This window comes from Melospiza melodia, chromosome 19 (genome assembly GCF_035770615.1).
Source record: "Melospiza melodia melodia isolate bMelMel2 chromosome 19, bMelMel2.pri, whole genome shotgun sequence".
Lineage (NCBI taxonomy): Eukaryota > Metazoa > Chordata > Aves > Passeriformes > Passerellidae > Melospiza > Melospiza melodia.
This window is the reverse complement of record NC_086212.1, coordinates 2491471-2551476: the sequence shown is the minus strand read 5'-3', so window position 1 is coordinate 2551476 and position 60006 is coordinate 2491471. Positions and strand designations below refer to the sequence as shown.

The 60006-nt window shown below is 49.2% G+C and overlaps 1 protein-coding gene across 1 annotated transcript; it reads right to left on the bottom strand.

Moving 5' to 3' along the window:
* Positions 1-7048: 7048 nt before the first annotated feature.
* AHCY (adenosylhomocysteinase) lies at positions 7049-30929 on the bottom strand. The gene is made up of 10 exons (XM_063172142.1): positions 30808-30929; positions 28989-29179; positions 26188-26263; positions 24265-24417; positions 20864-20976; positions 18022-18229; positions 16521-16608; positions 15531-15648; positions 10970-11164; positions 7049-8026 (listed from the first exon to the last, which is right to left on the bottom strand). The coding sequence occupies exons 1-10, from the start codon at positions 30833-30835 to the stop codon at positions 7895-7897; spliced, it is 1302 nt and encodes a 433-aa protein (XP_063028212.1). The 5' UTR covers positions 30836-30929; the 3' UTR covers positions 7049-7894.
* Positions 30930-60006: the final 29077 nt, after the last annotated feature.

Genomic DNA, 60006 nt, shown 5'->3' with positions numbered 1-60006 from the left:
CAGCTAGAAAAGGGTTTGGTGGGATATTCGTCCCCTTCACCAGCAAATTATCCCTGATCTGGGCACAAAGACACCCCAGTGTCAGTCCGGCATGATGGGCCAGTTCAAGTTTTTCTGGTCCTTTACAATCAGCATGGGTATTTTCTGCCTCTTGCACAGTCACATCAGAGAGGGATAGGAGAGGGAAATGAAATCCTGGCCCTTGCCTGATTCCAGCAGAGGCCCCGTGCTGTGGAAGAGGTTTCACAGTGACTTCTGTGAGCCAGAGAGAAGTTTGATAGGAGGATCCATGTTTACTCTGAAAGAATTCCCTACCAAGGTTGTTGACACAGAGACCAAGAAAGAAAGAAGGATAAATAAGAGAAACCTGCAACTGCCTGCTCCAATGAGCACTTTGTTTGACTTTCCTGACCAATAAGTAAACTTATGAATTTTGTAAGAATGTATAAAAAGCATGCATGCTAAAATAAAACCAGGTTTGAAGCCTTCTGACAATGGAGTGTTGCTTTGGATTGTGACCACCTCAACTGCGACACTGTGGCACAGCAGGAGCACCCATGGCAGGCTGGCAGGGGTGACCTGGGGACACCATTCCCACCTGGAGGAGCAGCTCCAGGCCAGGGACACCAGGGCTGCCTGAGCACAACCACCGTGCCCCCTGAAACCTCTGGGGCCTGCAGATTACTTTCTGAGGTAATACAGAGTATTTTTTGGCAAGCTTCCCAGATGATATGCAGATGGCCAACATATGGTCAAGTCACTCTCCCAGAAGAAAAATGAGGCTTTAGTAATTTCTGCAAGGTTTGGGTTTTTTTTTTTTTTTTCAGTGAAATGAGAAACTATTTCAATTGCTGCATGGCATATGCTCATATCTTTCCATCCAGGAAATCCTTAAAGATGAAACCCTGCCTGAAATATGGGAGCCCTAAAATGGCTATATTAATGTCATAACACAATTCACATATGGTTTCATTTAATACAGATAAAGGCAGGAAAAAACTAAAATACATCATTTCCTAGTGATCCACTGCAGACCCCTCTGAATAAGTGGAAATCATCTGCTGACTTTATTATACTCTAATATACTTTTATAACCCCTTCATCACTCACTCTCTACATTTTAGCTAATCTAGTAGATTTACCTAGCAGTGTTCATGTGGTACCATTGTCATTTTGGGCAGTTTCCTCAGCTGAAATGTCATTTGGGATCTCATATGGGCTCCCCTTCACTGTGCACAGCTGCCTCAAATAGATCAACAACAGTATTATGTGACTTACAACAGTAATAGCCAGAAATGAACCACAAGAATACACAGCCTCACTCTTCCCTGTGTTCCATAAAAAATAAGTGGCATTTAAAAGATACATATATTATAAATATATACACAAATTCATTAAAAGAATGCTCATTCACTTGCTGGTGAAAGACATCAAAATTTAGAGTCTTTTAAAGTGGAAATAGGAGCATTCAAAGTAATTCTACACCCAGGGATCCCTCCTCCTCTGAAAAAACCTCGGAAATATCTGACAGAGCCAGACCACTTTAAACATGAAGGTTTTAGTATTTCAAAGATTTCCTTGCTATAAAGCTGTGATTCAATTCATGTTGATTTCTCAGTTTGGGAAGCAAATATTTGGAGCACTAAATGAGCAGAGCAGATGGTTTGCTTCCCTGTATTCCCTTCAACGTTCTCCATCACTGCTCCTTTCTTCTAAGTCTGGAGTGTGGTCAGAGATGTTGATATTTATCTCCAAAACGACATCTCAGGGGCAGGACAGGCACCAAAAAGGGTGAAATGAGTCTGCAGCCAGTTGTTAATAAAATACACATAGGACATAAGTTTTGGAGAGGAGGAAGAACAGGACCAGCAAATGCCAGCACCAGGCAGGTGCTGACAGTAATCCCTGGCTGAACCCAAAACCTTGTGCCCAATTACTGAGTATTTAAGGTGCCTGAACCTCTGCAGTCCGTTCAGTTTACTTCCAAAATGCTGCTGCTTCATCAGGGAAAAGGAGCACATACCTATGACTGTGGCCCATTAAATGTTCCCTTACAGAAATGATTTTCCAGCTAATGAAACCAAAACCAGGGTGCTACAGAAAAGTACCAGGTTTACTGAAAAGGGTCTCTGGACTTCGCAGATGGAACAAGAAGTAAAAACTTTACTACAAACTTTCTAAGTATCCTAAATAATTTAATCTTTCTACTGTGCAGTTTGAGGGAATTAGACAAGAAGTTGGGGTGTTCCCATTCCATGAAAAAGATGCTGCAGAACCTTAAACCCAATTTTTTTTTTATCCCACTCACTTCTGGAAGTATTCTTTCACAGGGTTGGGGTTTTTTATTATTGTTCTGTCAGCCTATTGTTTGTTTTTGCTTTCCCTAAGCTGGTGTGCAAACCACAGGCATGAAGGGGATTTTAAAAGAGAAGAAAAATAATTGTAATTGTTACAATGGTGCAAAGCTGTCCAGTGGCAAACAATGCTACTGCAAACCCTGCTGAGGCTTCCCAGACTACATTTACTACATTTGATTTGTCTTAGCAAAAAGCCCCACAGGCTAAAAAAAACCACAATTAGCTTCCAAGAAGCTTCATATCATCTGCAGGAAGAACCACTGCTATGAAAACAAGCTCAGTCATGAATCTCAGAGTCACCAGTGCAGCATCCCTTCAGCCATGCCTTGTTCCCCTCTGCACTGATCTGAATTTCTCAAGGCAACCTCTGCACCTCCATCAACCGCCATTTCATACAGCTCCAGCCTCACAGAAAAATAAAGAGCAGGGCCTAGGAAGATGATATTGCAAATCTAAAAATCACAGAGTCTGGCATTTCTGTTGAGATAAATGGAGGAAAATGTACAGCCTGTGCTCTCTTATCACTCCTGGCTCAACCATGGAGGGAAAACAGGCAGGAGGTGCCTTATTTACAAGAGAAGAATATTTTCTCTGGTAACAATAAGGAAAGCATTAACATAATGTTAGTCTGACAGACACTTGAGAAATACTTGATTACTTTTGGCCAAATCAGAGCTGTCTGATTGTACCATGAGTACAATCTTTCATAATTAATTTCATTTGATCACCAGATTCCATCAATTTGCCAGGACGACAGTGCTTGTTACCATCCAGAACAACCCAACCCCACTGAAGGCAATGGGACATTGAAAACCCCTTGAAGATGCTAAATAACCTGAAATTCGACACAGCATGAAACAATAACTTTTTCCAGTGTGGAAACAAATTTGGTTTAGCACTACTTTACTACTGAGGGTTTTTTCCTGATCAAGTAGAAAGAAACAGCAGGAAAAGCCCAGCTAAATTAGCCAGGAATGGCTCAATTTAAGGAACAGCTTTTAACTAGAGTGGAGCTGCTATTTCAGTTCTCAGCCTGTGGTTGCTGGTGTGGGGGAGATAAGGGGTGGGAGGAAGCTGCAAATCTGAGCCAGTTGCTGTTGTGTGAAAGAGAGCACACAGAGCTCTCCTCATTCCTCACCCGGTGCCCACACTTCCCCAACCTGCACCTCCTTTGGGCACACATGGGAATCTCACTTCTGGCAGTTTTGCCCCTCCAAATGAGCCTGCAGACAAGGCTGGGGGAAGAGGCTGCTTTGGGACTTTGTCCATTTGCCCAGCCTGGTTGGGACAGGGGCCCGAGGGCTGCCCCGGGACAGCCTCTCCCCAGGCAGCAAACGCTGCTCTGTGCTCTGTGCATCGTGCCCTGCTCACCCCGACACCAGACCTGCTGAGCTGCACCAGGCTGAGGCTGACTCTCACCTTGGTGTTGGGGAGGATGGAACAGGAAAGCCTTATCAATATGATTGGCTGGCAAAAGATTTTGGGAATATGGAAACTATAAGTGAGATTGAAATGAAAGCAAGCTTTGAGATCCCTCAGTTACTGAACAATGGGAAAACAAAGGCATGGCCAGCTGAAGGTGATCCCCTTTTGATGGAACAACACCCTCTGCTTGCAGACAGGCCCAAGGGTCAGAGCAGACCCTACAGCTTGGCAGAAGGGGCCCAAAGAGGAGTTTTTAGGGTTTAAAATGTAACACAGTATGGTGATGTAATGATTCTTATAGGCTGTATGTAAATACTATAAGATTTGTATATTGTACTAGATTGCTTAGTGAGAATCAGAACATTCAACACAGAAGGTTTATTGTATTGTAATGGGAACTTCACTCACCCCTTTTACTTTCCTGTGCTTTTGTTCTCTTGCCTCTCTTACTCTCTCCCCCTCTCCTCTCTCAGCCTGCTCTGAGCTGTGTCTGGCAGCTCCCAGCAGGGCCCTGCCCCCAGGCCCTTTGCAATAAACCCCAAGTTCCAGCCCTGGCTGCAGAGATCTCTCCTGTCCATCTGTCCTGACCGTCCTACCCCATTGCTCCTACACCTTGGCTCCCCCCTGTCCCTGCCAGCCCTCCCTGTGCTCACACTGACCCAGCTCCCCCTCTCTGGGATGCCCAGGCAGATGCAGAGGGGCCGTGGCTCGCATCTCCCCCAGTGCTGGTGAGGCGATACGCGGAATAAATAGACTCCAGACCCTGATGTAATTATGAAGTGGGTTTGTATTGTCAGTGTCTGGCACAAGCACAATAGCTCTTGTGAAAACTGGTGCCCTGAGCTCTGGTCTGAGCCACATTTTTATTTACAAAGGTGTTCCATATACATTACATTGCACAACCTTGCCATGCATATCCAACCCCTGGCCCTGCCTCTCCTTGCCTCACATGGTAATTAGAGCCACGCTCTTCTGAGCATGTGTTGTTCATGGTGGTGGTTGCATGGGGGTCTTTTGGTGGTCTCTGAGGCTGAAGGCTGTGTCTTTTTCATGATTGAACTTTTCAACTTTTGTCCTTTGCATGTATGCTTTGGTCCCTTGGAGCTTATCTGAGTATGTCTGTTGATTTTGATCAGCTTGGAGACAGAGGAGCCCCTTTATTTAGGTGTCTTGCATTACTCAGTCTTCTCCTGGTATTGTTCTTTATCGCAAGAAGCTTCAGAAATATTCCTTTTCCTATGCCCTTTGTACCATGGCAGAGGTTTCTTAAGTAAAAGGTTAAAGTTCAACACATAATTCTACAAGCTAAACTTTAAATGCTTAATTCATATTGCTAACTCAAGTGAACTCCAAAAATCTCTGTTTCACTGGGACATCTGCTGTGCAGAGGCCCAGGAGTGAGAAAAGCTGGAGCCTGTCACTGCCGTCCGACTCACCAGCCAGATGTGAGATGCCAGAGGAGCCCATTTGAGAGGTTTTGGTGCTGGGGAGGGGACACTGCCCAGCCAGGACACCTACAGAGGTCAGGCTCTCCTCAGTGCTATTCTTCATTCCTTAGCTCCTGCTAAAACCATTGTCAAACAGCCACAGTGGGTCTGGCAGTCTGTAGTTAGGCAATCTAGATGCTCCACCACAGGCTAGAGTGAGCTCTGGATTAATGGCATGTGGATTGGAAACAAAGAGAAAGGAGGGAAAAAAAATTCAGTTGTGAAGGATTTAGCAGAACTCTGCCATCAGCTGTGTTCTTGCCCATAAAAAGCGAGCAAGCAATAGGGCTGAGTGATTCCAGGTCACTGAGGCTGGAAAAGATCCAAGACCATGGAGACCAACCATTCCCCAGAATTTCCAAGTTTGCCACTAACCCACGTCCCCAAGTGCCACATCCATGCAGCTTTTGAACCCCTCCAGGGATGAGACTCCACCACTGCCCTGGGCAGCTGTGCCAATGCCTGCCCACCTTTTCCATGAAATTTCCTCCAATATCCACCCTGACCCTCCCCTGAAACAGCTCAAGGCCATTTCTTGTCCCATCCCTGTTCCCCCTGGCTGTCCCCTCCTGTCAGGAGCTGTGCAGAGCCCCCCTGAGCCTCCTTTTCTCCAGGCTGAGCCCCTTCCCACCTCCCTCAGCCCCTCCTGGTACTTTAGAGCTGGTCTTGACACTTCCCTGATTTGTCTGTGGAATCATGAATGTAGTGAAGATGGAACAAGCCCCTTCCCAGAGGCACAGAGGGAGAAAATGAAGCAGCCAGCACAGGTTTAACACAGGAAATTCCAGTTAAATGTACAGAAAAAAATTTTCACCGGAGGGTGGTCACATTCTGGGAGAGAAGCCAAAGGAGATGATGTGATTGACCCAAGGCAACTGAAATTCTCCTGGGCTCAGCATGGCCCTGGTATGAGGACAGGGATGAACCAGAGACCTCCAGGTGGCCCTTCCTAATCCAGTTTTAGGAATCCATGATCCAAGAGCAGAATTATAGCCTTGCACTTCAGCATTGCACATTTCAGCTGTGAAATGGGTTGAGATGCCAAAGTCCAAGTAGTGGAAACTAAGGAATAAGTCAGTCCTTATTTTCCTACTGCACTTGTTCTACCAGTGACATTTTCCACATTTTCCACCACTGTCACTGTGCCACAAGCACAAGGTGCACATCACCTACATTCAGATGAGTACTCAACTGCTGTGTGTCTCTTGAAGGATAATCACCATTAATGATTATGGAGTCAGTTATGGGGACCCTAATTCAGTTCAAATTGGTGCTTTATAGAGGTCAATGCAAAACAAAACCATGAAAAAAGCTGAACACTGAGCAGCATCTTGTTTACTCATCTCTTTTGTTTCCTCCTCCAACACTTCACACCCCCCCCTCCCCACCATCTGTTCCAACTGATCACTGAGGTTTGGGCATGAATCTGAGAATTTCAAGCACTTTGTAAACATCATTCTAAAACTTTTATCTTCTTACATCCAGAAACAGAGGCAATCTGCAGTGCAATGCTGGACTGGAGAGGACAGTGGCAAGTAAGGGCTTCCATGGCATATGGAGATAAATCTGTGTGATCATCCTGTAAGATTCAGCCCTTCATATATTTCCTGAGAAGCAGCTTTTCCCAGCCCCAGCACAAGATGCAGAGCAGCCACAGCAAGAGCTTTTGCCTTGAGGACACCCCACGTGGGTACATCAAATATTTCCAGTAGCTTAAAGATCACACAAAGGTAAACAAATCCATGGCAAATCCCAAAATATCTCACTGCACAAAACAAGTCAGGCCACAGTCAGATCTTTAATAAAAGCACTTGAAGTCAGTGACAAACATGATACAGCAGACATGACGACTAAGAGAAATCAAGTTGGGGGTATCAGTGTGCTGCTGGTGTCTGCAGAGGATTGAACAAGGCCCCTAAACCCAATGATCCCCTCAGTGGCTCCTCAGCTGCTCACAACACTCTTGAAAGCTGCTAAAAGTCTCTCTTGCCTCACCCCTCCTCAAGCTGGCATGGCAGAAGCACAAAATGGTCTTGGTTTTGACCAAAACCAATGAAGTAAACCCAGGAAAAAGCTCCAGCTTTAATCTCTGAACAGGAGGCTGAGTTGCTTTTACAGCAAGGAGACCAAGCAACCCCTTATCCTCCCAATTTCCTCCAGTTTCACAATATGCACTTTACCAGGGCACTGCTGTGGAGAGGGCCTGACACTGCCAGTGTGCTGCTGGGATTTACCTGATTGGAGCAGGGCATGGCAAAAGCATCTCCCTGCAGAAACCGTTCCCCACCCCATGGTGAGCTGCTCAAAGCTGACAGCCACTTGTGTGGCAAGACTACACATTCTCATTCAGCCACCTTCTGTCCTGCTCCCCTCACTGGAGCATTACAAACCAACAAAAGGTGCACAGGATCCTTTTCACTGCGACATTAGCTAAGTAACCAATTCTAATTCCAGGAGTCAGTGACCCTCATCCACTGACGGGGCCCTGAAGGCTCCCTGGTAAGGGGAGGGGTTGTGCAGCACTGAGAGGAAAATGGCAAAAGGCTTGTCCTCAGAAGCCCAGCACACACAAGAGCTTTGGAAGGTTGTATCCCTGCACTTTGGTCTTTGGGCAGTGCCACCTGCTCAGTATCTGTAGTGGTCTGGCTTGAAGGGCCCATCCCTGGACAAGCCCAGGTATTTGGCCTGTTTGTCACTCAGCTTCGTCAGCTTCACACTCAGCTTGTCCAGGTGAGCAGCAGCCACAGCTTCATCCAGCTGGAAAGCAAAACATTGAGATAAGAGCATCAGAATAGAGTTCTAGTAGTTCAGGAAGTCACAGTCCAGGGGGCAAAATGAATATGTGCAAACCAAGAGCAGCAACAAGCGGGACTTAACCTGACACAGCTTTCTTCCTGCCAACATCCCTCACCTGTCTGAGCACAGACCTGCACCTACATGGAAGAGCCTTGTGTTTTTGAGGGAGTCAGGTTAAGTGAAACAAAATTTTATATAATCAAACCCATTTCAATCTCATTTACACATTCACATCCATCCAGCAAGCAAAGAACAGAGATCAAACTCTTCAGATTATCATTTCACCAAACTGGAAATTGTTTTAAGTTTCCACTACAAGAACACCTGGACATACTACACTGTCATCCTACAATATTATGAGAGTCCTAACACTGGAAAAAAATTCCTGCCCTCTCCAGATATCCCATCTTAGGGGCACATGAATATAATGAAATTCACTCCAGAATCTCCAGTTCAGCAAGACTACTTGTATCCACTGGCACTGTCTGAATGAAGAATAAAACAAGGTGGGCTGTAGGACACAAGCACAGAAAGGTTGATATAATTTCTTTATCCCTGAGGTGTCAGGTAGATGTGTAAACTGAAGAAACTGAAAAATATAAAATGTTAGAATGCAGTTAAGTGCTCCAAGAGCAGGTACAGGAGAGTCAGAAAACAAACAGGAGGATGCTGACCAAGCTGCTGTGTCAGGGGGATGTACAGCCACAGGGGATATTCAGAGGGAGAAAGGACAGCACAAGCAGGCATCAAGGACAAGTCTGGCCATTTGTAATTCCTGCAAAAACCAGGCAATCATTGCAGAGGAAACAGATACAAGGTAAGTCTAAATCCCAGCAGCACAGAGAAGACCAGCAATATTTCCCTTATATTACTTTAGTAGACATGAAAGGCTGCAATATAACTGAAGGGCAGTAGATCAACAAAACAATCAAGGGCCAGCTTGTGAACCAGCAGGGCCTAAATGATTCAAAAACTAGTCCTGGATTTCCCCCTCCAAGACCTCTGGTAACAAAGCCACTACTCTGAAGTAATACCATGCCATAAACCAGGTAAAAAGCTCCATCTGCACAGAGGGTAACTCACTGCAGCTCAGCCTGCTCACAGTGACCACTGTGGACCTTTTCCCTTGCCTTCAGGGAACCAAAGGTGACAAGACAGAATCAGAAACCTAAGGGGAAATGGTTGAAACGGTGGCAGTGAACCATGAATTCCACCAAAGAGTCAGGCAAACCATGAAAAAATGAAAACCTAAGGGGAAGGAAGGTCTGTGTTTAGAAGAGAAACAAGTATTTAGGCCTAGTACATCCTGTCAAGATGTCATGAAACAAAAAAAGGAGGGTCAGAAATTGTATTCTCATCTGGTTGATTAGACAGAGGTGTGAAGCTGACAGGTGTATTTCCAGTGAATTTAAGACAGATTTCACCCACTTGAAAAGGAATGGAGTTCCTGACAATTCCCAGATGAGGTTTTCAAGCAGCAGCAGGGATCAATTGTTTCACAGCTGCTTCAGCTTGGGGACCTCAAGACTTAGACATAGAGACACAGAAATTCAGACAAAGGTAAGCAGACATTCTCACCTAAAAATCAAAGCTAAGCAGGACAGATTTGTGCCAAGAACATAGAGACAACAGTTTTCCTGGATTTCCAGGAACACATGTTGCAGAAATGTGTGCAGGTCTGTAATGGCCAATCAAAGCAATATTCTTGCAGTCAAAGAAACTGCAGGGTGAGGTACTTGGTAATTGTTAAGTCTTGCATTTGGACCTCAGAGCAATTGGACAGAACAAGGAAAGGCACTAACCCAGAAAATTATCACAGAAAGTTCTTTTGTTGATTCTGACAAGGTAACTGCTTTATTCTTTGAATAAAGCCCTCTGTGAGGCACAGGGGGTCAAAAGCGTTTTGTCACAGTGGATGAACCTGAGGAGATCACTGCCATATGCTCGCCCCTAACAGGCAAATTGATATTTAACTGCTTTGGGCATTACTTCTCATTTCTATGTATTTCCAGTTCAAATATGCTTACTAAAATTTGTTATTCAGTGAAAGGATGAAGTCACATTTTATCAGCAACACTGAGATCAATTTTCAAGAGAACTGTCAATAAGACTGTTCCTTTGAAGACAAAAATTGTGGCAGTTTGCTGATCCACTCCTGCACTGCATTTCTGGTATGCTTTGCTTGATCCTTAACTGATGAGTTTGTAAACTTAAGTTCTTCAGGAAACACCTCATTAATAAGCCCAAACATACACATTCTACTTCCCAAATGGAAAGTATTTTCACATTTACTCTCACACCTGGTTGTGCTGCAAAAGCAGTGGGATTTAACTCCAGCATCTTTTTCCATGAACCATCTCAAATTCTCAGTCTTGTTTTGGAAAATTAAAACCATGTTAGTTTTCTAAAAGGAATATGCAAGCTGTGACACAATCCAGACTTTTCCCAAGAACAAAGAACACAGAGATAAGTTTAAAGGGAAATCTAAGGGAATCTGTCATTAATATTTTGTGATGTTATTAAGACCAGATTGTGATAAGCTCTCTCAGGTGCAAATGGGATCAGGACTCTATCAACCACAGTAAAAGGGATTCAGTTTCACTCCAGCTTCAACTCTGCCCTTTGCTGCTAGACATGTTTGTAGAAGGAGCAAGCTGGTTGGCAGAAGCTCTCCAACAGCCCTAAGGCAGCACAGGGCTTCCCAGCACCTTAGAGAAGGCAGGAAGTGCCTGGATGCTCTGTCACAAGTTCCCAGTACTGCACACAGAAGAACAGCCCATTCACACGCAGCACACCAAAGCCAAACATCCTCTGAAGGACAGAACCTTCAATGAGCTCAAGCACCAACAAAGCCACACTTCAAGCTGCCTTCCTTATCAGCACTGTCGTGTGGCTGCCACTCACCTTCTTTGGCAGGAAGTGCACCCCCACAGCATATCTGTCACTGTGTGTCCAGAGCTCGATCTGTGCCAGCACCTGGTTGGTGAAGGAGTTGCTCATGACAAAGCTGGGGTGGCCCATGGCGCAGCCCAGGTTCACCAGGCGGCCCTCAGCCAGCAGGATGATGTGGCGCCCGTTGCGCAGCGTGTAGCGATCCACCTGTGGGAGCAGCAGGGCCACGTCAGGCACGGGGCAAACCTGGGGCTCAGGGGGCTTCCCTGCCCCTCAGCAACTCAGGTGTAACACAGACACCCCTCCCTCCAACCCTGCTGTTTGCAAAGCCTGCAGCAACCTCGGCCTTCACAGCACACACATCTTGGCATCTGCTTCGTACTTCACCAGCTCCCCAAATTCACTTAATTCACTCAACCAGCTCTCCAAATTCACTTAACTAGCTCTCCCCACTCATTTAACCAGCTCTCCAAATTCACTTAACTAGCTCTCCCCACTCATTTAACCAGCTCTCCAAATTCACTTAACCAGCTCTGCCCACACTCCCGATTTTTCTACATGCCAGTGTAGTCCCAGCCAGCTGTGATGGAATGTGCTGCTAGCAGTAAATCCCAGTTCATCTGCACCCACTGGTCACAACTGGTGTGTGGTGACAGGGAAGAGGGAACACCTCTGCATGCAGCAGTCCTGAGCTCTGGCATCTAACACAGGTAACAGCTGGAGCTCTCAGCCTGCTAGGGTCCCCTGGAACTGTTCCCACCTCTGCAAGGCCAATACATAAAACAAAGAGCTGTTCTGGCTCCTGGTGTACCCTGCTTTGCTCTTGGGATGATCCTCCCCAATCCACCCCAGGGACAGCAGGACTCTGCACACAGAATCCAGGCTCAGATGGGCTAAGGAGACAGGGCCCCAGCTGTGAGAGTCCCACACAACTCAGGAGACAGATAATGTCACTGTCCCACACAGCTCAGGAGATAATGTCACTCAGCATGTGCCCAATTGCCTGGGCCAGACTGGACTCCTGCAATGTTAAATTTAACTCTGCTTCTCCTCTGCACCTCTCATTAGCTCCTCTCTGCCCTGCCTTCACCCTACAGGAGGTTACAATATTAAAGCAATAATGAGACACCAACATGGCTCATAAGTCACAAGAATATTCAGTGTTAACTGGTATTTATTGCTCACTTCATACCAAGCATTTGGGAGTAAAACACTTTGGAAATACTTGAAACACAATCAGCAACCAACTTTGACAAAGCCTAATGCTTCAGACCGTTTATCTTCTACTAGCACAGCAGAGCAACTGTGACAGACCTAAAAGAGTCCTTACTCACAGCTGTATTTAAACTTCAGAAGTAAAAGTCATTTAATATTAAGTAAAGCACAACTTTCAATTTTGTTCTTAAAGCTTTGGCCTGTTCTTAAAGCTTTGACATATGATGAAGCTGTAATTGTAACAATGCAGTCTTCTGAAAATCAACCTTGTGCAGGACTTCAGCAAGATGCCAAGAGCCATCCAACACAAACCATGTTTTTTATAACAGGTATTTTGCCTTCAGAGCAGGGGTGTGCCTCCACCTGCCTGCCCCAGCTATGCCTCAATCACAGCACCATTTTCTGCTTCTCAGGTTCACATGACAGATTATTATGGTATCAGCACAACACATGCAGGCAGTAACCACCTCAAAAAGCAGCCCTAAATCAGCCTTGATTCCTCCTGCCCAAAAGCACTCAGCAGGTGGGATAGGAATGATCCCCCCCTGAGCAGCTGCAGTTGTTATTTTGGATGCCAATTTTCCATTGCTGACCAGCAGTGACAGTGCACAGTGCACCCAAAAATCACCATATGGGCCATAAGGAGATTATGGGAGGAAGTAACAAAAGAAGGAACCAGATGGGAAGCAAAACATGAAAAATCCTAAGAACAGCTACAGTGTTACTTATAACAAACATTGCATTTACAGACTGAACTACTGAAAGATAGTTGAGCAGTTAAAGTAGCATTTCAGTTTTGAAGTCTAAATTGGGTGGTTTAGGTGTCAAAATCTTATATCCTTACATAATACCCACATAACTTGCCCCTGGACAGCTGGATTGTGCATAGAACCCCATACCTTCAGCAACCTGTGCTGACAGGAGTCATTCAATGCTCAAAGGGGAACATAGAAAATGTAAAATTAATGTAAAATAAGTACAAAATAGTAGTGGTACCAGCTGAGGCTTAAGTCAGTACTGTGGAAACCCATCTCATATACAAGCAGACAGAACAGGCTGATTGGCAAACTCAATAAATTGCTCCAGAAGTAGAATTCAAATTATCCAGGCAATAAGCTCCTCTCCACACTTAGACAAATGCCCCCTTCTTTTTCGCCACTGGAATTTACTTGGCTCTGAACTTTCTGGCTGCTTTGCACCTCCCTTCCCATTATGTGGGAATAACTTACAAGCCAAAGTTCATTGACCTTGACCTTTCCTTGCCCTCTCAAGTTGAGTTTGTGCTGCAGGTCAGTCTCTGACACTCAAACACAACTGAGCAGGGCTGCAGTGCAAACCCAGAGCCAAACCAACCTGCCAGTTTTTCAGTAAAAAGCCTATTTCCTCCTTACCTGTCCTCTGAAAGCCACACATCAGTCACAATGGCACAGTAAGATGTTTTTCTTATTAAAGTATTAAACATCTCTTAAATCAGGCCAGCACTGGTACTGAAACTTTCATGCTGGATCCAGTCTCAATTATTCTGTACCTCCAGCTGAAGTTAACCCCCCTCAGCCCTGGCATTAATCCTCTCATCAAGAGAGATGTTCCTCATAGAAAGTCAGGGGTTTTTGCTCTTTTACTATGTTCCCCTCTCTGGTTCAGGATACAGAAAAGAAGCTGCCAGGTTTTAGTAAAAATCTGAATATTTAGAAAGTTAGATTTCTTCAGCATTAATCCATATGGACAACCCTGACCCCACTTCCATCCTTTTCAAAAGGTAATTTAGTTTTTTTTTTAAAACAGAAACTTGTTACAATTTTCACACCTGGGACCACACTGCACCTTACTACACTCTGTCATCAATGCCTGACTGGCCCCTCAAAGCAAGCATTTAAAAAGGGATTTACTGCCTCTGTGCAGAGAGTTTGTATGGTGCCATATTAACACCCACTTAAAGCTTCAACAATGTGTATTCTTCAATCAGTTCAAGGTTTAATTTTAAAACAACCTGAGCACAAGCAGGTACCTGTGAGCTCCTCTAGAAGAGCTGCTGAGCAGAGTCAGCTCCACTAAGGCCATAGGCAAGAACAAACCTGAACACAGTGACAACTTGAGGGTGTAACTCCAGCCCTGGTTAAGGCCATGCAAAGTGACCCAACACACCTTTCACAGGTGCTTAGTCAGACTTTGATGTAGGTGGCCAACAAGCCACAGGGGAGTTATGAATATTGGAAGGGCAGATGGAGATCTGAGAGGTGTGTTTGGGTGTGGTGTTATTAAAAAGTACAAAACATGTCCAAAAATCCTGCTATTAGCAAGGGCACTTCCTCTTCAAAAGGTAACCAGAAATCCCTTACCAAGTCAGATAAAACCTGGTTTGCTTTATGGATCTCCCTCAATGCTGGTGTGACAAAACAGTTTTGATCTAGTTCAATTTTGTTTCTTTGCTCTAAGGCACACAGTTGAAAAGCTGAAATTTTCAGATTCTGATTTCTCTTGTGCAGCTTCAGCCATAGCTTAACACAAATACATGGCAGGCATGCAAGCTGAGCAAGGGTAAAACATCCTGCCTGCTTTGCCCACAAAGGTTTCTAAAATGAAGCCACCAAGTCTGGAAGAGAAACCTAAGCTTGGCAGAGCACCAGGTAGGCTTTCCTGAGGCCTCAATTTCAGAGTAGATTAAAAAAAACACACCACACTTTGAGAACAAAGAGGTGTGAATTTTTTTCAAACCTTGACAGAATCCCCAAAGTCATTCCACTGAGATTCCCTTAGGACCATGACTGTTCTGCAGAGCAGTACCTGAACTAACAGCTCCACAAGAGGAGATTCAGGTCAGGCACCAGGCAATTTATGGGCTCTGCTCTTAAGCTTTTTAGTGTGTCTAATGGTCTGCTCTGTATTTCACATCCACCTTGCTTTTGGAAGCTGAGCTATGGCACTCTTTCCAGCTCAGGGCTATTGAAGCAAGCACATTTGCATACCCCCTTGGCCATGCCCCAAACATCAAAGCTGAATGGACTTGATGCAATTAATTGTCTCCACAACCACACTAAGGGTAGGCTGGCTCCTGTCTCTCAAGCAAGTGGGAACACATGGAGGAAGATGTACCCATATCAGGCACCTCTCTCCAGAGATCACCCTGAGGGCCTTGGGCACTGGCTGGAAGCAATTTCTTTCATGCCAGCCCAAGACCATCATGTGCAGCTTGTCCCAGGTCAGCAGAATCTGCATTCAGACCAGAGCAACAGTGGCTTCCAACAAAGCTAGAAACACCAAAGAAGCTGAAGAGAAAACTCTCTAGAAAAATAAAAACGCACTGAGTAGCTACTGGTTTTTTTTTCCAGCAGGAGAGCCTGTGGAAAGGCTGCCTCACCTGAGGTTTGATATTCACTGCCTCCACTGCATTGTCATTCAGCCACTTGGCATCAACTTCCACATCAAAATGGCCAATATTACACACTATGGCATCATCCTTCATCTGCTCAAAGTGCCTGTGAAATAAAAGAAGTTGTATCAAAAGTTAATCCACACAGTTTTCTCCCTCAGCAGATGCTCCAATCCACAGCCCTGAGAAGTGCCCAGCTCAGTAACTGCATTGACTCTCACAAGGTGTGTGGGGCTGGTAGCCCCTCCAGTCAAGCCAAGTCTACTGGAAAAGCCTCCCAAGCTTCTAGGGAAGAACAATTCCCAAAGATATAAAAACTTAGTGGAGAGAAAGCATTTTCCCTATATGGAAAGTAATAACCTTTTGTTTGATTGGTTCAACACAAATACCTGCAGTTATTCTCCTTACACAGAAGAAATAATTTGCTTCATTACTTTGAAGCTCCCAGCAGTTTTACATCTCCTCCCACCTAATCTGATCTTCCATTACAACATGTACAGTCATCATGGCAAAGAAAGGAAGGCGTCTGTGTGGAGCTGGGGCTATAAACTGAGATCTAAGAAGCAGAACCAAACACTGCAGGGCAGTACACTGAGAACAGGCTGGTTTCAGCTGCTGATATGCAGCCACAGATGCAATGAATCACTTTCAACTCTTACCTGCCTCCTCTTCTGTTCATATTTGTCTGGCCTAACACAGAATTCAGCCCTGATGCCTTCATTCTCCAAAAGTCAATCTACCTCTCTGCAGCTTTCTCCATCATTACATTCCATAAGCCAGAAACAAATGCCATGTGGCAGCATCCAACCAAACTGACCAAAGACCAAATTTCTCATTAAACTCATGCTAAATTCTGATGTCCAGAAGTCAGACTGTGTGCTAACCCTAAACACACTGCTGACAAGTTATAAATTTATTTTAGAAAAGAAAATTAACTGTACAGATATGCTTTCACTAAAGCAAGTGGCTTGGCCATACCTGCCCTGCACAATGTCAGTGCAGCCAGTGGTGGTGACAAAGATGTTGCCTTCTTTGCAGGCCTCCTCCATGGTTGTAACTTCATAACCTGAAAAGAGAAAAAGTACTTCTCTACACAACCACCAACATTTATTAACAAGCGGGACACAATACTAGAAGTAGAAAAGTAGACAGAAAGAATGAGTAAAATGTTTCTGCTCACACCAGGCCTGGAAATGATGCAAGGTAGTGGGATATTGGTCTTGCTAAACAGCAACATGGCACAAAACCATCCTTTTCAAATCTGTGGATCTGTGCGTTCAGTGTCCAGAGGTACAGTCTGGCACAGCAGTCAGACTGGATTCAGACGGTCAAATTTGCAAAAGAAGTGTCCCCACACCACCTGCAGTTCTTGGCAGGTATGAACAGAAATGAGATACACTGGTACCAAGAGGCAAAGTGATATGAAGCACCCACAGAAGAGAACAGCTCCAGAACATGCCCTGAGCTCAGCTGGAAAGACAGAGAGCATGGCACTGCTCTTCCAAAAAACCTATAGAGGGTTAAGGCCTTGTGTTTTTTAATGTTTTAATTCCAGTCAAGCCTTATCCCACACTGGAGAGCTGCACAACTCAAGGACAATCCCGCAGCCCTACCCCCCACCACCAGAGTCTCTGAATCCTTGATTCCAAACACACCTTCAAGGTCTCAAGTAACAAGCTCCTTCCCTAACTGCAAGGACAGAATTCCTACAGTTAAACTGGATTCAGCTGTACCTCAGCAGGGACAGGGCTGAAACCCACTGCACCTTTCTTGGCTAGCTCTCACTTACTGCTCTCCACTGACACACAGACTCCGTTAGATGCCTCAGTTGCTGTTATGAATAGAAAAGTTGCCCATTTTTTTAAAAGGTTACAGAGTTCACAGGTTGGGCCAGTTACTGCCAGGGTGGAGTTCTAACTGTTTGTTGTTCTAATCACCTAGTTGTTACTAGTTTTTCGTTAACTATCTGTTGCTGATGGTTCAGAATTCCCCTTTTTGTCGAGTGACTCCCTGCTGCTTCCTGGAGGATGGCACACAGACAGTGCGGAGGAGGGGACAACTAAGTTGGCATGCAAATGATGAAGCTCTCCACCAAACCTAGCAAAAACCCCTAAAAACAATGAGCCAACACAGAACTGAGGGATCAAAATGATGTCTAGATGTGAGGAACAGAATCCAGTGTCCTCTAAGACCCTTTTTACCCCTTACCCTAACCTAAAAAGGCAGCTGGAAAGAGGACCTCGAAAGTCAAACCGAAAAAGTGGGAATCTCCTGGTGCTCTGGTGAGGACAGAAGCCCCAGCTCTGCCTGCAGACAAAGCTGCATTTTTCCTCCTCCTCCGTGCCACTCCTGGGAGCAGCAGTGGCATGAGCACGACCCATCAGTGCTTCCCACCCGAGCTGCTTTTTAACAAAGGCATTAAAAAGGAGAAAGACCTCCTGCCCTGATTATTCCAGTTGCTGCTCTGCTCAGCTCCCACCTTCCATGGCTGCCTGGAGAGCATTGATGGGGTCGATTTCCGTGATGATGACTCTGGCTCCGAAGCTCCGCAGGGCCTGGGCGCAGCCCTTGCCCACGTCCCCATATCCTGCCACCACTGCCACCTTCCCAGCAATCATGACATCTGTGGCACGCTTGATGCCATCGATGAGGGACTCTCTGCAGCCATAAAGGTTGTCAAACTTGCTCTGAGGGAGAAAACAGAGCAGTTTCAGAACAGATGAAGCCACTCAAGTGAAATTTCCTTAAAGAAAGAAAATGGACCTATGTGCAAGTACTAGGAGAGTAATTTAAATACTTTAACCACCATGAGGGACAGGAAGAAGAAAACCTGGTTAGATGTTTTTATTCATCCAGTTTCAGTCTATGGAGTTATATCAAACATAGGCATCAACATGGTGAGAAGCATTTCATAAATACCTTGTATCTACTGACCACGGCTTGGACTTGCTAAAGACTTGTTAGAGGTAACCTGAGTGTCTTTCACACCAATGTAGGTCTGAGTTCCTAAACCAGATCTTCATCAGCTCCCTGCTGCTGTTTATCAGACAATGAACTGAACCAAGTGCCACAGGAAGGCAAAACACACCAGCAGCACATCATCTTATCTCTGCAAGACACATCCAGCCTGCAGAGCAGCAAGCTGCCCACACCAACCAGGAGCAACTGGTTCTTGCAGTCCCAGAAGATCCAAATTACATCCTTCCCCATGAAGAGTTACCCTACCACTGTCAGCTTACCCTAACACTGCCACTCACTAGTGCTCAGACTTGGAGAACCTTAGCAAGCAGCCATTCACAATAATGTTCACTGCAAACAGGACCCCCTGGATTTCATCTCCTAATGCCCCAGCACACAACATCCTCCTTCTGTAACACTGACATTGACAGCCAGACCCTCCAATCAAAAGTACCCAGCTAAGTCAGACATCAAATACTACCTCACCCCTTGAACACCTTCCTAAACTCAAACACACCTTGTTGTGCTAATCTTTGTAATGCTCCTCCTTCTGGAGCCTTTTCTTTTGACCAGGAGAAGGAGCTGTACAAACAGATTTGATTATTTGGGGAGTTACACAGACCAAGAATTTTTAAAGAAGCTGGCTACTACTCTTGTGCTGTGCTTTAGTATTGCAAGGAAGCAATACAAAAAAATCTCCACTCACAGCAAAATTCTGGTCTCAAAGCCTGCCCTGGCTTTCTACAGCCTTAGGGCACCAATCCTTCTTGCTTTTACTTAGCACTGTCTGCTACAGGCAATCCTAACAATAAATTCCCAGAGGCACTAATCTGGTCTAGTGGAAGGCACACCCACAGCACCTGCAGTTCTTATAAGTGTGAACAGAAATGGGATAAACTGCTCATGGCCAAAGTGTAACAAATTATACCTCAGGTCCAGAAGTTCCTGACTCAGTGCCTATAACCATTACCAGAGGCACAGCTGCCATTAATATATCAGAAAACTGTGTTACCAATTCTTCAAATTCTAGAGCTAGTACCAGTTGGTGTCCCTCTTTCCTAGTCCTGCAGATTTTCCATGCAGCATGGAGGAAAAGAGCATGGTCAGTCAGATTTGATTGCTCATCACCAAATCCCACAAATGCAGTCAAAGCCTCCCAGGTGTCTGTGAATTCTCACGCAGGTAAGAGAGCAGAGTGTTGGATGCAGACATCTGCCCCATCCAAAACACATTTGAGTGGCAGAGGGAAAGAACAGAGCTGGCTGCTGTGCCTGCCTTCCCTCTCCAAATGTTAGCACAGGAACCTGGCACCAATTGGAAATATCAAACTGGGAGAGCAGAATTTGTCAGCTCAGTTGCACATTTTCCCAGAGATCTGTAACTGTGGTTAGTACAAATCTTGCACTGTATAAATACCAAACAGTATGTGAAAACAAGCACTTGCTTAGCACTAGAATACCAAATCCCTTTAAGAAGCTTTGTTAGAAACATCTGAATTTCCAAGTCTACCAAACAGTATTAATAATTATTATGCAAGTGGTACAAATCTGGGTGAAAAGAAAGTGAAGAACTTCCTTCAACATTAACTGGACTCCAGCCCACTACCTATGAAGTGTCAGGTGCATGTTAGTGAGCAGAAAGGAGACAGCAAACTGCAGAGAAGGCAGGCCAAACATGAGAACGGCCAACCCAACAGGATAATGTCTGCATGGGAACTTGAAACAGACTCAGTAACTAGACTTAAAAAAACATCAAGATGCATAAACCTTTAGCACACCTTGAATTCCCACTATAATTCATGTGCTGTCAAAAAGCACCACCACCTTTTAAAAAACCATTCCACTTTATTCTCAATGCACCAGGGTTTATCTTGGAAGCAGTACTAAAGCTAAGCAAGGGATAAATCTTTCCCTCCTGCCCTCTCCTTTGCATCTGCTGCTCACAGAGACCAGCCAGAGGCTGACCAACCAACCTTTACCAGCACAAGCTCAAGGAGGTCACACTCTCTTTTCCAGCTGGTATCTGAAACCTGCCTGGGAGCCTTTAAGCTACTCAGAGTGAGGACAGGCTCCTTGCCACAGGTACTGACTGTGCCCAGGAGTCATGATCTCCAAAAGTGTGTTCACATTATTAAACAGCAGAAGAATGGATGTCCTTACATACAAAAAAACCCTTGATGTCCTGACAACAGGGCATTTACAATGACATCGAGGGCTCACTTTTAGGATATGGTGGAAATCTCTGTTCAGAACCAGATCAGGAAAAGCTCAGCAAGAGAAGGAATACTTTCACAGCAATGACAACATCCCAACATCAAGCTGGTCAGAGAGCAGAACACTGCAGAAGGGCTCTGTCTGTATTACCTTGGTGACAGAGTCATTCACATTGATAGCTGGCACTTTCAGGGTCCCATTGGCCTTCATCTTGTACAGGTTGTGAACCCCAGTGGTTGTCTCTTCTGAAATACCTCTAATTCCTATGGGAAGAATAAAAGTATGCACCTTAGTTGGAGCGAATGCTGTGCAAATCAGGTCATCCAGGTGCTGGGAACATCCTTCAGAGGCTTAAATTAAATAATCCCTTGGCAGAGAGCAGGGAAGAGATGAAAACCCTCAAACAACTGCAGGAACACCAGAGGATGCGCTTCAGAGCCACACACCCACACACCTGCGCTGTGCCTGCCCGGCTCCTGGGGACGCAGGTGGGGACAGGATCGGGGCCCGGGGAGGAAACGGGGACAGGATCGGGGCCCGGGGAGGAAACGGGGACAGGATCGGGGCCCGGGGAGGAAACGGGGACAGGATCGAACGAGGCCCGGATCGGCCTCAGCAGCGGCCCCGCCCGGCCGCGCTCCGCGGCGCCGCAGCGCCCTCTGCTGCCAGCCCGGGGGAGGCGCCGCTCAGCCCGGCCCGCACAGAATGTCCTGAGCTGGGAGGGACCCCCAGGATGAGCCAGGGCAGCCCCAGCCCTGCACAGACACCCCAACAGCCCCACCCTGGGCGCCCCTGGCAGCTCCTGGAGCTCTGGCAGCCTCGGGGCCGTGCCCGTTCCCTGGGGAGCCTGGGCAGTGCCAGCTGTTCCCTGGAATCCCGTCACTGTCACAGAGATCAGGCTCTTCCTCTTCTTTTCCCCTCAAAAGAAAGCTGCAACTGCAATGAGCTCTCCTCCTCAGTCGCCTTCAGCTGAACACCTCAGCCACTCCTCATATGGCTTCCCCTCAAGGTCCTTCACCATCCTTGCGTGCCTCCTTTGGACACTCTCTAAGAGTTTAACATTTTTCTTATTTGTGGTGACCAAAATCACACAATGTTCAAGGGGAGGCTGCCCAAGCCCAGAGCAGGGCAGGCCAATCCCCTCCCTTGACCAATTGGTGATGCCACCCACGACACAACTGGTCCTCCTGGCTCCAGGGCGCTGCTCACTCAGAGATGCCAAGTCTGGTCCAAATCCATCCTTACTCCTCAAAAAATCCAGCTGTGAGCTGGTCCAAGCCCAGGCAGGGAAATCAGAGCAATTCAACATGGTTTTCACAACAGAACTCTGACAGACTCCCCAGTGCAGCCTGAGACTGAGCCATGAGACCCTCCCATTGCTCCCCAGACCACTCTGTAGCACGTGAAGGAAATGAGACCAACAGCACTAGGAGGGAAAAGGCTGACTAACTGGAGAAGGCTCCAGAGAGCTCACTGCAGCTTTTTAATACCTGAAGTGGCCTTACAAGATGTGGGCACACTGTTTAGCATGGCCTGTTGCAACAGGACAAGGGAGAATAGTTTTAAATTGAAAGAGGATGATACCTATTTTGCTTTTTTATGAGGGTGGAATAGGCTGCACTGAGAAATGCTCTAGGTCCCATCCCTGGGAATCTTCAAAGGGCTCTGAGCAGCCTGAGTTGAAGCTGTCCTGCCCATTGATTGGACTAGAGAGCCTTTAAAAGGTCCCTCCCAACCCAAACCAATCTGTGATTAGGCTGACTGATCCCCACCACTTCTATCCACCCACAGAGCTCTCGACAGCCCCTCTGCCCTGATGGTCACCTGCTGAGGGAATGCATTCAGGCTTTGGCATATTTATGGCTTGCTTAGAGGAAAAAGGAGAGTTTAAAGTTCACAGTGCAGCCCTGTGCACAGTGAAATGGAGGATCTTTAAACAGTCTCCCAAAAGCATCAGTTTCCAGAATAACTGCCTGGATCATGGACAGTCATCCCCTTAAAGAAAAGCTTTTGTAGGACAGAGCAGGAACCTCCAGTTCAAACCTGCCCTCTTCTCTTCTGGCAAATAAGAGACACACACCTCATCATTCAAAGGCTCTCCAGGTGAGTCCTGAAATTAGCAGATTCTCTTTCCACAGCACTAAGCAGACCTCACATCCCATATGCCAATAGCTTCCCCTCCCCTGGAGGCACCCCAGCACTGCCCCAGGTGCCATTCACAGCTGCTCTAAACCACTCTGCAGCTGCCCCAAGTGCTGCCCACACCACTCATGGTCAATGCCTGAGTGACAGGAGAGCAGAGAAGGGCCTGCAGCAAGGACAAGTTTGAATTAAACTGACACAACCTTGTCAAATGCTCAGACCTGTATTTGTCACCTGAGCAAGTCTGATCAATGAATCACAAATGAGCCAGCCTTCCCCATACAGGGCTTTTGCACAGATGACTTTCCCCATTGGTCAGTTCTTGTTTCCCCTCTTTCCTCCTTTATTTATCTTGGTATTAAGGGCATTTGGCTTAATGGAATAAGCCAACAGTACAAAGGCCATTCTGCCCTCTAACTGCAGGCACACTTCAGGAGAGAGGCAGCTTACTGAGCAGTTCCACACACACATTTAACTCATCTCCTAGTTGAAGGATTACTACTTTCAACTGTTAGCTGCACACTAGGACAGAACTATTTAAATTAGAAGCAGCTGAAGCATGGAAGACAATTCCCTCTGAAATTAGGCCAGAAAACTTATCCAGCCTTTAAATGGCATTTTCAGCTGCCTCATGCCAAAATGTCTCCTGTGTTCACAATCCACATGCTGTGCATGCTCTGCCAGAGTCACTCTCATTCCACCTCTCCAGTGGTCAGATCTCCCCACAAGCCCTTAAGATACATTAGCCTCTGTTAGCTCTAAGATGCCAAAATTGGATGCTACACTTCTTCATTTAAACCAACTTTGCAGTAAAAGGCTAAGCACAGATCTCAGACTAAGAAGATCAAGACTCTACTCCACAAGTCCCATTCTGGAAGTTTTTCTGTTTCCAAGGAGCAATGGACTGGAAGGTAAAACGGATCAAGTTTGTCATCCTCTACAGAGATCAGTCTTAATTTACATCAGCATCTTCACTGACAAACTGAATGAGTATTTAAGATAGAAACTGTTCATTTTCCACAGAAGGCTACAGGTGGTCATGACTTCATTCAGAACTGCACTAAGACAATGGGTAAGAAATGCATTAATGTAAAACTGTTAATTGCAAACAGACATTGAGCACTTCTAGAACACAGCCCTCTTCCAGGAAGCTTTTGGCATGACAGCAGAACTACCTAGAGGTCATTTTCAGGTAATGGGCTTAGTGAACTACGGCCAGGACAGGTCACTGCAGCTACAGAGCAGAAGTGGGAACAGCTCCTGCAGGTACGAGATTCTGGTCTTGAACTAAGGAATTTTCACAGCCTGTTCGCACAAGCCTGTCCTCTTCCCCCACCTCTTTTTACACACCCCCCACCCAAACAGCCTCCCAGGCAGAACTGTGCCTGCCAAAACAAAACACAAGTCACCTTTCAGCAGCTGTGGGTATTTGGTATGAACTAGGTTGGTAAGATCTCCACCATCATCCAGAATCATGTTGAGGGGCTGCCCATCCTTGAAGTACAGGGTCTGCTCGATGCACCACAAGTATTCCTCATCTGTCTCCCCTTTCCAGGCAAACACTGCATGGGAACAAACACAAACCATTAGCCAGTTTCTTACTCAGCATGTAGTGAAGCAGCCAAAGGAAGATTTCATCAGCAGCTCTCAGTAGCAGCTGACAGACAGATGATTATCTGTGCCTGCAGGCCAGCAAGGACGTTTGCACTGAAAAACAGACCTCAGAATTATCACTGAGGCCACAAACATGGTCAAAATTTTGAGACTTCATTGTTCTCCTTATTCCTCTTCCATGTTAAAAAGGAGAAGACAAAGCAAACTTAAGCAGACTCACATCCACAGCACCCCACTCGTTAGAAATAACCACTGGACAGAATGATACAGATAAATGAATACACAACCACAGCATTTTCTAGCACAGCAGAAAAGAGGGACCAGATTTCAGCATGAGCTAAGCAGCAGAATATAAACTCTTCACCAACTCTGAGTTTAAATACTAGTCTCTCTAGCCCAGCACTAAAATCCAAGCTGAGGTGCCTCATGTGCTCTAATCAGGGTGTACTTCTATGTCAGTACAGCCCCAGCAACAGGCTGCCACCACTGGTATGTTGCATCCACTAGGATTTGTTTCTTTCCAGGCATCTGTACTGTCTTCCTGCTGTACTCAACCCTCAGAGGTACTCAGCCACTCAAACACATACTGGGCACATTATTTACAAACCTCAACATTCAGCTAAATCATTGTGTTTTCACTGTTTACACAGAAAATTGCTTGAGCCATGAAGAGCCAATCATGCAGTTGCCTATTCTGAATTAATGTGTGTCAGGATCTCATATTGAAGCCAAAGGACCAGCATTCCTCCAGGGTCTCACAAATTCAGTAAGTGAGGCACAATATTAACAAAAAGAGCAAGTGCCAAAAATAAGGATACAAATGGCAATGTTTGACCAACACACTTTGACCAACACTCAACCTGTAAATGGCTCTTCAGTTGAGTTCTGGGTGCTGAAAGCAGTGAGGAAGACAACCTAATGTCTAAAGAATCCCATGTGCCCCTCTGACATCCCACACCAGAGGCAATGCCTGAAGCTGGTAGTGCCAAAGGAGCTGATGAAGGGATCACTTTGCTGCCATAGAATGTGCCACAGGTAGGGAAAGACCTGTGGCAATAATTAATTATAACAGAAATGAGAGACCCCCTCCCAAAGCAGACTGCCAGGAACCAAATTCAGCCTCTGCCAACAGCTGGGCTCAGTTCCCAGCCCTGAGGATTACATTTCCTTCAGCTGAGTTACACAGCAGACAGCTTCAGGTATTTCTCTTGATCCATGAGGAATTGCTCCTTATTGGAACCTGACAGTAACAAGACAGCAGCATCCTGATACAGCACCTAAGGGATATTAGGAACAGCAGGAATACAGTTGGGCTAATTCTAGCCTAAAAATATCTTGGTTATTGACCCTGCCACTGTGACAGGGCACATGGCAGTTCCCTTACCTTTCCCAATGCCTATTTAGCACAGAGCTTGCTGGAAAGCACCAAACACACCCAGCTGCACACACCTACACACCACTCCATTTCATCACCCAGCCCATTCCATCATCTTAATGAGATCTAACAGAGCCCAACAGCAGCAGCCTTTGCTGGGAGACCTGGGCACAGGCTGATGCAACACAGCCTGAATCAAATGTCCTGGTTTGTAAAAGCCACTGCTTCTGACAGGCTGTTTCTATCCTCAAGCTTGGTCAGAAGATCTTCATGTGTACAGTTTGATTTAGCAGGAACAGGCAGTATAGCCAAACTCAGCCAAACCAGAACATGGAAAACTTACCAGGGATACCAGCTTTTGCAATAGCAGCTGCAGCATGGTCCTGAGTGGAGAAAATGTTGCAGCTTGACCATTGTACCTGGAAAACAACCAAGTTTTGTTTGCTGAACAAAGTTCTGAGATATCAGGGACTCTCTAGCAAACACAGGACTTTAAAAGGGAGCAAGAGCAGAAGGAAATTAGTGCAGGTTCCTGCCTCTTTCAGTAGCTCTACAAAGACAAGGTGAGAACTGGGTGTCTGACTAAGTCAGGGAAAATAATGTCACATGGAGAGAATGTGAATGAGCTTTAGTTGTGCCATATATTCAGCCATCTCCTTGCTAACAAGCAGTTCTCCCAGACACCCAGAGCATAATCCAGATCTTCAGGGGTGCCCACAGGGTGGGTTTGGGAAGTTTTGGTGAATAAAGGTGAGATTTTCAGAACAGCCCTACAGCAAGTGTCCATTGAGGGTATGGACATGCAGCAACACACCTGCTGGCTCTCACAAGGGTCAGAAATGCAGCTGAAACATTACACTCAATCCAGGCATTCTCTAAGATTATGCTCACCCACCTCCCACTCTGTGTTCCAGTCATGGAAGCTTTTCCAGCTGAGCTAAGTGTTTTCCTCAGATTTCATAACTAGGCTCAGGCACCTAGAAAAGCAACAGCATGTTGCTGAGTTGCACTGAAAAGGATCTGCATACCTACTGCAGCTCACAGCACCACATCCCAGAGCCACATACCCTCTGCTACCCACAGGGTTGACTGGCAGCTATTCACAGGTTCACTGGTTACAGAACTTGAGAGGGCAATAAGGCACAATCATCCAGCCTGTTTTCAGGTACTCATCCACTCATCCTACCTGATCAAAAAGTGACATTTTGAAGTAAAGGGTGCAGTAGGAAGCAGCCTACACTACCAACACTTGTCATGAAAACACACCTGGAAGGAGCACAGGAAAACAAAATCCAGAACCTAAAGCTGCACCTCCTCACCTGGGTTTCTGCAAGTTCCCCCTATACCAGCAGCTGACATCATGGGGGGAACTTGCAAAAACCCAGGTGAGGAGGTGCAGCTTTAGGTTATGGGTGTCATGACATTCAAAAGTATACAGAATACCTAGATACTGTTCACACTTCAGATTTGATACAGACTTGTGCTAGGCTAGAGCCTAGAATAACTGGAACACCTGACAGACTCAGACCCTCGTATTTACATCACTGGCTACGGAAAGGATTATTTTTTGTTACAAATTATGAAGCACAGAGTATTTATTCTATCCTTATTAATCCAGCCAAAAAATGGGCACCAAGGTTATTATGCTGCAGTGAGCCACATGCTCTTTACATGGGCTGTGATTTTATCAGTTTTATTCCTCCCTCCCTGGCACCAAAGTTCTGACAGAAGAGGTGAACCAGGGCTGAATCCAAACTGAAATCAAAGCCTAAACTAATCCACAGGCATCAGACAAGGAATTCACACAGCAACACACACCTTTAAAGGTACAACCACATCTTAGAGAAACCAAGTCTCTGCAGGTACCTCCCTGAATGACTTGGATGAATCCCATGTATCACTGATCTGGGGTTATGCTCAGCTTAAAGCAGCTTGGCAATGTTTAACTAAGCACACTGCTGCCTCCTAGGCCAGCCATACTGGGATGCAGCAACCAACAGGAGCAGCAAGGAGCTGTCCCAAATTTCAATGGCTACTGCTTCCTTTTAAATCCTGAGCAGGGACAGGAGTTCCACATAGAGTGGCTGGAACAAGGCCAGGACTGCACCTCCACATCAAAGCTCTCCTTCAGCACTGCACCATTTGCAATCACAGAATCACAGGACAGCTCTGAACAGGCTGGGGAACACCTGCACAGCAGCATGTACCCTGCCCAGGCTGACCTGACACGGTGTCCATGCCTACCTCCTCCTCTTTTTGAGGAAACACCTTCACTGCTACGGAGGAAACTCCTCCTTCTCCCAGCACCTTTCAATCAGCATGACACTGCTCAATTCCTAACTGTTCCCAGAGAGGGATCCCACATAGGGCACCTCTGGGCAGCCAAACTGCAGGAAGAAGGAACTTCAGATCATTTACATACTTGACAATCCATTGAAATTCCAGTCAGCTCCCTGCTCAGCACACAAGCAATGCAGATTGTGCTCAGATACCTGGCTCTCCTCATGCCCTGTACAGCAAACACTCAGCTGTGATGTCTGAACTCCACTCAGCAAGTCAGGCATGGGACATAAGGCAGTAAATGCCTTCTAAGTATCTCAGACTTTAATATGGATGAGTAACTGGTCCTTAGGCACACAAAAAATTCAGTGGGGATCCCAGCCCTCGGTCCCTAAGCCACAGCGCACCCCTGTTCTTTTCCTGCACAGCTGAAGGGCCAGCACGAGCTCTCAGTAAACTTCATTAGATTTTGCTGACTTTACCAGGGCAGAGTGGAGTTCTTAATACAGGCTAATCTGTGCTGGAGGCAGTCCCTAGAGCTGCAGCATGAGCAGCCACAGCACTGCAAGCCCGAGCACAGCATGGCGGCGTGGGAGCAGCTGTGGGCACTGCCCAGAGGCACAACAGGCATGTAAAGCTGCAGCTTGTCCACAGGAAACACACGCACCCACACCCCAGAGGTGCTGAGGGCAAGGAACAAGCTTCTTGCTCGAGGAGAGAAGACAATCCATCCACGTGGAGATTGCAGCCTCATCCAAAAAGCACAGACGTTTGCCAGGATTCCGTAAGGTGTTACATAAGCAGGAGCAGTGACCTGGCAGTGTGTTACCCAAGAGCAGAGGGAGAAGCTCAGAGGCACGTTACCTCAGCCCCCAGCACGATGAGGGTCTCTATGAGCACTGCTGTCTGCACAGTCATGTGGAGGCAGCCGGCGATGCGGGCGCCCTTCAGGGGCTTGGATGCAGAGTACATCTCCCTCATCTTCATCAGCCCCGGCATCTCATTCTCTGCAATCTCAATGGCCTTGCGACCCCAGTCTGCAAGGCTGATGTCAGCTGCAAGAGAAGCAGGACAGGTGTCAGAGTTTGAATAGCTGAGACCTTGGTATCTGTTCACACACTTGTGGGTAGGCACTGGCTGCAACAGCTGAACTGAACACCCAGCAACAGCTGGGAGACAGAGTTGCAGAAAAACCAGACCCTATTCCAGTTATTTCCTGGTTCTTTGCTATGGTACACAAGTTTAGACCAAACTTAACAGCCCCTCATGCTACTGTGCAAGAGGGTATAAATCAATATGTGCACTGTGACCTAGTGCACATACATCCCAAGGTCCATGAATTCAGTAAGCCACAGCCTTAAGCACTTTTTACAGACATTCCCCAAAAGTCCCAAAACTTCCTACAGAGACTGACTTCTACAGTATTGACCTGAATGTGGGGAGGGGTTGGCTGTAGGGCACTGGCTTCCCACACTGAGAATGCTCACTAAGAGTGCACCAGGAACTGAACCCAGCTTAGCTCCCCCTCCTCACAGCAAAGCTGCAGGTCCTTTCCCTTAGATCCACAAAAATTATTTTAAGTGACTGTAATTATCTTAGTCACCAGCCTACTTCTACTTTTGTAAGAAGTACCTAGAGCAGAAAAGTCCCGCAAAAAATGAGCAAGAGAGATTTCTGACAGGCTCACTACATTCATCATGGATGTCCAACCCCAGCCTTAAAAACACAAGGGTCAAGCAGGTAATGCCCAGCTGCATCAACTCTGCAGCACCAGCCAACACAGACTGTCCTTCTTACTTGGTTTGAGACTCTTTGAGAGATTTCAGAAGTTCACCATTTCATTTAGATCACAGTCAGATGCTTTTTTTTGTCACCTACCTCGTGAACAGAGATTGTTTAGAGCACCAGAACTCCGAGTCAGACTGCTGGGTTTAATACAGACACACTAATTGCATTTTGCTGCAGAACGAAGCCTGGGGCCATTGAAGCTATTGCACGTGCTAGAGCTGACTGGAGCACAGCCCGTACACCACTGGGACTGAAAACTGCCTGCAAACAGGCCACGAAAGGACGACAGAAACAAACATATCAAGAGAAGGAGATTTAATCTTACCCCTGTTAAGGGCTTGGTAGCCTTACTAGGGCTGCTTTAAAAACATCCTGCAGTGTTTTAGGTTCAAAGCCTCTAGGGTAAATTATTTATGAATCTGAGCCTTACACACCAATGTTCTTTGAATGAAGCCTACAAGGAACACCCAATGCTTTATAAAAACTGGGGCTCTTTGTGAAATTTTAGGTCTACAGAAATACCCGCCAAAACCTTCAGGGCACATGAGTCAAAGGTCCCAGGATGGGAAATACTTTCACCTTCGGAGCTAATCCTGTTCCCGCCAAGGGCTCTGAGCGGCGGGGGAGGGACTGGGCAGCCGGGCCGGGAGAGCGGCACAACCGCGAGTGGGAAGGCGGCGGTGCCGCTCCCCGAGCCCCCTTCCACCGCGGCGGCTCCCCCAGCGCACAGGGGGCTCGGACCCGGCTCCGCCGCGGGCAGGACCCGCCGTCCTCTCCCCCGCGGCCGCATCCAGCGCGGCGCTGCAGCCGCCGAGGCCGCGTTCCCCGCACCGTGCTCGCCCCGGCCCGGAGAAAGTGCCGAGCACGGCGGAACCGGCCCGGAGCTCGCACTCACCCACTTTGTAGGGCAGCCGGTCCGACATGGTGGAGCTGCGTGGCCGGCGGGCAGGAGGAGGCAGCAGCAGCTCCCGGCGCGCTTTAAGTAGAGGCCGTGCCGCTTGCGTGAGGCGGGGCCGGGCTGCGCTTGGGCGCTGGGCCCGGCCGGCGCTTCCTCCGGGCCGGGCCGGCCGCGGGCCCGCCTCCTCTGCGAGCAGCGAGAGCACGGAGTCCGCGGGCTGTCCCCAGAACGTGCCCCATCCGCGGAACCTGCCCGTCCCCAGAACCTGCCCCTCCCCAGAACCTGTCCCCTGGCGCGGCCTCTGCCGCAGCGTCAGCCCCGTGCCCGAGCAGGCTCTGGCGGCCGCTGCACCCACCGCTACTGGTGCCAGCACAGGAGCCGGTGTATAAATATCTGCAGGGCTGGCTCAGAGCGTGGACCAGGTTCTGCTCCCTGGGACCCAGCGATGGGATAAGAGACCCAGCGACGGCAGAAGCTGAATGAAGTTCCACCTCAACATGAGGAAGATCTTTATCTGCAAGTGACCACTCACTGGAACAGATCTGTGGAGTCTCCTTCACTGGAGATATTCCAGGTCCGTGCTGTGGGATGGCTCTGTTTGACCCAGGATGTGGGACCAGAAGCCCCACTGTGGTCCCTTCCAGCCTCACCCATTCTTGGATTCTGTAAGATGAAGCCACAGCAGGTCCCAGGGCAGTGCCAGGAACAGCCCTGATTCCTGATTGCCAGGCCTCACCATATGGACACTGAGCAGGCAGCACTCTGTTTCACTTCCCAGAGAGGATCCCATGAGATGTTCAGTGTGAAGTGTTACCCTTGGGCACACAGACCCCTCACTGCAGCAGGGCCTAAAGCAATGGATACAACTGGTGAGATGCCAGGCAGAGCTGGGGCCAAGGTGTGAGCAGCTCTATCACCCTGGACCTTGGACTTGGCTGCAGGCAGTTCCCCTCCCCAGCCTGCAGCCCTCTGCCAGGTGCTGGGCAGGGCTGCCAGCCCCCAGGCACAGCCAATGCCTGCTGCACATGCAGGAGGCACAGCCCCGCTTCGGCCTTGCCTGTGGGTCACACGCACATCTGCTTCTGTTCTAACGTCTGAAATACGTTTTTCATAAGCCTCAGTCATGAACTGGGATGAACTTTCCAGCCACACTGTTACACATGTCTCCTTTAACTCATGAAATACATAAGAGTGAGGATTTCCTTATAATTACACAGAAATTCTCATTGAATTATTTTGAAAAGTTTGAAATAGATCTCAGTGCAGAGTTTATCCTGAGACCCCAGTTCCCACTTCACCCTGGAAGGGTAATTGTGAGGGTAATTACTTTTTCAGGTGAGCAGCAAATGATCTTCAGTGACTGTCCTACAGTGAACAAACCACAGAAATCCCAGTAGAACACCTGGACAGACAATCAGTACACGTGGAAATGGCAGGGTTTCTGTAGAATACTCAGAGTTCTGCAGGTGCACTGGCACACCTGATAGCATACAAAGGAGTTCTGTAAATCAAAAGGTTGATTTACAGAAATGTAAGCCTGAAGTACAGGCTTCATTCCTTTCATTTTATCCCTCAGCATCCAAGTGCGCTTAGTTCCTCTCTAAGGATAACACAAAATTCCCCCCTGGTGCCCATGAAGCTGCAGCCCCTCCCGGGCTCATCCACGCCCCAGCTCTGGGTTGTGACCATGGGAAGCACCTGGAGCTGTTGGAGGGAGTGCAGAGGAGGCCCCAGAGATGCTGGAGCCCCTCTGCTCTGAGGAAAGGCTGAGAGAGTTGGGGTTGCTCAGCCAGGAGGAGAGAAGGCCCTGGGGAGGCCTCACTGCGGCCAAGCAGGACTTGGGGGGCCCTGGGGAAGGATGGGGACAGAGTGTTCAGCAGGGCCTGTGGTCAGAGGAGAAGAAAGCATGGATGGAAACTGGAGGAGCTCAATTTAGCTTTGATCTGAGGAAGATGTTTTTCTCCCACGAGGGTGATGAGGCCCTGGAACAGGCTGTGCAGAGAGGCTGTGAAGCCCCATCCATAGGAACATTCAAGGCATACTGGAAGGGGCCCTAAGCAACCTGGACTGGTGGGAAGTTGATCAAGTTGGAGCAAGATGATCTTCAGAGACCCACCCAAGGCAAACCATTCAGGGATTCAACCATTTTACAACAAAAAGCACCCAATCTGAAGGGGCCCCGGAACTTCTGTCACATCACATATTCATTGTGTCATAGCCAGTGTTCCAGGTGGAACTTCCAGCATCTCTTCATGAGCACAATGCAACCATTGCCCTTGTAGCCAGCAGAGCCTTCAGTCTGCTTGGAGACCACCCTGCACTCTGGTTGCATCGGACTGTTCTCAGCTGCTCCTTGCTCTTGGCATCAGTCCTGAACTTTTCATGCTGCCTGGATCTCAGCACCAATCCCAGCAAGATGTGCACTCCTCTCCCAGTGAAAGTACACTGCCATTCCAGGGAGGGGGGCACCCCCTGACTGCCCAGGCAGGCAGAAGCCCTGCATAGACATACAGGAATAACAGAGATGATGAACACAGTCCATTCTGTATTTAGATATCTAAATTGTTAACTTCTGTAAATATGTTTATTAGATTCCAGGTGTTCTATAGGTCCCCTATACTGTAAATACATTTCTAAGGTTGTTATTTTTATAGATGTCCTTTGGTCTGTAAATACGTTTGCTATGTTTTAAACAGATCTTCTGCACTGTAAATATTTTTTATAGATTGCTGTTGTTATAAGAATTCTTATGTTGTACATGTTCCATAGTTTATTGTTTCTGCTCTTCTGTAAATACATTGTCCTTGTTTCTCACAGCCCAGCTCTCTTTGCATATTCTTTGGGCACAAGCAGCGTTTGCAGAGTTTTGGTTTCCACTTTCTCTGGGTTCCTGGGGTTGGAGGTCCCTGGGGGTGCTGGCATGGCCACCCCGGAGCTGGGGGTCCCTGTGCACACGGGGTCCCACTGATGCCACTCTTGGAACTGGGCACTGTTCGTGTTCCTGGGCTACTGCAGACCGGTGTCCCCAAGAGCAAAGCTGTCACCAGCAGAGAGGGGGCTCTGACAGTAGCAGCCCTTGCAGGGATGCCACCAAATCAGGCAGGAAACATTTGGCCACGGGGACTTCTGGGCTGAGCCAGCATCAGGCCACAGGGATACAAAATCCACGTTCATGCTCTAAAGGTCATCACAGCCATGAGAAGTGCTGGAGCCAGGATCTGGGGAGCAGCTTTTGCAGCTGCAAAATGCTAAAGGATTCGAGGAGCCCCCGCACAGCACACTTGTTCCTTGCTGACCCGGAACTTTCCCGAGGCCTTACTCCTGCAGGTGACCTCGTGGCCAGCCCACAGCACTTGGTGACCTCTGGCCTTGCCGAGGCTTCTCTTCTGCAGGTGCCCTTGAGGGCAGACCATGGCATTCGCTGTGCACGGTCCTTGACGAGGAGTCTCCTGTCCTTGTGGCTGGAGCCCTCGAGACCAGAGTGCAGGACTTGCTCTCCTGTAGCCTTGCCAAGACTCCACTCTTGCAGGTGCCTTCAAGGCACGGCTCCAGCACTTGCTGACTCCAAGCTTTTCCCAGCCATCTTCCCTGCAAGTAGCCATGAATCCAGGCAGTGACATAGAGCAGAGACCTGTGAGCGTGCCCAAGCTGGCCTGGGCGAAGGAGGAGCAAGAAGGCCCTGGAACTGCTCCAGCACAGCAGCCTGAAGAGGTGGAGCAGTTCCAGCTACCGCAGAAGGGTGAGTGCCAGAGCTGGGCCACAGGGCTGGTGCCTGAAGCCAGCTTGGCCCCATCCCACCCCATCCCATCCCATGCCCTGGGGTCATGCCCATGGACAGGACAGAGCAGGGGCCGGGGCAGACACCCCACAGCCGTGCTCCATGCCCTGGGCCGTGGCGGGGCTGTCCCTGCCTGGGCAGCGCAGGGCTGGCCTCGTGTTCTCCGGCCTCTCCCGCAGCCCCTCAGCTCGGGCTGCGCTCGCTCTTTGCCAGGTGCAGCCGTGCAGCGCACACAAGAGCAGCAACACACCCGTGGCCTCTTCCGCAGGACAGCGCAGGTACCTGCAGCCATCCCCGGCCGGGCTGGGCCTGTTGTCACTGCTCAGCCCAGCACCGTGCTCGCAGCACTCCATGCAACATCCCTGGCTTCTTGCCCTTCTGCTACAGATGGTTGGGAAATTCATCAAGAGGATTCGGGAGGAAGAGACCAGCGGCATGGGCAGCGTGCTCAGATCATACTCTCCCATCTTCAAAACCAAGACCAGTGCTGCCCTGCTGGATATGCTTGTGGAGGAGGGGCCTTCCACTCCAAAGCAAGTAAGCAGCCTGTGGCCTGGCTTCCATCCTCCCAGCAATTGCTTGGCCTCCCAAGCCACACCTGATGCTCACTGGAAGCCTTGAGGCCATGGCAGTGTGGTGGCAATGGAAGTACTTTTCTGGGGCAGCTGGGCACATGACTCCCTCTGGCAGTTTTCCAAGCCTCCCCTGCCTTCTCCAGGTGCCCGCCATGGTCAGGTACATCCACCAGTGGCTCGCGGCCAACGAGTTTCCTGAGTACAACCTGTACAGGCCCCTTCTGGATCTGACAGAGGCACAGCCCGCTGATGTGGTGATGGCTCTCCTGCGTGTGGCCCCAGCATGTGACAGGTACGGGGCCCACGTGCCCACAAGGCTCAGGCCTCAGCAGCCCATCAGCCTGTACAGCCTGTCCCAGGTGTCTGACACACAGAGAATTCCAGGGCCCTCTGGCTCCTCCCTTTGCCCACCCTGGCATGTCAGCCCCCAGCGTGCTGCCATGCTCCCTCCCTGCTCCTCAGGGGCCGGTCCCCACAGGGCTGGGCTGCCTGTGTGCTGAGGGACAGGGGGCAGAGGCAGGGCTGGCAGCCAGCTCAGCTCCCCGCTGCGGCCCAGGCCACAGTGCTGTGTCCCAGAGCCCCCTGAGACAGAGCTCTGACCCCACAGAGCTGCTACCACCATGTGGAAGACCATTGTTGCATCCCAAGATATAGAAGGGGATGCCCTGAAGAAACACCCCTTTAAGTTAGGGTGACCCAAGAAGATGTTCTCCCACACTTTTATGTCAATGAGCAAAGTTATATCATCCCTTTTCCTCTCCCCAGTTCTAGAAGGTTTCTTGCTCCTGCTTTCCCTACTGGTCCCTGGTTCTTACGATTCCTCCCCTGGATAACAACTGCTTGTTGCCCTTTAGTCCTGCCTTTGTACCACCCATATCTCTTTTACCCATTGGTCCCCAGAGCTGATGTTCTGCCTCCCTTGTCTTGTACATAACTCTGGGCATTCCTTTGTTCTTGGTTCTTTGTCCCTGGTTTCCTTTGTGTGTGTTAATAAATGCCACTGGAATACCATATGTAGAACCCCTCCTGCTCATATTTCTCCATCAAGCATTAAGTAGCATCGTGTGACATGAGCATCTGGTGCACGCTGAGCCATCCCTTCCTGAGAGAGACACTCTTGAGTAGGTGATGGTTTCAGCAGCTCCCGCCACGCCACTGCAGCTCACACCCAAACAGGGGCCTTTTTAAAATTGCCCTGAGAGTATCTCCAGTGGACTTTTGTCCCTGGACACAAATCACCTCGGAGCTCCAGCTCCCAGAAGGGATTACCTTGATTTTACAAGGTATTCTCCAAAGAGTGAGCCAGCAACCCTCAAGGGTGCAGTTTGTGGATTCGCTACAGAGGACTGGCCAGAGACAACAGACCCCCATGAGACCTTTTCTTTTGACTTGTTGGTTTGGTGAGTGTTAAAGGGGGAGGGTGCCTCCACAAGTAATTTTCAGTTTCTCATTTTCCTTTGTTTTGTGGGTGGAAAATTTTCATTTTACCACAATGAGAACTAAATTATCCATTGGGGAGCGGGAGGTTGATGCCCAAGTTAAGGGGACCCGTGTAGCAGGAGATGTTAAGTTTTCTAAGGGGGATTTAAAGTCTTTAATTCACTTTTTATTTAAATACTTTCCAGGGCTTACCCGGGAAGATGTTATTTCAATTAAGTTTTGGGACAAGGTGGGGAAACATGTATACATTGAACAGGTTAAAGGGTATTTTTAGGCGGGGAAATATAATCCTTTGTTTAATTCAATTTATAAGTTGATCAAGGGAAAAGGGGAAAGTGTGTGACCCAGTTTACCCCAGCTGTCAACTTCTTCCTTCCCTAATCCTATTCCCTCTTCCCCTGAAAATCAGTCGGGAGGTGGAACCTGCCCTGCAGCACAGCCACCTGCCTTGTGCTACCGCCTACCCCTCTCCGTCCCTTTCCCAAGTTGGCACCGGCCATACCAGCTTGAGCCCGAACCTTGCTCCCTGTCCACCTGCACCCCCTTATCCCAGTTTTTCTCCCTTTTCTATGTTCTATGGGCCAAAATGGTGCCAACCTTATGAGAGGTCCCGGTCAGCTGGAAGGCTCATGTCCACGTCAATGCTTTCTCATCCTCTTTGGAGGAGGAGGACAGTGACAATGACTCCCTAGGCTCAACCACCCGGCCTGAGAGAGGTTGGGCACAAGTCAGGAGAGAGGCTGTCAGGGGTGGTAACCTGGAGATGGCTGAGAAGCTATATAACTGACTCCAGTCTTTCTCCAGAGAGGAAGGAAACCCAAATGGGAGCTATATTCTGAACTGAACAGCAAAACAGCCAAAGTAGTCACCTACTTTAAAAATACTCTTGAAGTGACTCTTTTGGGCCATATCCTCACCCCACATAGTATCAAAGATGTCATGTCCACCATGGAACTCCTGTTATGGGAGTCTCTGTGGAGGATTGTTGAAGCCTTTACTATCCAAACATAAGGCTGAGGATGAGAAAGTCCCATTGATGTTGGAGGAATTATGCGGAAAAGATGATTTTGATAAGCCCAAAGACCAGGCCAGGGATCTTCCTATACTTGTTCTGGAGGACATTAAAGCTGCTGTTTGCACTGCACTGCTCCAAACACCTGATGGCTTCCTATCCCAACAAAACTTTTTCGCCAAGGTACTTGACGAAACTTTTATTAAGTTTATCAACAGGCTCAAGGATGCGTTGGAGAAGCAGATCAACAACCCAGGGTGGAGTTGCTCAGAAAGTTGGCAGTGTTGAATGCCAAAACCAAGTGTAAGAAGGTTATTGTCACTATAGGACATGAAACAATACAAGCGCACACCACTGCTCTCAAAGTGAAGAAAACGGGAAAGTTTTTTTCTGACTCAAACATTTACAGTTTTCCAAAAGTGGCAGTGGATTGGACCAACAGTCCATCAAATTTTTCCTTCTCCATAAAGAACGCAGAACAGCAAGTTATTTACAGAAAGTATGTGAGAAAGTTTGCTACAAGAATGTAAACATCAGAAGGCTTAGAAAATCTTAAAAAATCAGGGTGACAGGTTATTAGAGCACTCCCCCTGGAACCTGAGCCCACCATCTCACAGATGGTGGAGGCCTGTACAAAGCTCAGCTGCATCGAGCACACAGTTGCCCTGGCCGTGAGTAGGGATATGTGGAAGCCATGGCCACCCAAAACAACATCATATGTTTCAACTGTGGCCAAGTGGGGCACGTGCAGGCACAGTGTCCATTCCCCTTCCCTGGGCCAAACAGAGTATGTCATCAATGCTACCAGCATCTGTCAGGAAATGGCCTGCAGAGCAAGACACAACCCCGTACAATGACAGGAAATGGCAGGTTGTTCCTCCCCAGTCTCCCTACCATCCAGGAGCACCAACATCTGGCAGGCACATTTCAGAGGACTGCGATTTCCAGAGCCTGCTCTGGTTCTTCTGACAGACCAACCAACTAAATCCCGATGGGTGCTGTCCAGTACACTTTCCATTCAATTTGATGATGATGCCATCACCTATTGGAATAGGGCTCCCAATATTACCAGTTAGATTGTGCCTGGGCCAGTCTGACCCTCGCTGCTAGGGCCAAAGGCAGCAACTGCGGTGTATCATCCCAGAGATACCTTGGCTTGCTGGAGGTTGCAGCTGGGCACTGAACAAGTCCAGGCTTGTTAGGAACCCCGTTTACCTCAGAAGGAATAGCTTCAAGCGATGGTGAAGAGAAAAAGGAGAGGATTCTGCTGGAGGGTTTAACGTCCAGAGGTTTATTCCATGGTTACAGAGGTCTGAACGTGAGCAACTGCTCCAACAGAATCCGGCCGCATGGTCTGATCACCTTTTTAAGCTCAGGAACAGGGGGAGGGGAGGTACAGCTGAGCCACCAACCAGGTGAGAGGGGCAGGGTCTCAGGGGAAGATGACACCCAGATAGGCCCATGATCTGTGGGCATAGGGGCATCCTTTGAACTTGACCAACCACACGACGCCTTGCTGGAATGTTTAGCCTGATTGACAGGACTCACTCAGCATGGGGGCAAGGGGGAAGGGAGAGAGGTATAGGCACACCTGGGGAAGTGACCTGGAAGGCCAAAATGAGACATTACAGCACACCACAACATCTCCCCCTAGTTTTGTTTAAAAAGAAGAGGACTGTGTTTGTGGTGCAGAATGATTGCCAAACCATGGTTGGTAAATCAGTTCTTCCTCTACAGGAGGGTCAGTGTTTTCCACTGAGGCTTCCAGGTCATCCATTGGAGCACTGAGGGCTTCTAAATGGTAGACTTCAGGAGGGGGAGATGAGCTTGAAATTAACTTGAGCACCATGCGTTTGATTAGTCCAAAAACAATGCTAAAAACTACAATAACTAAAATAAACAGCACTAAAAACACAGTTTTCAGAATAGATCCCAACCAGCTCGAGAGTCCCCAGCCTTTGAACAGTCCATTCAGCCAGTTGTCAGTTTCTCTGTTGATGTCCGAGAGCCTTTGTCAAGAAAGTCCATATGTGATTTGGGCGGAGGCACTATGCAGGAGATCACAGGTGGGATGATCACGAGTAGGACGAGAAGCAGGCTCGGTCTCATGGCGTCTCAAGGCTACACACGAACAGTGGGATCTAAACTGGTACAAAAACTTGAAACAAACATATATTATAAACTATTCCAGATAGGAGGCTTAAATGGAATTTCCTCCAGAGAACACGTGTGGCGTTTTCTTCTCCAGGCAGCATGAGCAACCTGGGGCGCTTCTGTAGATTTCTCTGAGACCTTGGGAACATAGGGCTTTACCAATTTGGAAGGAACCCACCTTAAACCAGAGGGGGTGGACACACAGGCGTATCCACGTCCCCAAGTAACCAATTTGTAGGGTCCCACCATTTTCCAAGTCTCAGGGTCCTTTACTAAAACTGGAGGTTTTTCTTTCATTAACCTATGACTGCTCCCCCCAAAGTGGCGTAGGATGGGTGAGTTCAGGCTGTCAAAAGAACAATTCAGAAAATTGATTGTGAATAGCGCCCTGGATAACCGGATGTGGGGAGGTTCTACCTTCAGAACCTGTTGTTGCTGGTCCAGGACCCTTTTAATATCACGGTGAGTTCTTTCTACAATGGCTTGACCTGTAGGGGAGTAGGGGATGCCAGTTTTGTGCTCTACTCCCCATTGCTGCAGGAAGCTCTCGAATTCCTTGGATTTTTAAGCAGGCCCATTATCAGTTTTCAGCTCCTTGGCGATGCCCATGAAAGAAAAAGCCTGTAAGAGGTGCTTAATAGCATCAATAGATGATTCTCCTGTGTGGGCAGAAGCATAGACCGCTCCAGAAAAGGTATCTACACTAACATGAACATATTTCTGCCATCCAAAAGACTGTATGTGTGTTACATCTGTTTGCCACAGTTCACAACTGTTCAGTCCCCTTGGGTTTGCTCCCGTACTCACTGTAGGGAGTGCATGTTGTTGGCAATGTGACCACAATCGCTTTGGCCTGTTCTCAAGTGATGTTAAACTGACGAACCAGGCCAGGTGCATTTTGGTGGAAAAGCTGGTGGCTGATTTTTTCCTGTTCAAAAACATTTGGGAGAGTGGCCATCACTGCAGGTGCAGCAAGTGCATCTGCCCTTCTGTTGCCTTCAGCGATAAACCCTGGCAAGTCAGTGTGTGACCTGACATGCATCACATAAAATGGTTGCTCTCGGTGAGTGACTAACTTTACCAGTTTTGAGAGCAATTCAAAAAGTGTGATGTTAGACACATCTTGCAGTATTGCTTGATCTGCCCTGGATACTACTCCTGCCACGTATGCAGAGTCTGTAATCAGATTAAATGGTTCTGAGAACCTTTCAAAGGCCCTAACAACTGCAGCCAATTCAGCAACCTGAGGTGAACCTTCCACCTCAGCAATGTCTGTCTCCGACTGCTGGGTTTGAGGATCCTTCCAAGTCATAACGGACTTGTGGGACCTCCCGGATGCATCTGTGAAGACAGTTAGAGCCCTTTTTAAAGGTCTCCTACTTAGAGCACTTCTCAGTTTTAAGGTAAATTGAACATCTTGTTCGAACAATTTGTGAGCGGGCCGCGTTACCGAAATTTGTCCTGAGTAGGAATCCAGAGCAAACTGCAACGCTTCATTTTCTTGAAACAATTGTTCCAGTATTTTCATAGTATTTTGACCTGATTTTAACTCAACTGGAATGTGAATGCACTTAAAATCACATCCTGCTAACTCCCTGATCCGGGTCCTTGCTTTTCGGATCAGTTCTGCTACCAGCTCCTGAGGCTTTGTCAGTCTCTTGGACCTTTTGTGACTGAGGAAAACCCATTCTATGATCAAGAGAGAGTCCCTCTGGTCCCAGTCCTTTTTTGGTGTGTTCTTTGCCTTAGGTGTTTGTTTTTCCTCCCACTGGAAAATAATTCCATGGAGGTGTGGCAACTTACCTAGGATGATAAATTTGAATGGCAGGTCAGGCCGACATTGGTTGGCCTGTCTTGTGGACATTGCAATCTGAACCTTTTCTAGAGCTTTCCGTGCCTCTGGGGTAATAGACCTAGGAGCACCTGGGTCCTCTCCCCCTTTCAATAAATTGAAGAGAGGGGCAAGGTCTTCATTAGTCAGACCAAGCCATGGTCTTACCCAATTCAAAGACCCACTCAACTTGTGGACATCCGCAAGGGTCTTGATCCTTGGATTGATTTCTAGTTTTTGAGGAACAATGGTCCTATTTCCAATTTCTGAGCCCAAATACTTCCAAGGTGGCATCTTTTGAATTTTCTTTTCCTGGAGCTCGAACCCTGCAACAATCAACGCATTGATCGTTAGGTCAAGCGCATGTGTGAGTAAATCATCATTGGGAGCACACACAAGGATATCATCCATATAATGATAGATGATGGCCTTCTCCGCGGCTGCACGTACTGGGGAAAGCAGAGAAGAGACATACCACTGGCAGACAGCTGGAGATACCTTTAATCCCTGAGGAAGAACGGTCCAATGGTACCTTTTCATAGGTGATTCCATATTAATGGAAGGGACGGAGAATGCAAAATGCGGTGCATCGTCAGGGTGCAAGGGGATTTGCAAAAAACAATCTTTAATATCAATAACAGCCAATTTCCAGTCTTGGGGAAGCATTGTTGGGGATGGCATACCAGGTTGGGGAGAACCCATATCTTCAATTACATTATTAATTTGTCGGAGGTCGCAGAGGAGCCGCCATCTCTTTTTGTCAGCTTTTTGGATGACAAACACTGGACAGTTCCATGGGGACATGGTCTCCACAATGTGGCCCTTTTTTAGTTGCTCTTCCACTAGTTCCTCAAGCACCTTTATTTTTTGTTTACTGAGCGGCCACTGTTTTACATCAACTGGTTTGTCTGTTTTCCACTTCAGTTTTTGGGTGGGGCGCTGTTGTTCAATGACTGTACAAATATGCTGTGGAGAGTCTGGAATAGCAATTGGGCCATCAAATCTCTCCCTAACAAAGGTTCCGAATAATCCAACACAAATGGACGGATATTTGCCAATTGTCCGTTTGGTCCCTCAAATTGAATAATGCTTTTGGATTGTCTTGCCAATTGCAGACCTCCTACGCCTTGAAGGTGACCGGCAACATTTTGCAAAGGCCAATGTGCTGGCCAGTCTTGTACTGGAATCACTGTGCAGTCTGCACCCGTGTCTACAAGCATCTCAATGCGTTTAGACTCCCCACCCCCAGTGACATTACACCATAATTTGGGTTTGTCTTTCCCAATAACTTGTACTCGGGCGACTGTGGGCCCTTGTTTTTTGATATTTTCAGGTAAAGATGGCACAGGGATAGCTTGTGCAACAATTTGTCCCTTGGGAAGAAACAGGGGTGGGTGGATACAATGCAGGCCGAGAACGAATTGCTCAGGATCTGATGTTGTCATTCCTGGAGCAATTCTGATCTCTTGTGGTGTGTGTTTGCTGTCCCCAGTGACAATGTACTTACAACGAATTCGGTTCCAAGTACCCTTCTGTTTAGGATTTACAGAGACAAAATGCAAGTCAGTGTCCTTCAGGTGGAGTGACTCTGTCAGCTGCAACCTGTAAGGCTCATTGACAGAAGACGTGGTTAACACAGGATCACCTAAATCATACACAGTCTGTGAAGCACCTGCTTCACTTACACAAACATTAATATTATCGCGTGCTTAATTTGTTTTGCTACTCTTATTCTCTTGGCCTGCTCTTTTTGTGTCTGCACGCCTGGCAGGCCGGTGCTCCCTTTTCAGTTTTTTTGTAGTTGTTGACCCCCAGGGAGGGCTTGTAGTTCTCCCCTGCCATTTCTAAATTCATCAAATTCCCTTTTCAGGGGGCACTGGTTACTCCAGTGCCCTAGGTTGTTACAAAGCAGACATGGTTTTGTGGGCTCAGCCATTGCTGGTCTCCGCTGCTACCCAGGGTACTGATGTGCTGAGGGGAAAGGCGCAGGGCTGGCAACGGCGACACGCTGAGGTGGTCTTGGCAGCAGCCTTTGTCTGGTGTCTTCAGCCACACTCATCAGAGGCACTTTCCTGTTACAGACTAGAAGCATATCTTTTAGGGTTGGAGACGGTTCGATAGGAAGGCTCAGGATTGCCGCTTGACACTGTTCATTTGCATTTGTAAATGCCATTTCCTCTAAAATTGCTTCTCTAGCATACTCCTTTTTAACTTGTATTTCAATAGCTCTAGTTAACCTTTCTACAAATTTCAAAAAAGGCTGTGATGGTAGCTGTTTAATTTTACTATAGGGCTCAAAGGCCCCTCAGGTTGTAGGGAAAAGAATGCTTTTTCAGCTGCTTCTTTTACTTTTTCGAGTGTTTCTGCAGGAATTGCAGTAGCTTGGATTGAGGGAGAAGACCATTGGCCCTCACCACAGAGGTGCTCAATGGTGATAGGGTTGCCACTGTTGTCTTTGGCTGTGTTTGGATCAGCATGCAAGCCTGGGAGAGCATCTTTTAGCATTTGTTTCCATGCTATTTCCCATAATTTGAATTCCGTGGAGGTCATGAGACAGGAAAAAAGCTGTTTTAAATCATGTGGAATCACCACAGTCCTACTCAGTTCAGAATTTAAAAGGCCACGGAAATATGGACTGTGTGGACCATATTCTTTATGAAATTTACAGATCTCTTTAATCAATTGTCGTCCAAAAGAACTCCAATTAGCAGTTGGAGCTGCTCGCCCCTCAGCAGCAGGCTGAAAGGTAACAGGAGCCAGTGACAACACGGGACTATGCATTGAATCTGCTGTTCCCTGCTCTGTATCCCTTGAATTGGAAGCATTGGGATCACAGCTACAGGTTTGGGGGATGGCAGTGGGTGTGTCCCCACCGTGGGAACCTGGGGAGGGGGCGGGGACGCAACGGGTACAGGGGGTGGGGACAGGGGGCTGGCAAGGGGCGGGGAAACCGTGGGAACAGGGGGCAGGGTCAAGGGGCTGGCAGGAGGCGGGGACATCTGGTGACATCACGTCAGCAGACACCCCCTGGGAGGAGTAGAGGGTTGGAGCTGAGGGTACTGCAGGAAAGGGAGGGGGAGGGGGGAAGGTGTCATGAGGAACAGGAGGAGAGGGGGATGGGGCTGGAGTTTCGGGATGCTTAAGAGGATTTTGGGAAGAAGAAGAGCAGGTTTGGGAAGATGCCATGTGGCATCCACCATCTTGTGGACCCCCTAGGGACTGGGGGCCATTTTGGGCATCACTGCTCTCTGGAAAGCTGACACGTGCTGTAGGTTTCTGAGGAGGGGACACAGGGGATTGGGGAAGGTTCCACGCAGCCTGGCCAGGGCCTTGTGACAGGGCAACTCAGGCATTTTAGCAGACTCTGGGAGTCGACTTCCCAATGAGTGTGCTCTCTTTAAAATACCAAGTTTTGGGGAAAGAGGTTTAGGGGTTTTAGAGTTAGGAGAGGGAGAAACAGGGAGAGCAGAGGTACATGAGTTTACATTTGGCTTTTTCTCCATTTCTTTTTGTTTGAGCAATGCTGTTCGAATTTGTAAACTCCAAAACACAAATTTAGCTGAGGGTGCATTGCCAGATTGTCCTAAGGTTATCAATTAATTCCCAACTTTATCCCAGAATTGAATATTGTGGATTTCTTCAGGGGAGATTTGTGGGAAGTGGAGGAAAAGCCATCTTATAAACTGTTTCAATTTTCCCTTTGAGAACTTCACATTACCACTGTCTAAAATGCTAACAATATTATAAAACACTCCTTTTTGTACAATGCTGAGTTTCAAACCCATGTTAGATGTAAAAAGCAAAGTACTAGATCCCGCCTGACCAAAAACAAAGCTAAAATCAGCTACCGATTTAAAAAAAAAACACAGATAGGAAAGCGATAACGAGCTGACAAAAGCTTCACAATGCAGCTGTATATACTGCTTTTAAAATTCCCAGGCGGCAGCAGCAGGGCACGCCCTGCCGAGCTGAGGCAGAAACAAAGCCTCCCCCGCCATGGAATGCAGCCCCCCCGCGGAGCAGAGAGAGCAGCCACGCCACGTGGCAAGCCGAAACCGGGGCCCCCCGCGCCGCGTGTGCAGAGAACCCCCCTCCCCCACACAGAGAGAGAGAGAGAGTCCCCCGCGGCAAGAAAGCCGAGAGCCCCCCGTCCCCCGCACAGAGAGAGAGAAAGACCTCCCGACCATGTGGAGAGAGCCGAGCACGCTGCGCTGCAGAGCCGGGGGGAAGGGCAGAGAGCTCTCCCACTCCGGCGTGAATTCCAAAAGAGAGTAACACACGCGGCAGAAAGCTAAAAGCTAGAACGCAATGAATTCCCGTCTGTGGGGCTGCGCAGCCAAAAATGCAAAGGCAAAAAGGAACAGAACTTACGGCAGAGTCTGTTTTTGAGCTCCTGCTCTACCGAGAGCAGAGATACTCACCTGAAATGGAAGCTGTAGCTGGCTGGGTACAGGCAGGTCTCTTCACCGGAACAGGACCTCTCTGTGGGCGAGAGAGGCTACCCTGTCCTCCCTCTGGAAAATCTGCTCACCAGAAAGGAGCTGGGCTTTCCAGAGGCGCCGAACAGTCCACGAAACTTCTTCTGGGGATATTCCCAAAGTCTCTAGCTGAGGGCAATGCAAGCAAAGCCCTTTTCAGCTGGATGCACGGCTGCCAGAAGCTTTTCCGAGGTACTGCGAGTCCGTCTCAGGCTGCAGAGTCGCTTTGCCCACCCAGGGACGCCAAATATTGGAAAAAGGCTCCCAATATTACCAGTTAGTTTGTGCCTGGGCCAGTCTGACCCTCGCTGCTAGGGCCAAAGGCAGCAACTGCGGTGTATCACCCCAGAGATACCTTGGCTTGCTGGAGGTTGCAGCTGGGCACTGAACAAGTCCAGGCTTGTTAGGAACCCCGTTTACCTCAGGAGGAATAGCTTCAAGCGATGGTGAAGAGAAAAAGGAGAGGATTCTGCTGGAGGGTTTAACGTCCAGAGGTTTATTCCATGGTTACAGAGGTCTGAACGTGAGCAACTGTTCCAACAGAATCCGGCCACATGGTCTGATCACCTTTTTAAGCTCAGGGACAGGGGGAGGGGAGGTACAGCTGAGCCACCAACCAGGTGAGAGGGGCAGGGTCTCAGGGGAAGATGACACCCAGATAGGCCCATGATCTGTGGGCATAGGGGCATCCTTTGAACTTGACCAACCACACGATACCTTGCTGGAATGTTAAGCCTGATTGACAGGACTCACTCAGCATGGGGGCAAGGGGGAAGGGAGAGAGGTATAGGCACACCTGGGGAAGTGACCTGGAAGGCCAAAATGGGACATTGCAGCACACCACAACAATCACCTATATTCCAGCAGGACACTTTGGACCCAGGGAAGGTAAATGTTTTATTAGTTGGAGATGTCAAACATACTCCAAATTCCATCCAGGTAATCCCCAAGGTTGTTTTAGTTGACCCAGAACAGAACACCATCTCTGTTACATGTACCTACTCTCTGTTCCTTTTAAGTAAAGGAACCCCATTTGCACAAATGTATGTCTTAAATGGACAGGACTTTATGGATGTGGACGATTACGACATTTACCTGACACAGGTGCTGGGGAAGGACAAACCAAAAATCAAATGCCACATGAATTTAAAAAAACGAATTAGTACCTCTTTCAGGTATGGCAGACATGGGAGCAGATGTCATCCTCATTTCTTGCTCTGATGGCCCAGCGACTGGGAGCCGGCGTCCCCTTGTGGCACAGTCTCCAGGATCAGAGGAGCTGTCACCTCTCAGAGGAGAAAACACCTTATTACCATTGAGGAACCTGAGGGACCGGTGGCAACCTAGCAGTAAGGCCATTTGTGGTACAAGGCCACATGACAGGGATCTACTGTTCCAATGCGGAGCTAGACTAGAAATCCCACAACCATCTTAGGATTTCTAGTTGGGGCCACTATAGAGCACGCCACTCCACTACTCACCTGGAAAACTGACAAACCGGTGTGGGTGGATCCGTGGCCCCTTCCTGAACAAAAATTAAAGGCACTCAAGTCCCTCATTGAGGAACAGTTATCCAAGGGCCACACAAAACCTTCTACAAGCCCTTGGAACACCCCTGTCTTTGTAATTAAAAAATGAGGCAAAGACAGGTAGAGGCTCCTACAGCACCTCCGTAAGATCAGTGAGGTCCTGGAAGACATGGGTCCCCTGCAACCTGGCCTTCCCTTGCCCTCCATACTCCCCAGAGATTGGCAGCTCACAGTCACTGACATCAAGAACTGCTTTTTTACCATTCCACTCCTTCCCAGACATGCTCCCAGATTTGCCTTTTCTGTACTGAAGCCCCAAAACAGATAGCCTTCAAGAAATAATGAGTTAAAACATAGAATGTGAGGCATTTGAAGAAAGCATAGCATTAGGAAACACATAAAGCAATAAATCGGCTAAAGCATGAAACACAATGACAGGAAAGAGAGATAGGGATAGGGAAACTGATGGGCTGAGCATGTTCAGAGCCAACAATGTCAAACTGACCCTAAGAACTTTGCCAAGCCATAGGGACCAAGCCAAGTACACCGGGAATTGACCAAATTAGGAAAGAAGTTCAAAAGTTTAAGGAGGAAGACTCATCAGGAGACCCCAGCCCATGATGAAGGCAACCGGAACGACCACCAAGATGATCCTCAAAAGAGGTGTCCCTGCCCACGCTCCGCCTACACCACGCCCCATATGAATATTCATGCAAAGATATGATTATGTATATGATCTGATGTAATCTTATATTCAAAAACTGTATAAAAGGCTTGCCTTTGTTACGGGAAACTTAGAAATCCATTTTGTGATTTCTCCGACGCGTTGTAATAAAATACCTCCTGCTTATTTGACTTAGGCTGAGTCTCTTAAGCAGTTACTCTCGCCTTTTGGGGCAAAATTCGGCATCAGTACCATCATTAAATATGCAGGCGCCCCTGAAGAGATACCAGTGGCAAGTCCTTCCACAGGACATGAAGAACTCACCTGCCCTGTGTCAGATGTACATTGCCTGGATTTTGTCACCAATCCAAAAGACATTTCCTGATGTGATTATTTTCCATTATAAAGATGATATTTTAATTTGCACCCAGACTGACACTTATTTGGAAACTGTATTACAAAACACCATAAGTACCATCTAGGAGGCAGAATCTGAGATTACAAGGGACAAAGTTCAGCGCACCTGCCCTTGGAACTACCCTGGTCTTTGCATTACCAAGCAGACCATCGTACCCCCGCAGCTCAACATCAAGGATGATCCCAGGACGCTGAGAGATCTACACCAACCTTGCGGTTCCATTAACTGGGTTAGTTTGCTGTTGGGGATCACAAAGGAAGACCTTGCCCCTTTCTTCAACCTCCTGCAAGGCAATAATGGTCTTGACTTGCCATGTACCATCACACCAGAAGCCAAGGTAGTAATCCAGGGAGTAGCTGAAGCTCTATCCACCTGGCAAGCCCAGCTTGCTGACCCTGCCCTTCCTTTTCAGTTTGCCATCTTGGGTAATTCACACAAATTTCATGGTCTTTTGTTTCAGTGGGACACCTCACTCAAGGACCAACTTTTGATTATTGAGTGGGTGTTCCTTACTCATCAGCCTACCAAAATAATCACCACCCCACAAGAGCTGACAGCACAGCTGATGGCAAAGGCCAGAGGTCGCCTCCAGATCCTTGTGGAGTGTGTGTTTCCCTCACCTTTTTCTGCCTGCTCTTCCAAGTGCTCTTCAGCACCTTGGATATGCCCGAGGCGGCCAACACCTGCTGGAAGGGATGCCAACAGCAATATGGCCTTGCCACCGACCCCAAAAGCAGCTCCATGCCAGTCCTGCTGCCTGCACCCTCTGCTGCTTCCTGGGCCCGGCCCTGTGTGGCTCCCCCATTACCGGCCTTGCGCCTTTCAGATCCTGGACTACAGTGAATCCTGTAACAGCACCCTGGAGGTCATGTCCAAGAACCTGCAGAGCAAGTGCAGGGAGATGCGTCGCTTGGCCCTCAGAGGCCTCCTGGTGCTCGGCACCAGTGTCTCGGTGAGAAGAGGGCAGTGGCTGAAGCCATGCTACCAGCGTGGGGCTGGGCAAGGCAGTCGCTTGGCCTTGGCTGGCCTTTGGGCGCTGAGGCAGCTGCTCCCAGCTCTCCTGCCTCCCTCTCCAGCTGCCCGAGTGCTTTGGCACAGCACTGTGGCCTCTGGGCCCTGTGCCAGCAGGACGGCGTTTCACACACTTGTGTTCCACGCAGGCCGTAAGATTGTGGAGCCTGCATAAAAGGCTGGTGGAGCTCCTGCAGGAAAATGACAGCGACATGCTTAGGATGACCATGGTTCTCCTCAGCAGTTTGTTCCTGTGCAATGGCGCTCCCATAGCCAGCCCCCTCGCCCTGCGGCTGGCTGGGGCGCTCCTGCCGCTCTTTGACAACGTAAGGCTCTGCGCCTGCAGCCACGGCCACCGGCTGCTGCCTGCAAACTTTGTGCCCTGTGCATTTTCAGGCCTGTGCCCAGGTGGGCGTGAAGCAGCCGATGCCGAGGTGTCCCTTCCTTTCATACAGGATGACAGCCAGGTGCAGTTGTGCTCCATGTTCATCTTCCGAGAGATGCTGTATTTTTTACCGGAAGGGGACAAAAAGGCCCTGAAGGCACACGTCCGCCAGAGCCTGCTCCCACTCTCCTTCCACTGCCATGACGAGAACCAGCGCGTGGCAGAGGTGAGGACTCAGCGGCTGCCGCTGGCCCCCTGGCAGGGGGCTCGGCTGCCTCCTGCTCTGGTGCCTCGTGAGCTGCAGCCTCCTCCTGGCCTTGGTACAGGGACCTGGGCGGCTCCTGTGTCCTGGGCTGTGGTGCCATCACTGGGTTTCTGCTGCTCTCCAGGCCTCCCGGGAAACGCTGCACTGTTCAGCCACATTCCTGCACAGGAAGGATCTCCAACACATGCTGCGACTGGATCAGACCTGGAGGTTCAGCGAGGCCCTGGTAAGGACGGCCGGCAAGCCCCAGCCTCCGGCTGGAGAAGCCCCCTGGCGGCGCTGCTCAGTGGGTGCGGCTGGAAGCTGCGCCCCTGCCCAGCGCTGCAGCCAGGGCCGCCTCCCTGCGCCCCACACGCCGCTGCCTCCCCCGGGCTGCGTGGGCTCTGCTCCAGGCTCCTGTGGCCCCGAAGCGGGTGCCGATGGAGCCCCGGCCCAGATGGGCTGCAGGCGGCACCACGGCTCCCCGGGCAGCAGCCGCCCCGCTGCCCCCGTCAGAGACCGGCGCCGGCGGCTGCTGCCCGCCTGGCAGGGCTCTGCGGGCAGGGGAGGCCAGTGCTGGCCGCACGGAGCGCCCGGCCCAGGGACTGAGCCTGAACCAAGTGCACCCTCCTGGCTCTCTCTCCAGGTGGCAGGGGACAGGAGCCGAGCGGCCGAGCACGTGCGCCACGCCCTGCAGTACCTGGAGAGCCCACAGGAGTCCCTGCGACAGGCGGCCATCAGGTTCATCGGTGAGCCACCAGCCTGGGCTGCGCTTCCCCTCCCGGCCCCACCGCAGCTCGGCCCCGGCCCCGGCTGCTGCCCCGGCAGCGCCATCCGTGCCCGGCGCCGTGGAGCCCTGCCTGCCCTCGGCACTGCTGCCGCCCTCTGGCAGCCGTGCCCTTGGGCGGCAGCGAGCGGCAAGGGCCCGGCCCGAGCCCTGCCGGGGCCAGGAGCCCGTGTGGCCACGGGGCTGGCAGCGCCGCTGGGCTGGCAGGGAGCTGTGCCGCTGGCGCCCTGACAGGCTCTGTCTTCTCAGGGATGGCCGGGCAGCACCTCAGAGGCCACAAGCGAGAGCTCCGCCACATCTGTCAGGGTGAGTGAGGCCAGAGGGCTGCCAGCCCCGGCTGCCGGGGGCAGCTGCAATCCCTGCCCCGCTGCCCAGGGCTCTGCTCCCTGTGCGCAGCAGGGCTGCCTTGGCTAGAACACACACTCCCATTTCAGGCCCACGTGGGGCAACAGTGTCCGGCAGCTTCGGGCTGATCGCCTTGCTCCCGGCTCCCTCCTGGCCATGGCCAGAGCCGGCTGGCATGGCCCTGCCTCCGGCGTCTCCTCGGCTCCCCAAAGATCCGGGATCTGACCGTGCCTCTGTTCCTCTCTCTTGCAGCCCTTGAAGACAAGGCAGAGGACATCAGCCCTGCCACCAGCAGCCTGGCTCTCGAAACAGCCTTTGTCCTCCGGGCTGTGGAGAGAGCTCCGGGCTCCATTTTGCAGAAGCTGCAAGATCAGTTTCGCAGGGCCCGCAAGAAACGGCCTTGTCTCTGGGGCCACAGCTGGCTGTGCTGCTGGCGCTCTGAGGAGAGCTGATTTGAGAGGCTGTCTGTCTGCTGGGGCCTTCTGAGCCGGGGGGGATTTTTCTTTCCTGTAAGATTATTTTATTCCTTCTTTTGAGTAGTTATTTAGGATATAAATATAGAATGTGTTCTAATACCCAGACTCCCAGGACTGCTCTTGGCTGCCCAGCGACCGCAGGGCATGGGGGAAGAGGGGAAAACGGGTCCTTGTGCCATGCAAGCTGCCCAGGTGTGCAGTGGGGAAATGAAAATGGCCAGAAACCCCTTGGCTGTTGGTGGTTCTGCTGAAGCCTTTGTGCTGGCCACAGAGCGGCGGGGCAGGAGCCAGAGCTGCAGGGATTGCTGCCGGCCTGGTGCCTGGAGATGGCCACAAGCCCTCCTGCTCAGCCAGGAAGGGCCATCTGTGTCCTTCTGCCCGTGTGTTGCTGGCTGCATTGCTGAGGCCTCTGAGGTGTATAATGGGTTAAAACTTTAAGTTTGTTCATCAAAGCTGACAAAGTTGCACCACCTCAATTTGTTTGCTTAAGTAAATTTCCAGACTTAAAAGGATAAGGAAGGTGAAACCAAAGACAATGGGTTTCACAAACATTTGTTTATCTGTTTAGTAAACTGTTAATATGCGTGACGGGTTTGCTATGATTGATAGCACAGTATCAGCTCATCCGCTCAGTAAACCTAAGATTCCAGGAACTCAGCAGATTGAGCCTAAAATTCCAGGAATCAGACAAAAGAAAATACCAATCGTCATCTTCAGACCTCCGGGGGGTGTACTATGACCACCTAGACACAAAAGAAGAATACGCAGAGTACTACACATCAACCCGGAAACAGGACTGTATAAGAACTCCACGAAATATCAGAAGAGTGCTGCAGTGGTAGAGCGGAGACTCTCCTGCTGCCCAACGTGCCTGGGGCACTGAGTTTGCCTATTATCGCCTGCTGTATCAATTAATAAATTTCATTTTATTTGGACTTGTTAGTCGGTGATTAATTGCCCACCACAACTAACCTATAACAAGGTGCCTCTCAATGCGGCTCCTCTGGAGCTCCCTCGGGGCTGCGCCACTGCTGGGCAGCTTCGCCGGGCTGGGGGAGACCCTGAGGGGACGATGGGGCAGTGGGAGGCCGTGAAGGCATGAGGTGCTGTGGAGGCCCTGACGGGACAAGGCGCTGGGAAGGCACGAACGCCCTATGAGAAGGAGTGGGTGGCAGGAGGCTCCAAAGGGACAGGAGGCCCCTGAGGGGCTGCGCTGCTGGGAAGCCCTGAGAAATTGGGTGTCATCCTTGTTCCTGACAGCCGGCTGCTCTGGCGCTTCCCCAGAGAGGCTCCCAAGCCTGGGGCAGAAGCCCTGGAGGCTGGGCCTCAGCAGGAGGGTGGGGACACCCCAAGGTGCCCAAACGGGGCTGGCTGGGAACACGGAGGGCAAGGGGGCCCTGCCAGGGCACGGTCACTGGGTGCTGCCAGGGCAGTGGGCAGAGCAGGGCTGGTGGCCAGCCCGGGCCCCCACGGCTGCCCAGGCCATGGTGCTGAGGATGAGGCCCTTCTGACACAGAGCTCTGGGCCCGAAGAGCTTCTGTCTCCATGGCCAGGGCGGTGATGTCTCCTTGAGCAGGGCTGCTGAGTCGCTGCTGCCAAAGCGGCTCTGGACGCCACAGAAACAGCACCAGAGCGTGCACAGGAACAGCAGCACCCTGAACACCGGCACCTGCTCCAGGAGGCGTCTGCACCAGCCGCCATTCCAAAGGGGCCATGCTGTGGGCACTATTGCACGTGGTTTAGCAAAAGGCTTCAGCACGCTCGGCCACAATGGCTTTCTCTTGGTTTGCCAGCCTCACAGCAATGCTTGGCAGCTGCTGCTGCAGCCTGTGCCCCTGACTGACTACAATGGCTGTGCTTGAGGGCAGACTCGCCTTCCACTGGCGGGTGTCCCAAGGCAGCGGCGTTGATGCCATTGTGAGAGGCAGCACAAGTCCTGCGCTGCAGCTGCTGTCCTTCTCCTCCGTGCAGGTGCCTTAAAAACATCTGCATGAGCTTCCAACCTAATTCCTGGACTGGCTTGGAACAAAGGAAGCAGCAGGAGGTCCTGAAGAAAGGCAGGCACTTGTGGCCACCATTCAGGGCTGGAGGGAAGCACTTTGCTGTCTTCTGAGGACATGGCTCGCTTCACAAGCTCAGGCTTTGCTGCTGGAAAGATCCTGCTTTGCTCTTGCTGGAGCCCATTCCCTACCACCAATGCATGGGCTTCCATTGCTCCTGGATCAAGTCTGCTGGACCTGTGGGCAACAAGTCTGTCCCGTGTGCATCTGACAGCAGAAAAGAGCAGGACATGGCTGCTTCCAGCACTTGGCTGCTCCTTCAGGGGCCTGGCACCATCATCAGAGACACAGAACGGCTTCTCCTCCCAGAGTTATCCCTATTCTCTGCACTTCCCCGGGTATCTGCCTTGATGTTCACTGGGGACCTCCCTGTTTGTGGCCGTCCATTGCCGTGCTCAGCAGGCAGCCAGTTGTGTTTGCACGGGAGCTGCCACAGGAAGAAACGCAATAAGTGGACAGCTGAATAGCAGAGGCTGGGCCAATTCTTTTTCTTTTAGAGTGCAAGAAAGACAGAAAAGCACAAGGAAACATGACATTGTTTTGGTGGAGTCTCTTTGTCCTGTGAAATTCTGTAGCTGCTGGACTTTCTGTGCTACTCCTAATCCCTTCCCTGAAAGAATCATTCCAGGAAGGAGCAACACCAGCTGACATGCACCAAGTGTTGCCACCAGTTGCTCCAGGTGCTCCTCCCAAGAGCCCCTGTAGGATGGAGCACAGCCCCCAGTGCACGTCGGCTTTGGCTGCCCTCTGGCAGAGAAGCCCTCTTGAGGCACAGGTCTCTGGGGCAGGAGATGGGCAGCAGCGCTGCCAGGGCTCGGGGGGACTCTGCTTTGGCGGGGACTCTGCCACACCTGCTGATGTCAGTGCTCCCTGAGCCCCAGGGCTCCGAGCAGCATTTGTGCCCTGGCTCACACGTTCCTTGTCTCTGTCACACGGCCACACTTTGCACCAGTGTCACTGAGTCCTATTCAGACGATTTCTTTGCCTTTCAGAGTCACTTTGCATTGGCATGTGGGGCACTGATTGGTAATACATTGTGTCCAAAATTTTTGCCGGACCCCTGTGGAACCAAACCCCCACCCCTCTGTTCTGCTATCAGGCGTGCAGATATGGGTGCTGTTGAGGAAAGTATTGTTATAAATACATACTATAATTTGGCTTTTTGCAAATATTAAGATGGATTCTATATGTATACTAGAGTAACTTTGCTCTAAAAATATAGGTTTTTTTCTGTTGTTAACTAAACCTAAATAGCTGATATCCTATGCCACTGTTAAACTGCCTGCTTGGTTGGGATAGCATTCAATGAACATATGATGGAGACTCCTGCTGCTGACATGCCACTTCTCAGCGCCCACCATCGGTAGAAAAAATGGACCAAAGCCCAAACAGAAGGTAATAAAAAGGGCAGACTCAAACCACAGCCACGAAATGCACATGCTCTGAACATGCACGGAGGAGCCATGCTAAACAATTCCTGGAACATGTAAACTAGTTTTGGGGAAAAGTGTAAAGATGCATAATTGTTGATAACTATGCAGTAGGCTGATGCAATAGAAAGGGTATGTAAAGGACCTCTCTGAAATAGCAGGTGCGCTCTTGGCTGAATGCCAAGCACTTGGCCACAAAACTTTCCTTTATTCTCTTTGTCTCTTCTTGTCCTTTATTCATCTTCTAAATATTTACCGGAGAGTGAACCTTGTTTTCCACAATGAGCATGTGTAAAATGGGGCTTGGGGTGTTCAAATGCCTCAAGAAAGCATGAAAAACACCCAAGCACCACATTCCCCTCATGCTTGGGCAGGTGTTCCAGCAGCTCAAGTAGAAGAGTACTCCGGGAGCTCAGGGGAGCAGCAGCCCTCGTGCTGATGCACAGCTTGTGGAGAAACAGGTCAGTGGCCCAAATGTGTACTTTGGAAATCAGATCTGGGTTCCTAAATCCTGTTGGAGGCCTCTGTAATAGACCTGTGGTGGCTGAGGGATGTAGGTGGGAAGGGTTTGGCAGCCTTGAGCTGGACTTGTTGATGCTCTGAGCTCTGTTGTGTGTGGGAGCCTGTTCCTTTCCCCTTGCCCAAGGGCAGAGTGTTGGTGAGGGCTGGAGTTGGAGGCTGTGTGTGCCCCGAGAGCCAGTACCGTGGGGCTGCAGGTGCTCCTGCCAGTGTGGGCTTGTCAGAGCGGGGCCTTGTGCCTCTTTCAGGTGTCCCTGCTGCAGTCACAGCTGGCCCAAGAGCGACAGCACCACCTGGAGAGCTGTGCAGGGAGCAGGCGGGAGACACAAGGTGCAGAAGGGACCTCCTTGCTTCCTGAACGTCTCAGAGAGGAGCCAGGCTGCAGCTGGATATAGTTTTAGACTTAGTTAGTAGTTTATGTTTAAAGGATAGTATAGGTGTAATTGAACCTTTATACAACTCTGTTCCATAGGATTAAGGATATATTTATAGAAAACTAAATAGTTTATTTTGATCACAAATAAACTAATAGATCTTTATCAGGGTTATTTACTACCCAATGCAGAGGCCTCTAACTTCCAGTAGAGTGCATTATAATTTGAAGCAACATTGAAGCAATTCCAGTCAAGCCCGCAAAATCAAGTCTAAATTAAAGATTAATGCTACTCACCCAAACCAATGACCATGGGCAAACATTCCTCTCAGCCTCAAGGTGTGACCTTGAGGAGCATCCTCACTCCAGGGAGGAATCTGCAGAAGGGAGACGTATACCATGAAGCACTTTGGTGGGGGCAGGATAAATGTGCCATGTGTGGAGCTTTTTCATTTGTCCTTAGGAAGCTGCAGCCTGTTTGTTCTCAGAGTGACAGAATCTCAGGCTGGGGGAGGCTGGAGGCACCTCTGGAAGTCACCTTGCCCAGCCCCTGCTCCATCAGGGCCAGCCAGAGCCGGCTGCCCAGGGTGTGTCCAGGTGGCTTTTGAGTCTCTGCAGGGATGGAGACTCCCCCAGCTCCCCGGGCACCTGTGGCAGTGCTCGGCCACCCTGCCAATGCAGCAGTGTCTCCTGAGCTCGGAGGGCCCCTCCTGTGGGTCGCTTTGTGCTCAAGGCCCCCGGGGCTGTCCCTGGCCCTGTCCCCTCTGCAGCCTCCCCCTGGCTTTTCATGCCCAGGCATGAGATGCCCTGAGCCTGCTCTGCTCCAGGCTGGGCAGTGCCAGCTCTCTCAGCCTCTCCTCATGGCAGAGACGCTGCAGTCCCTCCATCAGCTTCATGGCCCTGTGCTGGACTCTGTCCAGTCTGTCCCTGTGTCCCGTCCTGGGCAGCCCAGCTCTGGGCCCAGCACTCCAGGGCTGCCTCACTGCTGGGGAGCAGAGGGAAAGGATCCCCTCCCTTTGCCAGCTCTGACACAGCTCCCAGTGCAGCCCAGGATGCTGTTCTGCATTGCTGCAGGAGCACATTGCTGCCCCATGGGCATCCTGGTGTCCAGCAGAACCCTGCCAATCTTCAGGTTTCCAACTGGGTGACCCCCAGCAGTCACCGCTGCCTGTGGTTGTTCCTTGCCAAGGACAGGACTCAGCATTTGTCATTGAACTGTCCCCCTTGTTGAACTGTCCCTCTGCATGGCAGCACTTCTCTCTGGCAGATCAGCCACTGCTCCTGGTGTGTGGGAGGGCACAGCCTGTCCCCCTCACCCAGTTCACTAACAAAGGTGTCAGGAGGGACTGGACTCAGCATTGTCCTTCCAGCATCCTCCGCTAGACTCTGTGCCACTCAGCACGAGGGTTCCAAGAAGGTAGAGTCTGTAGAGGCATCTTTGCTTGTACGTATAAATTCAGAAAGAATTGGCAGGATTTAAAATAGAGACTTCTGCTCGATAGCTTATGTGGGAAAAATGGAATGATCCATGCACCCTCTCACTGGTGGTAGGTAAAGTGGTCTTATTGTTGGTGGCAGTGGATGTCACCTGCACAGGAACTGTGCCAGACTGGTGTGACATACTGTGGGAAGGAGCACTCTGAGGAAGGTAAAAGCTGTAGAGATCATTTAAAGACTATTCTTCATATCCAGTTTTGAAGATCAGGAACAATTCCTAGGCAAGGGCTAGGAATTGAAGCTGCATACATCTGTGAGTTCCTTAACCTCCTAGGTCAATTTCTCCATTAATGATAGCAGATTGTCCTGGTTTAAAAGACAGATGTCTTCCAAGGAAGCTGGGAATCTTCCTGGAATAGGAATGGGAAGAGAAATATCAGTTCTTCACTAGAATATAAAGATATGTATATATAGGTGAAGAGGAGAGAACAAGCAGCAGCGCCCCCAAAGCAAAGCCAGACTCTTCCCACCCGTTGGGCAGTTCTGCCTTTGCTGTAGTTCTGAGCACACCCGGCAGAGGGCGCTGTGAGCTGAGGCGGGGCAGAGGGGCTGCAGTGACTCTGCCCTGGCTCCAGGGGGCGCTGTCGGCCCCGGCGGCCTCAGGGGCCACGGCTGCGAGCCCTGAGCCAGCCCCGGGGTTAACGGCAGCCTCGGGGACACAGGCAAGCTGGGGCTCTGCTTTTCCCAGCTTCTCACCTGCCTCTTGCAGTATCCTGGTGATGGTAGCTCTGCTCTGGTTCCAGTCAAGCAGCCCTTGGGGCTCCCACTCTTCAGAGAGAGAGAGAACAGATGAGGTGGTCCCATTTCCCATTGTTGCCCGATTGATAAATGACACAAAACTCGGATAAGTTTTGTGGGTGCTTTATTAAGGGCCCAGGGAGCTGGGGGACTAACGTCCCAAAGCCCAAGCCCCCAATTTCACATATGGGTGCTTCCCTCTTATACATGGGATTCACAATAAAGTCTCCAAGAAACAGTTCCCCGTTTCCCTTGCCTAGTCACAGACCCCTTGTGATACATTCCTTGGTTCACAAACAAGATCATTAATCTTCTGCTTATCTTATTCTAAGAGCATTGTATGCTGCCTCCAGACAGGTTAGCATTCTTACTTTCCTGCACTAGTTTAAATATTTATTAAATCCCTAAGACTACCTTTAGTTACACACAAAACCCAACACACTTTCAACAGCTACAAAACTACTTTTTAACAAACCAGTTCACACACAACTCACTATAATTAAACATTTTGCTAAATTTCATTTCTTTTCCAACACCATGAAGCACCCACACAGATGGTGAGGATCTTCCTTGGCGATGGCGAGTGTGGAAAAGTCCCCTTCAACCAGCAGCTGCAGCAAGCAATGGGCTCACCTATGGATGGCAAGAAGAATTCTGAAGCAGTGCCAGATCAAGCACCAAAAACTGTCCAAAGTGCCCTGCTCCTAGCATGGCCAGCTGGTTATTCCTTCGGCAAGCCAGTGCCCAACCCTGCCCTCCCTCCCTGGAATTTTCCAGTAAAATGGGAGAGACATTGCCCAGCTCTTTTGCATCTCAATTGCCCCACGGGCAATTCATTCCCCACAGGCATCAACTGCTCTCTCCTCGCCACATCCCCATTTTCAGGAAACAAATGAGAGAAAATTCAGAAAAAAACACCCCAAACACACAACATTTTCCACCCTGAATTTTTCCCAAACCAACATGTTACATCAAACTTTGACTTTTAAACTATATACATCCATGTATTTTTCTAATTATATACCTACCTACATACATACATGCAGCTATGGATACTGGCACAGTGTTTTGTGCAATTCACCCCAAAACCAAAATCCCCTGGAGATATGCATTGGGTTTATCCATCTTTCTGCATCACCCACCAAGTCCAGTCCAGTCCCTGAGCAAAGACAACCCCACAGGCAGGTTTGTCTTTGCTTGAGGCAGAATTAATCCCAACAGTCTTTCCTAGCACCTGTCTCATGTGCACCACCAGAACTTTGTCTCCACCTGCTATGCACAGGGGTTTGCATTGGGCATGGCCAGCTTGGTTGGTGGAATGTCTGCTATTAGCTAACCATGTAGCCTTTGCTAAATGCAGCTCCCACTGCTTGAGGGTCCCATCCCCCCCATTTGCCTTCAATGTGTTTTTGAAGAGTTCATTGCACTGCTGACCTTTCCTGGCCGCTGGTG

Coding starts and splice junctions, on each gene's coding strand:
- AHCY (XM_063172142.1), bottom strand. CDS start 30,835: ATGTCGGACCGGCTGCCCTACAAAGTGG. Junction 15,649..16,520: donor ACTGACATTGTGCAGGGCAG/GTATGGCCAAGC, acceptor TTTATTTCACAG/GCACTTTGAGCAGATGAAGG. Junction 11,165..15,530: donor CAGTGAATATCAAACCTCAG/GTGAGGCAGCCT, acceptor CTGCTCCCACAG/GTGGATCGCTACACGCTGCG.